This window comes from Ahaetulla prasina, chromosome 1, assembly GCF_028640845.1.
Source record: "Ahaetulla prasina isolate Xishuangbanna chromosome 1, ASM2864084v1, whole genome shotgun sequence".
In the NCBI taxonomy this organism is placed as follows: Eukaryota; Metazoa; Chordata; class Lepidosauria; order Squamata; family Colubridae; genus Ahaetulla; species Ahaetulla prasina.
Genome location: NC_080539.1, coordinates 348,894,447 through 348,966,535, shown reverse-complemented (window position 1 = coordinate 348,966,535; position 72,089 = coordinate 348,894,447). Strand labels below are relative to the sequence as shown.

General features: G+C 38.5%; 2 protein-coding genes across 5 annotated transcripts; one reads left to right on the top strand and one right to left on the bottom strand.

The window, feature by feature from the left end:
- Positions 1-25,246: 25,246 nt before the first annotated feature.
- On the bottom strand, positions 25,247-39,883 carry AP5M1 (adaptor related protein complex 5 subunit mu 1). 3 transcript variants are annotated; one of them, XM_058163004.1, is made up of 9 exons: positions 39,765-39,883; positions 37,696-38,008; positions 32,783-33,428; positions 31,226-31,453; positions 29,988-30,127; positions 27,233-27,318; positions 25,937-26,052; positions 25,690-25,786; positions 25,247-25,440 (listed from the first exon to the last, which is right to left on the bottom strand). In XM_058163004.1, exons 2-9 carry the CDS (start codon positions 37,761-37,763, stop codon positions 25,358-25,360), a joined length of 1,464 nt encoding a protein of 487 aa, XP_058018987.1. In that variant the 5' UTR covers positions 37,764-38,008; positions 39,765-39,883; the 3' UTR covers positions 25,247-25,357. The 3 variants fall into 3 exon arrangements, with proteins under 3 accessions (XP_058018987.1, XP_058018986.1, XP_058018985.1); XM_058163003.1 differs by lacking the exon at positions 39,765-39,883 and adding an exon at positions 38,672-38,819; XM_058163002.1 differs by lacking the exon at positions 39,765-39,883 and having other exon boundaries at positions 37,696-38,031.
- Positions 38,864-64,916, top strand: EXOC5 (exocyst complex component 5). Of its 2 annotated transcripts, none has more exons than XM_058163000.1 (18): positions 38,864-39,068; positions 44,787-44,881; positions 45,897-46,044; positions 47,258-47,452; positions 50,160-50,224; positions 53,307-53,335; positions 53,437-53,546; positions 55,073-55,117; positions 55,380-55,520; positions 56,493-56,575; positions 57,836-58,045; positions 59,376-59,523; positions 60,204-60,312; positions 61,052-61,172; positions 61,923-62,009; positions 62,303-62,411; positions 64,059-64,274; positions 64,538-64,916. In XM_058163000.1, exons 1-18 carry the CDS (start codon positions 38,961-38,963, stop codon positions 64,724-64,726), a joined length of 2,208 nt encoding a protein of 735 aa, XP_058018983.1. In that variant the 5' UTR covers positions 38,864-38,960; the 3' UTR covers positions 64,727-64,916. The 2 variants fall into 2 exon arrangements, with proteins under 2 accessions (XP_058018983.1, XP_058018984.1); XM_058163001.1 differs by lacking the exon at positions 38,864-39,068 and adding an exon at positions 40,155-40,745.
- The last annotated feature ends 7,173 nt before the right edge of the window (positions 64,917-72,089 follow it).

The following is a 72,089-nucleotide window of genomic DNA, read 5'->3' as shown; positions in this document are numbered from 1 at the left end:
TGGTCTAGAAAATGTACTTCATTATGTCATAGCCAAACCTCTCCTGTTTGTGCGACTACATGCTTGGCAGGAATGTCCTTCCCCCTGTGGATGTCAATCATTGCCCACAATGGCCATTCTTTTTTTAAAAAAAAACACATTCATCAATGAAACAGTAAAAAGCCTTCCTTCCTTCCTTCCTTCCTTCCTTCCTTCCTTCCTTCCTTCCTTCCTTCCTTCCCACCCTCTCTCCCTCCCTCCCTCTTCACTGATAGAAGTGTGAAACAGGCACATTTCATTTTTTTTAAGCCTTTGGTATTGGCAAGAACTCTACCACTTTCCTCTTTTACCTGTTGTGTTGGGGGAGGGGGGATGATGAAGTGTTTTGTTTTCTTCTTTTAGTGATCCAGGAAAGATAAAGGAGGAGGGGAGCACATCAATCAGGCCCTAAGTTAATAATGATAAAGATCTGAAAATTGAAATTCTCAGCGGGTGGAAATGGACCCCGCAAAAGTCAGAGCAGTCCTCAAGTGGGAACTCTCCCCAATACTCGCCAACAAATGCAGAGCTTCCTGGGGTTCACTAACTTTTATAGGCAGTTTATCCCCTCTTTTGCCCAAATAGCATTGCCGATTACAGATCTGTTAATAACCAGAGAGTTTGGTTTGAACTAGCCAAGATGGTCCCAGTGGTTATTGGCATGCTGGGTGCCATACCAAAAAATCTTTGACGGCACTTAGAAAAACTGCACATTGACAAAATGTTCATCAATAAATTACAAAAGGCTGTTCTGCTGAGACCTGCATATGTACTACGCTGATACATTATGACATCCGAGTTTTTTGGGAAGAACTTGATGTGAATGAAGGCTAACAGCATATAATGAATTGGCAACTGTGACTTCATGCTATTGCATATATATTACTACAACTATTATTCTATAATAATGTTGTTGGATTTGTTAAGGACGCCCAGCTCCAAGAAGACTCTGGGTGGTATACAATAAATCTGGTACGTATATTAAAATCTATGACTGTCCGGACCAAAAAGAACAAACAGACAAACAATCAAGCCTCAAGAAAGGTTCCAAATCTATTCTAACCTCAGGCCTGGGGACAGAGTCAGGTCTCAAGAGACCTCAGAAAACCAAGAAGAGTGGGAATTCTGGTTAGAGTTCAGCAATTCAGAAAAGGATTTTAAAAATCCTGCCTTATTTTCAGGTGTTTTATGCATGGGAGTGCAGCAACTTCAAGCTGCAATATGGAGAAGCTCATAAATTTAGAAAATTTCCTCCCAACATTTGGCCTGTATCAGTGGTGGGTTGCCCCCGGTTCGGACCGGTTCTATAGAACTGGTAGTAAAACCGGCGGGAGGCTCCGCCCACTGACCCAAACATAATCAAAACTCTTCTGCACATGTGCAGAAGCTTCTGTGTATGCGCACGGGCACAATGCGAACTGGTAGTAAAGGTAAGTAGAACCCACCCCTGGCCTGTATGCTATAGTCACTAGCACTAGTCACTTGTGCTTCAGGATCTACTTCTGGACCGATTACTTCAAATACTGATGTTTCCCAAATACTTCGATGCTTGTATGTTTTGGGTTCTGTTTTAACTATGGAGGAATCTGTACAGTGCTCTGAACTTGGAAATAGAAGAAACACATTGGCTTTGCCTAGCCTTTGACCACTAGAGGGCAGCCATGGTCTTTGAACAAGATTCGCATTCATTCTAAAAGGGTATTTTCCACTTTTCCTAACTGCTGTTTTCCAGATCATTAAATTAACCTGTTATGGTCTATAAAGCACACTATGCAAAAAGGATCAGATGTGTTGAGTATTTAGAGCAGTGTAGCTCAGATCATGTTTGCTGCACTGCAAAAAAGCCCTTCATGATCGGATAACTATGCCCTGGCATCTTCTGAGGGGTATTTGGTGTATGAAGGCTCCTAGAAATTATGAGAAGGCAATTCAAGCAAGTGCCTTTGCTGCAACTGGCATAGCGTGTCTCAAATAATACAGGATATCCTGGCACACAACATTATCTGAAATGGTATATGTTTCTTTGCTGTTCAAAGTGCTTTATTTAAGAGAATAAAAAAAACTAGGCAGATGGTATGTTCACAGTACTATTGCTTCTACCCCTTAATTCCTCACAGCAGTTTGAAAACAAGAATCCTTGTTGTCTTTTCGTTGACTGATTTGACAGTGCTGAGGACAAGAAATAAAGAATAACTGACCAACCTACAGCTTCTGCAGGTTCTAGAGAAATACATACCCCTCAAGTCCACTCCATGCAAAAGAGAAATGAAATTGGTGAATATATATATACAGTGGTGAAATCCAGATTTTTTTTTATTGGCTTGGTGGGCGTGGTGTAGCTTGGTAGGCGTGGCAGGGGAAGGATACTGCAAAATCTCCATTCCCACCCGACTCTGGAACCCGCCAGAGGTAGTATTTACCGGTTCTCCAAACTACTCAAAATTTCCACTACCAGTTCTCCAGAACCTATCAGAACCTGCTGGATTTCACCCCTGTATGTATCCCAGGATAATGTTGCAGGATCCAATCTGGGTCGGTCACCAGGACCAGAGGTTTAGTCTTCTCAGCTTTCAGACTTGTGCTGGAGCCCATCCTCAGGGAATGTCTCTCGTGGCAGACTTGGCTAGACAGGAACTCCCTCAGGATGGGCTCTAGCAGTGTCCAAAAGCTCAGAAGACAAAACCTCTCGTCCTGGTGGCCAACTCAGATGGGATCCTGCAGAAATATAACATAACAACAGAGTTGGAAGGGACCTTGGAGGCCTTCTAGTCCAACTCCCTGCCCAGGCAGGAAACCCTACACCATCTCAGTCAGATGGTTATCCAACATTTTCTTAAAAATTTCCAGTGTTGGAGCATTCACAACTTCTGAAGGCAAGTCGTTCCACTTATTAATTGTTTAACTGTCAGGAAATTTCTCCTTAGTTCTAAGTTGCTTCTTTCCTTGATCAGTTTCCACCCATTGCTTCTTGTTCTACCCTCAGGTGCTTTGGAGAACAGCCCGACTCCCTCTTCTTTGTGGCAACCCCTGAGATATTGGAACACTGCTATCATGTCTCCCCTAGTCCTTCTTTTTATTAAACTAGACATACCCAGTTCCTGCAACCGTTCTTCATATGTTTTAGCCTCCAGTCCCCTAATCATCTTTGTTGCTCTTCTCTGCACTCTTTCTAGAGTCTCAACATCTTTTTTACATCGTGGCGACCAAAACTGGATGCAATATTCCAAGTGTGGCCTTACCAAGGCATTATAAAGTGGCACTAACACTTCATGTGATCTTGATTCTATCCCTCTGTTTATGCAACCCAGAACTGTGTTGGCTTTTTTAGCAGCTGCTGCACACTGCTGGCTCATATCTAAATGGTTATCCACTAGGACTCCAAGATCCCTCTCATAGGTACTACTATTGAGCAAGGTACCACATATACGGTACCTGTGCATTTTGGGTTTTTTTGCCTAAATGTAGAACCTTACTTTTCTCACTGTTGAATTTCATTTTGTTAGATAGTGCCCAATGTTCAAGTCTGTCAAGATCTTTCTGTAATGAAATGAAATTGATTGATTGAGCCTTTTCTCCTAAAATTGTTATTTCACATTGTGTTTATTTCATTTTTGCAAAAATCAGTAAAACAAAACAAAATCTGAGCAGGTCCAATGAAGAAGAGTTGCAAAGCCATCAAGTCACCCTTCTCCTTGGACGACCTTCTGAACAGTGATGCTGAGGCGATGAGGAGAAGGGGGAGACAAGCATTCCTGAAAAGAAGGTGGGTGGGGGCTTCTAAGGTCCCAGAGATGTGCCATTTCAAATATCTGTTTTATTTTGTTTCAAGTAAACCAGAATAACTTGGCTCAGTTATGGTAAACCACTGCTGAGTGATCACAGAAATCTGAAGCTTGTTTTCAAGTGGCCCAGAATTCTCATGTACTCATACAGTATATTACCTCATACTGTATATATAATATGTGTTATATTACCTCATATATATGTTTATATACTATATAATCTTTTTATGTGATGCTTATATATATTGTTGTGACAAAATAAATAAATAAAATGGGGCTTCTAAGGTCCCAGAGATGTGCCATTTCAAATATCTGTTTTATTTTGTTTCAAGTAAACCAGAATAACTTGGCTCAGTTATGGTAAACCACTGCTGAGTGATCACAGAAATCTGAAGCTTGTTTTCAAGTGGCCCAGAATTCTCATGTACTCATACAGTATATTACCTCATACTGTATATATAATATGTGTTATATTACCTCATATATATGTTTATATACTATATAATCTTTTTATGTGATGCTTATATATATTGTTGTGACAAAATAAATAAATAAAATAAAATAAGTGTTCTCAATCAGTTTTCTCAGAATTGGGGAGAAGACAAGTCTTAGAGTCTTGTTGGCAGCATAAGGCAGCAGAGCACATATACTCAGCAAATATTCCTTTAGCCTTTAATAGGAACATGAAATAACAAGATATTAGTGTTATATATGATACACAAAAGTGGTAAGGCAGATGCATGTTATAACTCGGAGTTAATGTTAATCTGGAGGAAATGAAAACACTGCAATGACTTGTTTTTGAACAGATGTCTAAATGTGTTTCACATTACATTTTGATATGAAATACATAATTTATAGAGTAACTGTTCTACATATGCTAAGGAGTTGGTTGAAACTGATTATTAAGGTGACCAACTTTTTTACAATGAGGAGGACACAAATAAATTGAAGAAAAAAATATCGTAAATAAAAGAAACATTTTATTCATTGCAACAATAAAACAGAATACACTATCATATGATAAATGTATAATAAAACATTTGTAACAATAACATTTTATATTGTAATTATGCTTACATACCTATTAATTATTATTTAAATGAGTACTTTTCCATTGAATGAATATTTTTTGTCAATGTATCATCTTCTAACAATATATTGGGAATATCTGAACAAGAAATATCCTTCATATTGAATTTTACGGCAAGTGCTGCAGCTGGAATATCAACATTCAATCTCGATTTCTCACTTTTCCAAAAATCATTAGCAATTGAATAAATAAAATTATTATTATTATTATTATTATTATTATTATTATTATTATTATTATTATTATTATTATTATTATTAATAATAATAATAATAATAATAATAATAATAATAATAATAATAATAATAATATTTTAATTTGTATACCGCCCTTCTCCCGAAGGACTCAGGGCGGTAAAACTGAAATAATAACATAAGCGAATAAACGTAAATAAAATTAAATGTATTTGGAAATTATTAAATAGATAATGAATTAATAAAACGTGAATTATTGTGCTCACCTGTGTATGATTGAATATTCACTGAGAAAGAAGTGAGTCTAATACGTGCGTGTGTGCCATTTCGGAAAGTAGTAAACAAACCCACTTGCGCGCGGTGCACTCTCTCAAAACAATTCTCCTGTGCGGAGCGCATGCATCTCATAATCGTGTCTCGCTGCACTGTACTGAGCCTTGATTAATTGTCATGTCAAATACAATTACGTCACATCACATGCAACGGATTGGCTCGGCATCGATCAAATACGGAGATTTACAAATTAGTCTTCAGATATCGAAAAGGAAGACGTAGGAGGACACTTTTCGAGAGAGGCCAGAACTTACAAAAGAAGGACTATCCTGCCTAAAGAAGGATCATTGGTTACCTTATGATTATGGCTCCCGGTATAATTTTTTTCTTAATGGACAAGTACCTCCAACAGCCATTTTATAACAATACCATCAACCTTTGTCAAAAATCCAAGTGAATCCATCCATCAAAAAATATTGCTGACTTTTAGGGTGGAGCTAAGAGTCAAGGACGACCATTCTGCTAAGGAAAGACAGGGCTTGTTTTAAATTTTTCATGCCATAATACTACTTTTGATAATGCTGATTATAAACTTTCCTACAAAGCATTAAATAGCCTATACTCTTAAAATAGCAGTCATATGCATGCAATAGTCTGTTTGGGATGAGTTTGACCCTGTGGCTCCCGAGGACGTGGACAGGTTGTTGGGGAGGCTTCACGCCACTACATGTTTACTGGAACCGTGTCCTTCCTGGCTGGTACTGGCCACTCAGGAGGTGACACGAGGCTGGCTCCAGAGGATTATCAATGCTTCTTTGTTGGAAGGGGTTTTCCCTGCCGCCTTGAAAGAGGCGGTGGTGAGACCCCTCCTCAAGAAGCCCTCCCTGGACCCAGCTATTTTGGGTAATTACCGTCCAGTCTCCAACCTTCGCTTTGTTGCGAAGGTTGTAGAGAGTGCCGTGGCGCGACAGCTACCCCAATACCTGGATGAAGATGTCTATCTAGACCCGTTCCAGTCCGGCTTCCGACCCGGATACAGCACAGAGACAGCTTTGGTTGCATTGGTGGATGATCTCTGGAGGGCCAGGGACAGGGGTTATTCCTCTGCCCTGGTCCTATTAGATCTCTCAGCGGCCATGGTATCCTGCTGCGCCGGTTGGGGGGATTGGGAGTGGGAGGCACCGTGTATCGGTGGTTCTCCTCCTATCTCTCTGACCGGTCGCAGACGGTGTTGACAGGGGGGCAGAGGTCGACCGCGAGGGGCCTCACTTGTGGGGTCCCACAGGGGTCGATTCTCTCGCCCCTGCTGTTCAACATCTACATGAAGCCGTTGGGTGAGATCATCAGTGGTTTCGGGGTGAGATACCAGCAGTACGCTGACGACACCCAGCTGTACTTTTTCACCCCGGGCCACCCCAATGAAGTTGTTGAAGTGCTGTCCCGGTGTCTGGAAGCCGTACGGGTCTGGATGGGGAGAAACAGGCTCAAGCTTAATCCCTCCAAGACGGAGTGGCTGTGGATGCCGGCACCCCGATTCAGTCAGCTGCAGCCGCAGCTGGCTGTCGGAGGCGAGTTATTGGCCCCAAAGGATAGGGTGCGCAACTTAGGTGTCCTCCTGGATGATCGGCTGTCGTTTGAAGACCATTTGATGGCCGTCTCCAGGAGGGCCTTCCACCAGGTTCGCCTGGTTCGGCAGTTGCGCCCCTTCCTTGATCAGGATGCCTTATGCACAGTCACTCATGCGCTCGTTACCTCTCGCTTGGATTACTGTAATGCTCTCTACATGGGGCTTCCCTTGAAGTGCACTCGGAGGCTTCAGTTAGTCCAGAATGCAGCTGTGCGGGTGATAGAGGGAGCTACGCGTAGCTCCCATGTAACACCGCTCCTGCGCAGACTGCACTGGCTGCCTGTGGCCTTCCGAGTGCACTTTAAGGTGTTGGTTACAACCTTTAAAGCGCTCCATGGCTTAGGACCTGGGTACTTACGGGACCGCCTGCTGTTACGACACGCCTCCCACCGACCCGTACGCTCTCACAGAGAGGGACTTCTCAGGGTGCCGTCTGCCAAGCAATGTCGGCTGGCGGCCCCCAGGGGAAGGTCCTTCTCTGTGGGGGCTCCCACACTCTGGAACGAGCTTCCCCCGGGTTTACGCCAAATACCTGACCTTCGGACCTTCCGCCGTGAACTGAAGACACATCTTTTCATTCGCGCGGGGCTGGCTTAAAATTTTATCGGTTTTTTAAATTTCTTAAATTCTTATTATTAATTTTAAATGGGATTTTAGTTTTTATATATTTTAAAGTTTTCAGGCTAATTATAATAAGTTTTTTAAATTTGCATTTTAAATTGTACATTGTTATTGTCTTTTTTACTTCTGCCTGTACACCGCCCTGAGTCCTTCGGGAGAAGGGCGGTATAAAAATCAAATAAATAAATAAATAAAAATAAAACCTCTGGCTGGCTGGTGAAGTAGTTTCTTCATTTGTGAGTCCCCTGTTGCCTCTTTTTGTCAAGACAGAATCTGGCTTTCACCATGGAGCAGGAGGCAAGCTAGAGGAGCCATGGTGGCACAGTGGCTAGAATGCAGTATTGCAGACTAACTGTTGACTCTGCCTTCCGTCCTTTTGAGGTGAGTAAAATGAGGAGCCAGATTGCTGAGGGCAATATGCTGACATTTGTAAACTGCTCAGAGGGGGCTGTAAAGCACTATGGAGCGGTACATAAGTCTAAATGCTATTGCTATTGCTAGATTCTCTGTCTGAATAATGGGGAAACTAACCTGGCCCATCCATTAGCAGCTATAGAGTTTTTGCCTGTCATCCCAGCCAAACAGGTCATGTAGAAACATACCTGGCTCACATTTTCTCTGTGAAGGGCTACGGTGGAGTTATATTTCATCTGTTGGTGCCCATCCTATAAGCTTCCCAGTGCAGGTATTGGCTGATCTTAAAGAGGAGGAGGAGGAATAGACATTGTACTTGGAGACCTCTGAGAATCTCAAGACTGTAGGAAATAGCAACCATTACTAGAAGAAGGCAGTGGCAAATAATTTTGTTGTGTAGCCAGGAAAACAACACAAATGAATTTAGGAAGTTCTGAGCTTAGTTCAAGTTGGTTTTACTTTTCTGTTCATTCAAGTTTTGCTTGCTTTCTACCAGCTGCTTTCTGCTGGGGATTGCTGATCTTATGATTTCTACTTTATGTGTCGTTATTTGACCTTTATTGTATTTATTGTAATTATTACAAAACAATTTGGTGTGGTTAGTGCTACTAAAGTATAAGTAATAAAGTGTTTTTTTTTAAAAAAAAAGCAATATTACAGATGAGAGTTTTCCAACTTCATCAAATGACCATCGGGAGTGGAATGAAGAAAAAAATCCTCTTTGAAGGTCTCTGCTGCAAATTACAGCGGACTCAGAGATCCTCATTTGAGGAATGGATGCCTGAGCTTCCAGCAAGGAAATTGGTGTACCGTTTTAGTACAAGAATCCTCTGCTTCCTTTAAGGTTAACCAATATAATTTGGTATCTACTATAAATTTCTTCAGCCAGAGATAAAGTTTTTCAGGGGCTAATGCAGGAAGCACTCGTCTAAGCAGCCAATTATGCTTCTATTTGATGGCAGGAAAGTAGCAGCCTAAATGGTGGATACGTTGATGATGGGATCGCCTAGTTTTCTACTAGGGGCTGTCTCTTTACGAACTGTCACATAACTCTGGATTTGGCCATTTCTTAAAAGGGGATTTGTTTGTAAAACCCACTACACTGTAATAAGTGTTAAGCTGTTTCTGTCTCGGCTTTAAATCCTTCTTAGTTTATGTATTATTGACCCAACAGACAGCAACAGGCCCTGTGAATGTTTTTTCACCTGGCGTGTCAAGCCAGATCTCACCCAGCTGCTAGAGAGACTGAAATCTGCTTGGGTTTCTGATGCAACAAGAAATGACAAGCAATGGGGAGGGAACCACATGAAGTTGTGGTCGGTTAATCAAAATCGGGCTTATCATGTCATTGGAACTGTAACATCTTGGTAAGAATATTGCATCCAGTTTTGGTTGCCACAATATAAAAAAAAAGATGTTGAGATTCTAGAAAGAGTGCAGAGAAGAGCAACACAGATGATGATTAGGCGGCTAAAACATAAAGAACAGTTGCAGGAAATGGGTATGTTAAGTATAGTGAAAAAGAGGATTGGGGTTACATGATAGCAGTGTTTCAATATCTAAGGGCGAAGAGGGAGTCAAGCTATTCTCCAAAGCACCTGAAGGCAGGACAAGAAGCAGTGGGTGGAAACTAATCAAGGAGAGAAGCAACCCAGAACTAAGGAGACATTTCCTAAGAGTTAGAACAATTAATCAGTGGAACGACCTGCCTCCAGAAGTTGTATATGCTCCAACACTGGAAGTTTTTAAGAAGAGATTGGACAACCATTTGTCTGAAATGGCATAAGGTTCCTGCCTGAGTAGGGACTGGACTAGAATACCTTCAAGGTCCCTTCCAACTCTGTTATTCTGTTAAAAGAACCACCATCTTGGATCTAAATGCAAGTTGGAAGCCAAAGTTTCCATGAGTTACAAAGTCTACTTGCCAGTTCGCCTTCCTCAAAGAATAGAATAGAATAGAATAGAATAGAATAGAATAGAATAGAATAGAATAGAATAGAATTTTATTGGCCAAGTGTGATTGGACACACAAGGAATTTGTCTTGGTGCATATGCTCTCAGTGTACATAAAAGAAAAGATATGTTCATCAAGGTACAACATTTACAACACAATTGATGGTCAACATATCAATATAAATCATAAGGATTGCCAGCAACAAGTTATAGTCATACAGTCATAAGTGGAAAGAGATTGGTGATGGGAACTATGAGACGATTAATAGTAGTGCAGATTCAGTAAATAGTTTGACAGTGTTGATGGAATTATTTGTTCAGCAGAGTGATGGCCTTCGGGAAAAAACTGTTCTTGTGTCTAGTTGTTCTGGTGTGCAGTGCTCTATAGCGTCGTTTTGAGGGTAGGAGTTGAAACAGTTTATGTCCAGGATGCGAGGGGTCTGTAAAGAGCGGCACATGGGCCCGTGGTTAGCCAAAACTTTCCTCTTCCAGTTCAGAAAGAACTGGAAGAAGAAAGTATGTGCCTACTTGTTAAAAGGTATTCTGGTAAAGTTTGGTTTAGTCATCAGAACTGGCTGGCTGATGGGACAAGAGATAAGTGGAGATGTAGCATATTTGTGGAACACAGCTACAAAACCAGACTTACCGTACTTTTCAGAGTATAAGTTGCACTTCCCCGCCACAAAAGAGGGTGGAAATGTTGGTGCGTCTTATATACCGAATACAGCTATTTTTGGCTTCCTGAAGCCCCACCCCACATGTCCCATTTTTACGAAAAATGGGCCCATTTTTTGCAAAAACAGTATGTGCAGAGGCTTTGGGAGGCCTGCAGAGTGCTCCTGTGGGCTGGGGAGGGCAAAACCCTTTTTTTTCTTGCTTACCTCTTCAAAATCTTGGTGCGTCTTATACACAGGTGCATCTTCTAGTCCGAAAAAGATGGTAACTTGACGTTCTCTGTTCTTTAAAGCATCAGGCGCTTCAGCGTTGAGGCTAACATTTTTTCTCAAATTCGAGCAATTAAACTAGGATCCTTTGCTTATATAGCTTATGTTAAGATACCGACCTTCCCTAACGGGTTTAATTTAACCCCTAATCCTATCCCTTGTCAGACAGAAAGAGAAGTCTTTTCACTTCCCTGCTATCTGATCTTCCTAATTCCAGATGCAAGGAATTAAACATATGCGAGCAGTTCTCTGGCACTCCCAGGGTGTGCGCCGTATTCACAAAACCTATTACTGAGAATATGTTTACTAAGGTTTCCTAACCATGGTAATTATCTAATGGTTGGCAAGAGATTTGTGAGAGGAACCTTGTTTTGCAAAACCGGTTGTAAATAACCACCAAAAAGCAAGATTTTTATTTGCACCGTTTTTTGTGTGTGCGTTTTTCTTCTTGCAGCAAACTTGGGTAGCTTCTTTAGGAAAACTCATCAAAAGGAATTCCTCATGAAGCGGTTTCACCATAAAATTATTGGTTTGTTTAGGGCCTCTTTATTCTAGATTTAATTTTAGCCCTTTGAAATCCTATTGGATGAATTTGTAATAATGTTTACTTATATTTAAAATGGCAATAATTTAGCTTTATTGCATTCTATCCTTATGTGTTTTTTAATTTTAATTTTTATTGTAGATAGATTGTTATGTTATTAGTTCTATGCTGGTCTACGACTAAAATATAAACAAACAAATACATAATAAAATAATAATTCTTAACCTAACAAGGCAAGGAAGGAGGAGAAGGAGACATTAATAGCTAACTCACAGTGCAGAAAGGCATTGAAATGTCATCAGCAACAGTCAGTTTGATACATGAAAGCAAATAAAACGTTCAAAATCTGTGTTATAATCCGTTCTGCTCTGGCCATGCTTGAAGAACTTGGTATTTCAGGCTAATAGTTAGAATTTGGTTTTTTAGTTGTTCTGAAAAGATCAGGAGAGCATCCTGATTTCATATCCTGGCTGCTCCCTAAGCAAAGCAACCCTTGCAGAAGGTCCCAGCTTCAGTGGCCATTCTGTTGACTTTCTAGGTCAGAAGCCAAATACTGAGAACAGACAGCAACACCTTCTTTCTTTCTCTTTCTTTCTTTCTTTCTTTCTTTCTTTCTTTCTTTCTTTCTTTCTTTCTTCCTTCCTTCCTTCCTTCCTTCCTTCCTTCCTTCCTTCCTTCTTTCTCTCTTTCTCTCTCTCTCTCTCTCTCTCTCTCTTTCTCTCTCTCTCTCACTTTCTTTCTTCCTTCCTTCCTTCTCTCTCTCTTCCTTCCTTCCTTCCTTCTCTCTCTCTTTCTCTCTCTTTCTCTCTCTTTCTTTCTCTTCTTTCTTTCTTCTTCCTTCCTTCCTTCCTTCCTTCCTTCCTTTCTTTCTTTCTTTCTTTCTTTCTTTCTTTCTTTCTTGTGATGGTGGGGGAAGATTTGGGAAAACGAAACACACACCCTGGTCGCATCCTGGTTGTTCCCCTAATCTCAGTTGCACTTTGTCAGACCGAGGTAACTGCTAGTTAAGTGAAATAGCCTAGATCAAAGGGGGATTAATCACCAACTAAATCCTTGCTGAATAAACCTGTCATTCAAGAAAATTATTTCCAGTGAACTTAACAGAGGATTGGGGAGGCATTTGCATAACAGGGCCCAACATACTTCAGCCAGGTTAAAAGGTTCCGAATCCATCCAAGGTTTTTGAGTTCTTTGCCTTCCTTTTCCCATTCAGCGGCCGGGTACAATGGGGTTGCCCTAATCTGATAATACAGCTCACTATCTAAATGATGTCAGCAAGTATTTCAGAGTTTGGATGAGGGATGGATCAATTTCAGTTTCAGTAACTCCTAAATCTGATTTGTTGGAATTTAAGATGTAATCCGCAAAAAAGAAAAAAAGAAGAAAAAAGCGCTTTAAACTGAAACGCTGTTTATTAACACCCCCTCCCCCTTTTTTATTTGACCTTTGTCTTAGAAACACCCCTCAGACTCATTTGCCCTGCCATTACGACATGATGGCCACATTCAAAGTCATATTTCAGAGATAGCTTATAAAGTAAGCAAGATAGGCAAAGAAATCTTTGCAGGAAAGGAAAAGCTAAGACACAGTAGTTTTTCAGAGGTTACAATTCAACGGGTGCAAAATGTGAATTGTTATTATTATTGTACCATTATTGGGGGGAAACGTCGATTCTGATTAGATTGTCAAACTTCTGGGAGTCACCTCTTGGGTAAATGGTTGAGGACCAGAAAGGTGTGTTTATTTAAAATAATGTTTAAATATAACATATTATTTATTATTTAATATTTTAATTTTAATACCGAATGTTTTTAATGCTCTACTTGTTTTATATTGTGCTTCTAAGATGTTCTAAGCTACTTGGACAAAGAGATGGTAGCATATAAATTTAATAAATAATTAAATAGTAAGTAAATAAATAATTTATATGGCTACTGATGCTAAATAATTCTGAGTGGATTGTGAGACTGGCTAGACAAATCTACTATGAATTTACTGTTTATATTCTTTTTTTTTTTTTACATCCAACATTGTTCCAGCTGCCCTCTATAACATAACAATAACAGCCTGTTTATAACTAATGGAATCTCCACACTCCTCTTCAAAATCTTATCTAGATTATTTTAAAAAAATATGTTTGGATTTTATCTCTTTCCTGTTATCTATCAGACATGTGGAGAGGCCTAGTATAAAGGATTCCTGTTCATTTGCTTATTTTATAACCCCAACAACAACCTTGTCAAGCAGGTCAGTTAGAGAACTATTGAGCAGCCTTAGGGATCCTGATGAACTAAAAATCACTTAGTTGTTTCATATGAATTTGCCAGTCCTAACCTGACCATTTAAACCACAATTCTACCATACAAGAATATTTCCAATTTTGAACGTGTCCCAATTTTGCTTTACGCAGCTGCATGTCTCTCTCTCCCCCCCTCCCGTCCCCGTAGTTTAGAATCAGTCTAAGTGTGGTTTGGGTGTGTCAAGAGTGGCAATTCATAGGGTTGGCTGCACTTTATTTGCCCAAGCTTAGCCTTTTGAGAAGCATATTTGCTTATTTTTGCTTTTAAAAAATCCCCAAACAATGCAATGCAGAAACAGCTTGCTTGACCCAATTCACTTTAAATGGAATGCAGAGATTGTGTGCGTAGGATATCAGCTGTCCCATAACCCCCTCCCCCTTAAATCCACATCTTTGTCTAATTCATCCAAATGTTCTGCTTTGAGTGTGGGGGACATCGGGCTTGTTCGAAGCCTGGGGGGGGGGTCAGCACAGCCTGGCAGATGTTTGGCTCTGCAGCTTGAGAAATGTGGACATGTTCTCCCTCTTCTACTTTCATTGATAGGCGGTCTACTATAGCTTCGAAGGGTTCAACTACGCTATGCATTCTGCATGCAACACTTATATTATTAGGATACATCTCACATCTGGGGAAGCTCAGCAAATCTCAGAATAGTTTCCCTCTGTAGCAGTTGTGGCTGAAGAATTAACTATGCAGTGCTGGAAGACTAGTTCAAGTCCAGGAAGAGAACAGTGGCCCTGAGATGAGACAACTCTTTTGGATGCAAAAGAAAGAATGATTTATTTTGAGCACAACAAACTGGAAAAATGTAGAAATATAGTAGAGTTTAGGGATTTCTCATCTTATTAAAGATTAATAATATATTTAGATCACACAGGAAGTTTCTTGTGACCCATGCTATACTTTCATTCTGACTTGGGGTCTGCTTCGGCCTCCTGGTGTGGGGCTTTGGGCGAAGACTGGAGGGAAGCGCTGCTGGTGGTGAAGAGCTGGAGGGCCTTGTTCCAGTGGGACTGCCTCATGGCCTGGAACTGGCTGACCATCTCAGTCCGCTGAGCCTCCAGGCACCGATACCTGGCCTTGCACTCTCTCAGGTCTTCCCTCTACTTGGAAAGCCTATGCTTGTAGTCCTCAGTGAGGTGCTTCTGCTGAGTTTCCTTCTCGGTCAGATCCAATTTGAACTGAGCCAGCTATTTCGCCAACTCTTTATCGTGGTGGCTGCTTAGCGCCAACAACTGCTTCCTTTTGGGGCCCTAAGGAGCCTGGATGGGGAGGCGAGGAATAGCTGGCAGGGGAGGAGCAAGTAGAGGCCGGCAAGGTGCCCCTCAACGTGAGTGACATAGAGTTGGCCACGCCCACCCACTCACATGACCACATAGCCATGCCCACCAGCTGATTATGATTAGGCAGATCATATTAGTGGTCCCTGAGATTTAAAATTATGAATTTAGTGGTCCCTGAGGTCCGAAAGGTTGGTGACCCCTGAATTAGGGTGTCTTTCCTCTCTTTTTCTAACGTATTGCTTTTGAAGTCTTTTAGTTATTCCACTGATTTTTGTTATCCCACCTTACACTATGTGATTTTCTTGGCTAGAGAATGGAAGGGTACAAAGGAAATGAACCTTATCTGAAGAAAATAATGTCTATTCTGACTTGCCAGAAACATTTGATGGTGAATGTCTTTCTTGGTTCCAATAAACAAGAAATAAAAATGCTGCTGCTTAATTTTATTTATTTATTTATTAACTTAATGTAAGTGATTGGAGAACGTGCAATGTTCTAGAAGATATAGGTATGTTTATGTGTCGAGATTACATTTTGATTATTATATTGAATCTGTAAATTTGTATTTATATATATATTTTTCTTTAAGCCAATTTCCAAACCAAAATATGTGGGATGTCATCCATTCTGAGAGAAATCTGTGCAAGACTATAGGCTTTTGTATGTTCCAATAATCAATTTTGTCTTAGCAGAGAAAGTTTGCAATACTGCACATGCGTATTTTATTTATTTATTAAATTTATATGTCAAGCAGCTCTGGGCAGACTATCTGTTGTGAAATTGCAAACTTTTCTATCGCCTTAATTACTCAATTATTTATATACTTACCCATTTATCTTCATATTATTTCAATATAAATGTTATCATGAAGCTAGAAAAAAAATCATTTTTGCTACTTTTTGTTACTGATCTACTTGGCTTTAAAAAGAGTTTAAAGAGTTTAAAGAGTCTACTATAGAGTTCCTTGATTTGCATACTTTTTGTCAAACATTAAAAAATAGATATTTTCCATTGTTCATTAAAAACATTTTTATAACTGAGATCTAGAAATACGAAGTATGAAGAAATAATGTTCTCTGAAAATAAATATAAGTGCGTTCCCTTTCTTCTTTTGATGATTATTGGCCTGATACAAAGATAATCTGGGCTCCCTTGATGGAGTTCTAAAAGGTTCATGTTGGCCTCTGGATATTATTGATTTTAATTCTTGACTTCTCACATAGTCAAGAGGTAAGAAAGTTTTGCTTGTCCTCCATTGTATCCTGCAATTTGCCCAAATGTTCCTTGCATCAATAACTCTATGTAACGATCTCATCTTCAATCCATCAATCCATCAAATATTACTACATAGCATTTCAACATTCCAAATTCCAGTGGTATAAAAAAAGATTGGGGACCACTGGCTTATTAATCAGGTCTTGAGCAATTATGCTCAGGTTTGGAGTTACTCCTGTGATTTCATGTTTCTTCCTTTGTATTGTTTTCCATGGATTTCAATAATGTGTGGAAAAACACACAAATAAGTGATGTTTATTGAATCCAAAGTACTCACGCTGATAAGGGTGTTATTCGTTGAATTCAATTTCTTTTTCTTTTCATAAATGTCCCATGAGTCTTTACTGAACTAACTTGGAGCTGCAGGAGTCTCACATCAATGGAGCTAATTTAGATGTAGAAGGATTATTCTTGATTATGAATGTCACTCCAGATTTCTGCCTCATCTGTATTGTCAAGATGCACTGTGGGCTTTTGAGGGTCATTACATCTTGCTAGCACTCATCTTATTTTCTGAGTACAGTATTATCTAATTTAATCTTTCTCAGGCCTGCATCCTTCTGTGGAATCCTTCGTACTCTCTGAATTTGGTTGTTTCCAAGTCATTAGCAAGTAGGTAACATCATCAGTGCAAGTTAAGTGTGGGGTTTACTCCCTGTTTATATATAGTAGCTAGTCTTGGCAGTTTTGGTGGTGGTGGTGGTGGTGGTGGTTTTCTCCTTGGTTGTTCCTTGATTGTTTTCTGTTTGATTGTTTGCCTGGTGTTAATCCCTGCTTATCTGAGTGTTGACTGCTGGTGAGGATGTTTTTCTGATCTTTTTGGTTTCTTCTTAGCTTTTTTATTGTCCCTTTTGAATGGTATTTAGACATGGTTTGTTTCTCTGTGTCCTTCTGATATGTGATGGACAGTGATTTCAAGAATTCCCAGACTATGCTGCCAAAGAAGTTCTGGAACTGAAGTCCCAACCCAAAGTAGGCTGAAGAATTTGATTAAATTTAAAAATCCATCAGATCTTTCTTATTAATAGCATACTGTAGTAGGCATTACGAAGACCGTGTGGTGGTGGAATTATTGTAGAAGCAATTCTGGGAAATTACATGATGGAAGATTGAGTTGGAACTAGATGAATCAAAAAGCACAAGGCAATGTGGAAGGATTAAGGCAGGTAACTACATTTATCCCTTGAATGAATTCCAAATTAGTAGATTCATTGACCAAATAAATGTAAACATTAACCTGAACTGAGTGATTTTTGGAGGCTAGCCATCCATTTTGTAAGGTATTTGTTTTACTAGATTTATGTTATCTACATCAGTAGCCTAATTATTTCCACAGTATAGGAAATATTGTTACTCTCAAACCCATACTTCAATTACATTATATATTTTCAAATTAAAAAAATACTTTTCTCAGTTACTTAACCTTGCCTTTGAAACTACATAATCAAATTCATATAATTCATTGTTCCAAAGAAAACATTGATCAGTTTATAAAGTAAAAAAAATGTTATTTTGAATAACTACTGGTTTTTTTGTTAAAGAACTGCTAAATTGGAACCATATTTTATATTTCTTTAATTGGTTAAAAAAAAGTAAATTCTCATAACTGGGTTTTATCTGAAGCTTCATGACAAACTTACCCGATTGCCAGCCACTTTCAAGAACTTTGCCTTTTGGAAATTCGTATATATGCCATACTATATGACAGATATCCTAAGCATACTTTTGACATTAAACAGAATTTACCCACTTCTGTTTCTAGAAAATGCTTGACAACTGTTGAGATTCCCTTATTCTCGCAGTTCATATTCACTGCCAGTGCAAAGTATCTTTATGTATATGTGTATAAAAAAAAAAAGGCAAAGAATGGCTAAAGGAAAATGAACAAAATCCATATTGAGATAATTTTTTAGAAAATGATTGAAGTTTTAACCCAAGAGAGGACTCTTAGAGTTTCTTATAGCTTAGAATAAGAACATGTCAATCACGATTAAGCTTCTGGAATTGGAATCCCTTTGAAATGCAGCTGTTTCTTCTTTAATTGTGGCAGCGGAGTTGGAAGAAAAGAAAGGTCCAGCCTTCAAGATGAGTCAGGAATACAAAACAGCTCAGGATTAGTTGGGGAGTTCAAAGGTCGGTAATTACACTAAGGAGTTCCCAGACACAGAGAAAACATTAAACAGGTCACCTACCAAACGGGCAACAGACTTTTGTCTTCCCCCCTCCCTCTCTTTTTGTTTTGTGAAAGAAATTATCTCGAAAAGATAGGTTTCTAGACAGAATCAAAAACAGCCTAGGGATGACCAACTGATTTGCAAGGAATACATACAGGCATAACTAGCATTGTCCTGCAATATGATGGGACCTCCCTAAAGAGGGTCCTGGGTATTCCTCCCCCCCCCACAACACACTCCCCCAAACAAAAATGTCAGAATTTGCCTCTGGGTGATGTCATCCAACCAGGCGTCTTCTACTTTCTTCCGTCTTTTCCTGAAGATCAGCTGTTTTATTCATCCCCAACATTCGCTCAGTTGTGTATAGCAGAGGAGGAGGAGGTTCTAGGGATAACAGCAAAATAGTGAAATGCCTTCCATGCAGAAACCCTTTAAAAAGGTAAAGGTTCCCCTCGCACATATGTGCTAGTCGTTCCTGACTCTAGGGGGCAGTGCTCATCTCCGTTTCAAAGCTGAAGAGCCAGCGCTGTCCGAAGACGTCTCCGTGGTCATGTGGCCGGCACGACTAAATGCCAAAGGGGCACGAAACGCTGTTACCTTCCCACCAAAGGTGGTCCCTATTTTTCTACTTGCATTTTTACCTGCTTTCGAACTGCTAGGTTGGCAGAAGCTGGGACAAGTAACAGGAGCTCACCCTGTTACGTGGCACTAGGGATTCGAACTGTTGAACTGCCGACCTTTTGATCGACTTACAAGAAATTGTTTTCAAGGTCAATTTTCACATGCTACCAACTAAGAGAGAGTGGCATGGACAGTAGGGAGAATTATTGAGCGATATGACACTAACTCTGAGGGGAAGAACTGTCTTTATCACTGAAGCAGAAAATGTCAGCTACTGATTTTATTTTGATTAGAACTCTTCTTCTCTTAGACTTTCACAGATTATTTTACTGGGATATTCTCTTTCACAAACATCTGAATGCTGAACTGATTATTTTAAAACAGTATCTAGTTAATAGACAGGATGGCAAGTGAGACTGATACTATTTAAGGAATAGTCATTAGATATTAGAGAATAAACTCCTTCTCTCTGTATTTTAATTGAATATTGGACAGAGAAGGAAAAAGAAAAAAGTCAGAAAACACCAGAAGCTGGGGACATATAGTCCATTAGATAATGATGGAATGGTCACATTGATAAATGCTCATAATATTAATATAGCTTTCACACACTCAAATGTTCTACTAGTATTACTGACTGAAGCAAATATCTCATCTGCTTCCCAGCCAACTGCATGTATGGTTCCGCTTGCTAGATGGTGGATACTGTGTTGCGTGCAACTTTGATCCGTGACGTGTGAAATCATGATTTGTGAAATAATTCACAGGGGCTGGGTTCAATCTACACTAAGAAATAAACTATAGTTTTCAGCCTACTGTTACTGAATTTTCACACAAGGGAAGCCAAAATGAAAGCAACTATACTATAGCTTAGGACAACATGTGACCCCAGAGATTCATAATAGAAATAGAATAGAATAGAATAGAATAGAATTTTATTGGCCAAGTGTGATTGGACACACAAGGAATTTGTCTTGGTGCATATGCTCTCAGTGTACATAAAAGAAAAGATACGTTCATCAAGGTACAACATTTACAACACAATTGATGATCAATATATCAATATAAATCATAAGGATTGCCAGCAACAAGTTATAGTCATACAGTCATAAGTGGAAAGAGATTGGTGATGGGAACTATGAAACGATTAATAGTAGTGCAGATTCAGTAAATAGTCTGACAGTGTTGAGGGAATTATTTGTTTAGCAGAGTGATGGCCTTCGGGAAAAAACTGTTCTTGTGTCTAGTTGTTCTGGTGTGCAGTGCTCTATAGCGTCGTTTTGAGGGTAGGAGTTGAAACAGTTTATGTCCAGGATGCGAGGGATCTGCAAATATTTTCACGGCCCTCTTCTTGATTCGTGCAGTATACAGGTCCTCAATGGAAGGCAGGTTGGTAGCAATTATTTTTTCTGCAGTTCTAATTATCCTCTGAAGTCTGTGTTTTTCTTGTTGGGTTGCAGAACCGAACCAGACAGTTATAGAGGTGCAAATGACAGACTCAATAATTCCTCTGTAGAATTGGATCAGCAGCTCCTTGGGCAGTTTGAGCTTACTGAGTTGGCGCAGAAAGAACATTCTTTGTTGTCCTTTTTTAATGATGTTTTTGATGTTAGCTGTCCATTTGAGATCTTGCGATATGATAGAACCCAGAAATTTGAAGGTTTCTACTGTTGATACTGTGTTGTCAAGTATTGTGAGAGGTGGAAGTATGGAAGGGTTTTTCCTAAAGTCTACCACCATTTCTACGGTTTTGAGTGTGTTCAGTTCCAGATTGTTTTGGTTTGCTTTGCTAAGGTGTATTAGTAAAGGTAATTCTCTTGGGAAGCCTCTTTCATAGGTCCATGAGAGAAGAAAAGTACTAGGCGGTCAAAAAAAAGTTTAAAAATAGTGATATAGGAAGATGCTGAAATGAAATGTGAAAACACTTCACATTTGAGCCCAAACAGAAATGAATGTAACTCTGATGCAGAACTGTCAAACTCTGTCATCACGGTATTTTCACGTGACGTATTGTAACTTTTCCCCCCTTTGCTAAACTGGGCGTAGGCGTGGCCAGCATGTGATGCATCTGGACCGTGGGCCACAAGTTTGACACCCCTGCTCTAATGTAATAATTAAAAAGAACTGAAGCAGCTGTTGGCAAGACAGCCTAGATTATGGTAATGAAATTTATATGGAGTAATTTAACTTTTGAAATAGTTTCCAGCGGGAAATTATTAGCTCCACAGAGAGCCAAGTCATAATACAGGTAGTTCTTATTTAGCAACCAAAATTGGAACGTGGTTGCTAAGCAAAGCAGTCACTAAGTGAAACATCAAGATTTTATAATTTGACTTCAACTTTCAGTCCTGCAAGGATTATCATGCTACTTTTTCATCACTGTTATAATTGTGAATGGTTGCCAAACAAGTCAGACACCAAACAAGGACCTACCTCTAGAGTTATTAGGCCCATTCCTAGTTTTGTGAAAAATGAATAGGAGAAAACGTATCAACCCATCATTTGTCTTCATCCAATTCTATTTCTTCATAACTGCTTTTAATTTTTTTCCTGAGCAGTATCTTAGGAAAGAAATATCTCCTATATCATGTCTGTTTTGACCATTAGTTACCTCCTGTATAAGGACATTATTATTAATCTGCCATTGTTTTCAGAACTGAGAGCCACCCAATGGTTCAGCTCTCTCATTTCAGAAAGCAGAAAGGAAAATTTGTTTGAATGTACTCTCATAATTAGGAAACCTCTCCCTTTATCTGATGAGCCTTTCGTGCACCATTACCATTCTATCTATATAAAACTACGGTAGCTAAATACAGAAGCTAGGCTATAACTGAGGAGAGAATCCTTGTAACAAGGAAAAGCTTACATGAACTCCAGTGGTCCATTCCAGAATCAAAGGTATCTCTTTACATAAATTAACTGAATGTAACATGCAGTAGGTGAATCTATGCACAACAAAGGATTAGGCTGGAGTACACAGGTTTGTCTGCCTATGTGCCCCACTCCCTCATCCTTTCAAGAAGCAACTAACATCTGCACAGGTGGCATCTCCTAGATGTTATCTTTGAGAAAGAAAAGATTTTTTAATTTCGGTTCACCCTGGTTGTCTTTTTAGAAGTTTGGCCAAACAGTTTCAGCTAAGCAGCATGGTTTGTGCTAATCAAGCTATGTTTTATTATGTTTAACCAGCTATTAGATTACTATCTCCACCTGGGGTATTTTTTTAAAAATTACCATACTTTAGAAACTTTTTCCACTACATAAAAACACTAATATTATTTATCAACTAGCATACTGTTAAACAAAACTTGTGTCATTATATCTTGTGATTTGAGAAGCTGTTTGTCTTTCTTTTGTGCTATTCTCCAGGTTTCCAAGGCTTTTTCTAATAACTTTGTGGAGGTTTGTTCATTTTCTGATAATTCACTGCACCTCAATTTCCTGTCTTCAGAAAGATACTAGTTTTTTGTTTTTTTTTAAAACCAGAATTAATACATCTGTGGTCTTTGGCTTGTTTCAAAACAAGATCAACTTAATGAGTATATTAATGCCAATTAGGAAAGACATTCCTCTTTTTAGCACTCTTAGGTTTTAAGAATCGTTCTTGATGTGTAACAGAGTTTTTTTAAGGTTTCATTAACAAATTTGAAAAAAACAAGCAAAAATTACACTGAAGAATATAGTGAGTGAGGAAACCCAAAATAAATAGGAATCTTGTCAGTTTCTTGTTTTTCAGAACAATGAATAGCAACAATGTTGCTATTAATATAAATGTTAGATGAGAGAATGCCTGAGGCTGGATACCATCCTTTCCGACTGCCCATCACAGCTGTTTCATCCATGTTCTGCTATAATGTATTTTGGTGTCTTGGAATGTACTTTTAACGTAAGAGTGGCGTCTAGAAAAACTGCCAATGATAGCACAGATGCACTGGCAGTTATCGAGATTTGGGGGAAACCATTGTGTCTAAACCGGGGTGTCAAACTTGATGTCATTGAGGGCCGCATCAGGGTTGTTTTTGACCTCAGGGGGGCGTGGCGGGGGGGCATGGCTAGCTTGATGTCACTCTTGTTGGGGGGGGGGCTGTGGTGGCCTGAGCGCGAAGCCCTCCGGAGCTCTGTTTTTATTGGCAGAGGGTTGGAGGAGACCGTGGCAGCCGAAAATGGAGCTCAGGTGACCATTTTTGCTGGCAGAAGCACCACGGCCAGTCCTTCACTGTTTCCAGGGCGGTCCTGCGGGCCAGATCTAAGTACTCTGCAGGCCAGATCCAGCCCCCGGGCCTTGAGTTTGATACCCCTGGTCTAAACAATTCATAAAAGAAAAGGACACAAAGGCATGAATTTTCTTCACTTCCCCCTTAGGTTTTTAGTCAATACTGGTTTGTCCACTTTGATAAAATAGTTCAGAATGAGATTTGCAGGCATGCAGGTTTTCTTTCAGAAGACACAACTGGAGCCAATATTTATTGATGGCACATTTTCGTTTTGGAACATTTGGATATATTGCTTTTTATAATGCATCTTTTTTTCCATTTACTTGGAGTGATTTGCAGCAGCCACTATGTTGAAGTGCCTTACTTGTATGTGTGTGTGCGTGTGTTCTAGATGAATCTTTTAATTTCTCAAATGTGATAAAAGCAATAATTGATATTTTCTCCCTTCCACTGTAGCCTTGTTTCATATTATCTCACTGAACCAGGAGCTGCCATTATCAGTGTAACTACAAATTATAGCACTGAGCCTTCATGTGGCCAACTTCAAATTTTTGTGAGGACAATCATCTACCTGCTGGGTGGCAGACTGGAGATAACAAGGCAGTGATATAGGACTGAAATGTCATTGTTCACAAATGGCCTGGATCAGAACATAGGTTTCTTGATCTTAATTCATTTTACTAAGAACCCATAACATTAATATTGAAATTAATTTAATTAAAAGATGTTGATTTCAGCTCTGATTTCTTGCCCGAGCTTAAGCAGAACAGTAGTTTTTATGTATAACACAGCAGTAGTTTCTTTTGAAAAACAATTATTTTGTCCTAAATCAAGAGCTTATTCTGTTTTATTCTTTAACAGACAAATGACTAATAGTGTTAAAAAAATATCTGGATATCATTATGTTCAGGCAAACATTTTAAGTATATTCTTCCTCTGAAAGGCCTATTCTTCAGATACAGATGATCGTTTCCTTTGTCATCCTTATACGGTACTATGGAATGAACTTCCATAGCAACTGTATTTGCACTACTTAACTTTTAAGAAAATAAGTTAGGACACACCTTAAATCTAGGTTTTTAAAATTATTTTAACAATAGGCTTCTTCTTCAGATGCCATATCTGTCATCGGACATTGGCGATCATGTTGGTGATCCTATTTTTATCAACAGCCACATGAAAAAGTGCTGCTGAGTTTTGTCCAAACCAGTGCCTTAGATTTTGAAGCCATGATGTTCTTATGCCTGGACCTCATTTGCCCTCAATCTTATGGTTGTATATATATGTATATATGGTTTGTATATATGGTTTATATTGTAAGTTGCCTTGATAGCTTTATTTATATGGAATACAAATCACATGAATAAAGTCAGCTAATTCTGACTGGAAACTATAGTTTAAAAATTTGTCTGTGAAACTAGTATACCAATGATTTTTATGCCAGTATAAGGACAGGAGTGAAGTAGCTGTCAGCATAAATTTCTGCTCCTCTCAGAAATAAAAGCAGCAAAGAAAGCTGGCAACTTATGTATAACAAGATTAAATTTACAAATTTAAGAATATTTTCTACAGTTTAAATTCATATATCCAATGCATCTGGAGTACATCTAATTTGGCAGAAAAAGGCTGTGGTTGCTCAATGTAAAAAGCAAAATACTTTTCAGTATGTATATAGTCAGAGATACTTTTAAATTTGTTTCTTAGAAACATTTTTTGAAGGCCAGCAATGTGAAGAAATGATGTTCAGCAACTTAGTTAAGGTTTAGAAATGTGACAGTAAAATCAACAATATCTGCAAGAAAAATTTTACTTTCCAAGTAATCTATTTGGCACCAGGTAAGTTTGATTGTCTAAGCGTTATATATCATGCAACGTCTCTAATAGCACAGTCACAGAAAAACTTTAGACATTTTAAATAATAGATAAATGATCATTTAATATTTTGTTTTACCTCGAACAGAAGCTTTGAACTGATGTAAAATACTTTGGCAATATATTTTTTCCTAGTTAAAAAACTAATAGAAAATTTAGAAAAGTAAAGTTCTATATACAACAGGTGCTGGGGCTTTGGAATTCCAGATGTAGTAATCTGATGAAAGTACCTCACGAGCTAAAATTAAAAGAAATTGAGAAAGTAAGTTCTTTGATTATATCCTAATGTACAAAATACATTTCATTTTTTTAATTTAAAAAGTAATGCTTTCATAAGACATAATAAAGAGACAGAATATTCTAACATAGAGATACATGCTTCATTAAAAACTCAAATTTCAGACCAATACACAAGAAGCAGACATAAAAGTTTGGAAGTTAAATGTATTTGCTTACATTTAAATTGCCAAAGATGTAATATGCTTACCTGTGCTGATCTTTGCTTTGCCTGATGAAAAGACCTGGATGGAATGTTGGTCTGTGTAACATCCAGTAAGTGTGAAATCCAAGATTTTGAAATAAAGCTAAAGACAATCAAGCAAAGAACACTGAGAAAGAGATGCAGTGACTCATTTCTGATTCTGAAAATGAGATCTCTTAGAAACTTCCATCCCCTGAGCAGAGATACCATTTTCCATAGTTTCCCCCATTTTCTCTTAAATATCGCAACTTACTTTGACATATGCAGTATTTCCAGTACAAACAGCATCTACTGGCTGATCCTGATTTGTTGAACCAAAAGCAACAGTCCCGGTAAGAGAAATTTCCAGTGATTTGGGAAATTTTTGCCCTTTAAGAATAAAAAAAAGATAGGCTAGAAACATTTCACATGAATTATTTTACAGGGGCTATTTAATATTTAAAGTATATAACACTTCTTCTGCAGGATAAACTATGTAGGATAACAGATACGTTGGTCCTTCATAAAAAAGAGATGGGGGAAAATCAAGAGCAAAGGTAGTGTGGAGAAGGATTATTTTACCACTCAGAATACATCTTCTCACAATGTACTTCAGTGTAATTTTTGATCAGATTCACTTTTGGTATTGGAGCCTAACTCAGAAAAAGCAGGAAAGTTTGCAAGGATAAAAAAGCCAAAATAATTCTGGCTTGCAAGGATATTCATAGAAGAGGTAGATAGCTGACAAAATAACCAAGAAATAAAACTTTTCCAGGTGCCATTAAGATTTTTGAAGAATTCTAAATAGCCAATTTTCAGAAATAGATAACAGAATTAGTGCACTGTATGTGGCAAATAAAAACAGAAGGGATCCAAGAAGATAATAAAGCAGGGGTAGTTTACAGCTAACTGCCACACTTCCCAATTTTTGGTACCTTTCAAAGCCTTCTAAGTTTGCACAGTTGAAATTTTGGACAAAAATGATTAAAATAAGCATGCTAAATCTTATAGTTGTTGGTTTTTTTTTGCATTGATCCTATCTCCATGGGCCAAAATAGTTGGTCTGTCAGCTGACAATATCACAACACTGCCATGTATTCTGTGGTTATGAAGCCTCGCCAAAGTGCACCTTTAACTGCAAATAAAAGGTTGCTCATGCCTTTTGATTTCATCTGCTACTTTGGAAAAAACTGCTGGAAAAATAGTAAGGCTCTTTACAAAGCAATTTAATTTTCTTCCAGATGGAGAAGACAAATAAAGCCCTAAGTAAAAGAATCTACCTTTGGAATTGTCTGGTTTATCAGAGTTCTCTAAGATACTTTTGGAAACATGGGAAGCTGCTGGATATTAGCATTGCTCTGTTTAAGCCCAGTATTGTCAATACAGAGCGTCCAGCAGCCTTTGGGTAGGAATTTTTCTCATTTTATTTGGGATTGTCAGGAATCAAATGATAAAGCACAACACAAAATAAAGTCCTTCGTCCATTAGTAAACAAAGCAGCCTGCAAGATGTTTCCAAACAAAGTTGAGCCTTTCCTTGAATCAGATGGTGCCAAATATATTTAACTTACCTATGAACCAAATTAGCAAGCTTTTCTCTTTTGATACCTCAAGTTGGCCATAGCTGACTTTGTATTCCAAGTGAGAAATAGGACCTCTAAGGATGAAGAGCAAAGCATTATTACTTGTTGCAGAAAGGGACTCTCAATGACTTTATTATTTAATAAAGCAATTTTGAGTAATTTCTGAATACCTAAGAAAACAGCACATGCCTTTTCTATGAATTATGTCTGACACAAATGAACAACTTATACTAGTTATTCCCACTCTTGGTGCCCTGCAGATATATGGATTTCAACTCCCGAATTCTCAGCAATGGACATGCTCGTGGGGGTAACTGTGTGACGTAAAAACCTTACATCCGGAATGTGTCAATTTTTCTGGAAGACTGATAAAGTAAATAAATTCCACATTAAAGTCATGGCTTTGGGATTTCAAATGATTGCAATAGAGGAAACTTACAATAAAGGACATTGCAATTTTGTAATTCACTGAACTATTTCTAAAATTCAGTCACATTTCCTGAACACCCATTTTCACCTTCTCTTTTTCAAAGCTTCATGTGTTATTTCAGAATTCCAGTTACCTGTGTTGTGTTGTATACAGGTAGCCCTTGCTTAATGCTCCTAAATGGAACCGGCCACGCCGCTACTAAGCAAAACGATTGTTAAGTGGGGGATCACATGACCATGGCTGTGTTTTTTTGGCTGGAAACAAGACTATTCCGTTTTACCCGTTGGGCTTTTGTTTTACTTCTAACTAGTCTCCTGACCTTTGGAATGCTCAGATGCCTGCTTACTGTCTTGTATTGCACTGAAAGCCCAGGACTGGGAGCCATGGGTGCACTACAGAAATAGATTATGGAGCTCTCTAGAGAAAATAGAAAATGTAGAAACAGCAAAAAAATCACTCAACTGTGTGTTCTACAGAAATCAGAGCAGAGAGACTTGATTTTGCTAGGGTGGGGCTTGGGTATGTTCCTCTCCATCTAAACCCCTTAGTTTCCAGATTCTGAGTCAGAACCTCAATAGCATCACTTGGATGTCAAGCGCTGAGAGATATAATTGGCTATAATCAGCATATTGCTACCTCATCCCATATTGATATCTGGCAATCTCGGGTAGATGTTAAAACAAGAATGGGGAGGGAATTGAGTCCTGGGATATACCGCAAAGAAAGGATCAAGAGCTAGAGCTCTCCCCATATAAAAGCCAACCAGAACTGCACTGAAGGAAAATCATTGAAACACTATGTTTCCTGCTCATAAGCCTGAGTCTGTACAGAAGTATACCGTGATTGATAGTATTAAAGGCTGCTGAAAGATTAAGGAAGGCACAGAATATATGCACTACCCCATTTTGATTCCATCACTGGTCATCTACAAGCATGATCAGTGCCATCTCTATACTGTGCTCAGTCAACTGAAAGAGATCCCTATAATCTGTTTCCTCATGAGGCTAGTGAAGCTGCTGGTTGACTGCTTTTCAACAACATTTCCCAAAAAGGAAAGTCATGAGACAATTCAGAAATTATCCACCACTTGGTCAAGGAATAGCTTCTTGAGGAAGGGATGGACCATTATTCAGGCAAATTTATACCTTCATCCAAGATTGAATTCACCACTATTCAGACCCACTATTCAAACCCAACTAATTAGCATTTAGACTTATATACTATATTCATTACACTTATATTCATACAGCCCTCTCTAAGCTTAGCATATTTCCCCCAGCAATCTGGATCCTCATTTTACCGACCTCAGAAGGATGGAAGGCTGAAGCCAACATTGAGCTGGTCAGAATCAAACTCCTGGCAGTTGGCAGAATTAGCCTGCAAGACTGTATTCCACTGTGACACCAGTGTGGTTAAAGAATGCTTTAACCAACCAAAGAGGGATATACTTAGTTTACATCCTCAGGCCCAAGGAGCCTGTCCACTTTCTCAGGACAAAAATATTCCCACATAATCAGATGATTAATCAACTCAACAGTTGGAGTCCAGTTCAGAATGAATCTAAATGAATTTGCAGAAGTCTTGAAAAAAATTGTCACAACAGCTCTTCAGACCATTTTCTGAATCATTTCTATTTCCCCATGGTCCTGTTTAAGGTTGCGTGCAGGTTACCTTTAACAAGGCCACAGAGTGGTAAAATGCAGAGGAAAGATGAGAGGAAAAATACTGGTATTTTGCCACTCTTATTCTCATGATGTCATCCTTAGTAATGGCCCTTATCTGTGTTCAGTCATATGTGTCCTTCACCTTCCTCCAATGATGCTCTGCTGCTTCATCTCTCAGAGCTTCACTGAAAACACAGGGCTTCACAGGCAGGAAAATACCACAAGGTGTAATCTGATCCAAGACTCCAGCCACCCTCTGACTCCAAGAGGAAACTAAGACCTGAGTACGATAAATAGTCAGAAACCTCCCCCAGTATCTTCTAAAAACCCAATAAGGTTTTTACAAAATTTGGGATTTGTATTGTGTATCTATGTATTTTAAATAAGGCTGTACACCGCCCTTTGGGAGAAGGGCGGTCTAGAAATCTAATAAATAAATAAATAAATAATAAATAATAAATAAATAAGGGTGTACTAGGTGTCTGGCAGACCAATAAAATGGTTCCTACCTTCTTGAAGTAGTACACTCAGCTACTCTGACCAATTTCCCCCCCCTATAAATGGAGATTTTTCAAGTACTCCCCAAACAACAATCTCTATAAAGAAGTCTTTGTTTTATTAATTTGAGGGAGGGAAGGACTATTCTTACCTATTAAAAAAGGGAACATAAGCTTTGCAGTATTCAAAAGTATTTTTCATACTTTCATGAAGTTTCAATTGAATTGTGAACTTCCACTGTGATTCTTCTTCTTTCAATTGATAAAATCCCAAAATAGGTGGAACAGGTACCTGGTTGGGATGCACAGAGATAAATAGCTGAATTTGTTATATTTATAAATTAAAATCATTTAATGTATTCTATAAATTGCTGGTTTCCATTTTTAGTATGTTGTAAAGCTACCCTTAGGCTTCTTTTGGAAGTATGTGATAAGGGTGCACATTCTAAAATAAAATAAAATAAATTAAAATAGGATGACAGCTTCCAGATGTCAGATATAAACTCTGTGATTGCTAAACAGTAAGATAATTAGGCAGAGAGTGCTTAATTCTAATGGAAAATAGGAATTAACAACTCATTTGCAAGCTAGATTCTCTAAACCACTGATCAGCAGGGTGCTGGAAATATTTCTAGGATGAAGGCCAAAAGCTCTCCTAACACCACACAAAGCATGTAATGAGCTGGAGGGCCATTGCTAACTTGAAAATTCCTTTCAGAATCACATAGTTGAGAAGGGATCATCTGTCATGTTGAGAAGCCAAGCTATTGCCAAAGATGATACTGGGGCTGCCTTGTCTTTCCGAGATGAAAATTAGGTAAAAATCAACTCGCATGTAAAAACATTACTCATTAAAAGTTCAATTTAAGGCATCTTTTTTCATAATAAATTTAGATGGGCATTGTTATTTCAATATGCTTAATGAGTTTCCAAACTGTCCTATCAACTGTTTTTTCTAGTTTGATATTAGGAGCCTTTGGTAAACATTTGATGTTTTTCCCAGTGGTGAAATCCAAATTTTTTTACTACCAGTTCTGTGGGTGTGGCTTGGTGGGCGTGGTGCGGCTTGGTGGGCTTGGCTTGGTACGTGTGGCAGGGGAAGGATACTGCAAAATTTCCATTCCCACCCCTCTCCAGGGGAAGGATACTGCAAAATCCCCATTCCCTCCCCACTCCTGGGGGAAGGATATTGCAAAATCTCCATTCCCACTCTACTCTGGGGCCAGTCAGAGGTGATATTTGCCAGTTCTCTGAACTACTCAAAATTTCCGCTACCAGTTCTCTGAACTACTCAAAGTTTCCGCTAACAGTTCTCCAGAACCTGTCAAAACCTGCTGGATTTCACCCCTGGTTGTTCCTGACTGGTTTATTACAAATCTTGAAAACTTACCTGGGAAGTGTAAAAGCAGAGATTAAACAGATCTGAAGGTGGTATCAGAGGGAATTTGTAAGGTCCACTGAAAGCTGAGTCATCCATTGCATCAACACTACTGGAGGTCAGAATAGCAGAATCAAGGGATGTTACACAGGGGTGGACCAAAATATCTTGGAGAGGAGAACCATTGGCAGGGAGGTTCAAACCAACAGTCACATTGGGAGCAGTGCCTTCTATATCACACTTCAAACACAAAAATATAGAATAGGAAATTACTGGTGAACAGCCTAATTTTACACTTCCTACAATAAAACACAAGACAGCACTATCTTGTGGCAAGGGGAAATCTCAACTTTTTTCTTGCTTAGAGCAAGAAGTGGACAAACAGTTTCTGTAGCTAAAATGAATCTTGGTATTATATCATATTTTTAGTTTTTGGATCAGAACTTTTAAATTATTTCCTTACAAAATATAAGCACAGCAAATACAAGAACTGATGTTTGAAGTAAATTCATTACAACCCTCAATTTTATAAATGTTGCCTTATACAAAGTATAGTGATTCATTCAACCACAATAATATACTCTGATTAGCAACAGCCTTCAAAATATCAAGCAAGAGTTCTGTTTTTGCCAAGGTCTATAGATTCTTTTAATAGAAATTGATGGTAAATGATTTATAGAATCCAACATGCATATTATGGCATAGGATTATAGTTCTTTATTATAAAGTTTTAGCCTTTTTGTAAAAGTATTGATTTAGTAAACTTATTATCTACTGCATATGTAAACAGATAGCATCTGAATTTCTTTTCCAACCTGGACTTTTCACTTACACTGTAAACTACTCATTTTTTTATCTAGAAAATAAAGGTTCAAATCTCTTTTGACTTGTCAAACACACTCAAATTGTAGTCTAATTTTTTTAAGTATAAGACACAATGAAAAAAGTAGCACTTATTTTTGACTATGCACACATTAGATTATATTGTCAGTGCTTCTACTCCAATCAAACACTATATCAATACATAATTTAAATTAACCGTCATTGGACTTCCAAATGTACACAAGCAAATCAGATTTAGAGCAGTTTACTCTTTTTGCTTTTCCTCTCTTCAACTCTTCCATGTCGATTTATAGGAGTATATAATATGTCAGAAATGGGTTACTGATTCTCAATTTGACCAATTTCATAAGGCTATTATGAATGTGTGCGCGTGCACAAGTGTATGTGAACTGCATATGAATCATTGTATACTGAAATATATACATTTGGTAAATAAATAAAAATCAATGTAAAATTGATAAAAATTTTAGCAGCTTGTGCTATTACCAGCAAAACTAAGAGTAAGATATGCAAGAGCATAACTCTAAAGTGAGATTTTAATTCTGTTTTAATTTATCAGAATGAACCAAGCCTAAAAACCCCCCAGTATCTTTCCTTTGGCATGGTAAAGCATTAAAAATATTAAGTTCAGCTTCTCTACACACCAAGATGAGCTGAACTGTTGCTTTTCCAGATGCATCCATGTGTCAAATAGGTTATAGAGATTTGCAGTAGGAATCATCTCACCTTGCATGTTATAGTTCCATAAACTTGCCACATGTCTGCCACATCCCTTTGGTCATACTGGACAGATTTGACTTTTTCAATGATACAGATATTAACTTGAGGCTTTCCCTTGTACGTGTTGCTTCTCCAAGCTGGTGGTTTCTGAGTGTGACTACTTACAGCAACGTGACTGTTTTCCAATGAACCATTTAAATTTGCATCTAGTGGAGTTCCCAGAGGACAGGCCTGCATAACTAAACTTGGAAGTTGGGCAACTTTGACACTCCTCTCTGCTTCACTCTTCTGATTAGAGTTCATAAAAGCCAGGAGACCTGACAAGAAGTCAAAAGCCTGAGAGATTCCACTGATACTGAAGAGAGGTGGTCGTGGCATAAGGGACTGTTCAACTAAAGGGAGGCCAACATAAATCAATCCACTCTTCCGGAAAGCTACCACAGGCCAGAGATCCTTCCTTTCAACCTGCAGTGTATAGACTGAGGTCTTGTTGATCCTGGAACAGCCATCTCTACACTCCACAAAGTGTTGACCTTCATCTATCAGCCTCAATTCAAATAGTAATGCTTTGAGGAAAGGACCGTCTTCTGGTATTGGCACGTAACTTGGCCCATTGAAAAATTGTGCTCGCTTTTCAACTGTGGGGTAACGTCTGCAATATGGAAATAGAAGTACAGTAGAAATATTAACATTCTGTAATGTCTTCCTCCTTGCACAAATCTGGAATCAGGTACAAAAGAACACATCAACCTGTTACTATTCCACACGTATAAAACTTGAAATACATCAGGTTGACGCTGGAGCTAATTTGCTAAAACCCTGTTCCAATTCATAAATGGGCTCCAGCATATTTTCATTTAAAAAGTAAGCGTTTTATGCAGTGACAGTGAACTTTTTAATGTTTTTATGTTCTTATATTCATGTATTCAGCTCTCATTTCACCTGAACAAGCACTCATACCCCAAATGTATCTCCATTAGTGATTGAAGAGATACCTTATCTTAACTGAGGAATCCAGAGACTTGACTCTTCATAGTTCTGTTATCAACAAGATATTTTGACTGCACTGATTGGAATATTTTTAAAGATACCTCTGCAGACCTGGATGAACTCACAGATACTGTAACATCATATGTCAGCTTCTGTGAAGACCTATGTGTACCTACAAGGAACTTGCGAATACACAGTAACAATAAACCTTGGTTTACACCTAAACTTAAGCAGCTACGACATTCCAAAGAGGAAGCCTACAGAAAAGGTGATAAAATGCTGTACAATCAGGCCAGAAATGCACTAACAAGGGAGATAAGAGCAGCAAAAAGAAGCTACTCTGAAAAGCTAAAGAATCAATTTTCAGCAAATGAACCAGCAAACATGTGGAAAACTCTTAAAAATATCACCGGCTATGGCAAACCTCCTTCCCAGGCTGAAGGTAATCAACAACTGGCAGATGACCTGAATGAGTTTTACTGCAGGTTTGAAAGGAAACTACAGCCACCTATCTCCACAACCCCCATCTCAGACACACCAACAACAGCCAAGCCTCCTACAACTGACCCCATTTCATTGGGTTCACAACCCCTAGTGATCACAGAAAAGGAAGTGCAGGACCTATTTCACAGACAAAAGCCAGGAAAAGCTCCAGGCCCAGACAAGATAACTCCTTCTTGCTTAAAAGTCTGTGCTGACCAATTGGCCCCATCTTCACCCATATTTTCAATAAATCACTAGAGATGTGTTATGTTCCTTCTTGCTTCAAACGCTCTACCATCATCCCAGTGCCGAAGAAGCCCACCATCAAGGAACTGAATGACTACAGACCAGTTGCTCTAACATCTGTAGTCATGAAAACCTTTGAAAGGCTAGTGCTTTCCTACCTGAAAACCATCACGGATCCGCTGTTAGACCCCTTGCAATTTGCATACCGAGCAAATAGATCAACAGATGATGCTGTTAATATGGCTCTGCACTACATCCTACAACATCTTGAGTCTCCAAAGACCTATGCAAGGGTCCTTTTTGTAGACTTTAGTTCAGCATCCAATACCAGCATTCCAGACATTCTTCTACCTAAGCTAAACCAGCTACAGGTACCGGACCAGACTTGTAAGTGGATCACAAGCTTCCTAACCAACAGGAAGCAGCAGGTGAAGCTAAGCAAGATCACAACAAATACCTGTACAATTAGCACAGGGGCCCCCAAGGCTGTGCTCTCCCACTTCTCTTCTCTCTGTATACCAATGACTGCATCTCCAATGATCCATCTGTTAAGCTACTGAAGTTCGCAGATGACACAACAGTGATTGGTCTCATTCGAGACAATGACGAATCCGCATATAGACAAGAGGTCGAACGACTAGCCTTGTGGTGCAACCAAAACAATCTGGAACTGAACACACTCAAAACCGTAGAAATGGTGGTAGACTTTAGGAGAAACCCTTCCATACTTCCACCTCTCACAATACTTGACAACACAGTATCAACAGTAGAAACCTTCAAATTTCTGGGTTCTATCATATCGCAAGATCTCAAATGGACAGCTAACATCAAAACATAATTAAAAAGGACAACAAAGAATGTTCTTTCTGCGCCAACTCAGTAAGCTCAAACTGCCCAAGGAGCTGCTGATCCAATTCTACAGAGGAATTATTGAGTCTGTCATTTGCACCTCTATAACTGTCTGGTTCGGTTCTGCAACCCAACAAGAAAAACACAGACTTCAGAGGATAATTAGAACTGCAGAAAAAATAATTGCTACCAACCTGCCTTCCATTGAGGACCTGTATACTGCACGAATCAAGAAGAGGGCCGTGAAAATATTTGCAGATCCCTCGCATCCTGGACATAAACTGTTTCAACTCCTACCCTCAAAACGACGCTATAGAGCACTGCACACCAGAACAACTAGACACAAGAACAGTTTTTTCCCAAAGGCCATCACTCTGCTAAACAAATAATTCCCTCAACACTGTCAGACTATTTACTGAATCTGCACTACTATTAATCGTTTCATAGTTCCCATCACCAATCTCTTTCCACTTATGACTGTATGACTATAACTTGTTGCTGGCAATCCTTATGATTTATATTGATATATTGACCATCAATTGTGTTGTAAATGTTGTACCTTGATGAATGTATCTTTTCTTTTATGTACACTGAGAGCATATGCACCAAGACAAATTCCTTGTGTGTCCAATCACACTTGGCCAATAAATTCTATTCTATATGCTAATCATAAAAGCACAATGCTTGCATTATTTGCCAGCCTAACTATCTGAGATACAATTTTTTGTATTTCTCTGTTCAGAATGGTTGACTATTATTGGCTGCACTGGTATGTCTCCTTAATGATTAGCCCTATAGTTAATTATTTCATTATTCAGTGTGAAGGAAATATCAATCACTTGTAATATCACCAGGAGACCAGAAAAACATATTTTTTAATAAATGAGTTTACTATCTTGTACAATAATTATTTCTAAAAGACTCCTTTGTCAGAAGTAAGACTCCCCGCCCCAATTAATCTAATTCAAAAATGTCAAGTTGACAGTGTAACTTTAAAGTATATAGTACAAATAAACAAAAGGGAATAATTGGTAATATGTTGAGTTGGTATTTGAACTTGGCATGGTGGAAGATTTCTATTTGTTATTTCTAATTCCCAGTTTGACTGAAGGATGCCTGAAGTGTTCCTGAGTCTACACTGCAAAGTACAATTACTGCTATACCTAAACAATCACCATCACAGTTTGTGTATAGATTTTTCAGAAACAGTATATGGTCTTTATGTTTTTCATTTCAACTCTTGCAAAATTCACATGAAAGAAGTAAGGGCTTGTGGGTGGCAGAGTATTTTCTTGTTTAGATATAAACAAGTTTTTCCATTCTGCAATGGTGTGAATAGCTTCCCTTTTATTCAAACTTTATCCCCCCAAGGCTTATATGTCTGATTCTCTTTACTGCCATCTAGTGGTTACCAGTTATTTGCAACTCGGATATGGAACTTATTCTGGCCTTCTCTCCAGTCTTTGTTAAAGAATAGGAGAGCAATTATACTCCACTGGGTTAAGTCTAAACAAGTCATTTCTTATGGAAATCCATAGTCTCCACCCATCTCTAGTACAAGCTGCAAGTAGGCCTGCAATATCATATTTCTACAGAGATAATGACTCATACAGAAAGGACTTAAGATTTCTAGTGTTTATGCTTATATAACTGGAATTAATCATAAATTTAATTCTAGTTACAGTTCACAATCCTCCACTCGACTTTCCCAATAAAGTTTTGCTCTTCATAAATAACAATCGGCTAGACAGACCAAAGATCTAAGGTTTCCTATGTTCCCAATGTTAACTTCTACCCTTTCAAAAAATCATAGGCACTATAGATTACAGACACTTCTCTGAAAGATGCCAGTCTTTTGGAATTACAACTATCAGTGAACCTTGGGGAGAATGAAAAAAGCTCTAAAACAACCTTACAGTTATATATTAGAAATGGTCTTCCCTCCAATGTTCTCCTAGCTTATATGATAAAGATGTTTTTATTGGTAATTCAATGTAAATTTGGATTATACAAGGCTGTGAAGGAAAGACATTGTAAAACTGCTGCTTGTCCACTTTAACCTATACTTGTATATTCTGAGAGCATCTCTATGTAGTAGCAGACACTTCATTCTCATTACTTGATATGGATATCAAAAACTGAATCTGTCAGCATGCAAACATATGCTCTCCTAAATTATAGATTATCTACTAAAGAGTGCAGGATGCTTACTATCCATTAGCTCAATTCACACGAGTTTTGCTTTAGACTATAGACAGAAAATAATAGAAAAATCAGCATAAGGTGCCAATATCTGCAGTAAAAGAAATGTATGTTATACAGGCTTGGACCAGACAAATATACCGTATTACCTGGAAAACAACACAGTGCTTTGTGTCTCTTGCTCATGACTGATGAGCCATAGTCCTCTCAGAGCCATCACTGATAATTAGCAGACTGGAAGGTCACTTTGTCCATGATAGCTTTACTGCCAAGAAACTTCCAGTTCTGGGCATTGTTTGATGTGGCTCATAAATTCTTCCTTCTTATTTCCAGTGCTGCAACTTGCTTCTGCATGGGAGGATTGGATTCTCTTATTCTCCACCAAACTCCCTTTTCACAAACACACCATCAGGGCACTTATTAGGACACACTTCTCTCGTTAATTATATTCCACACAAAAATCTAGGGGAGACAGATTAGGGAATCTTAAATGTATCGGACAACAGGCTTTCAAAAGGAACCAAGGCCCCCTCAGCCCAAATTAGACCCAGCCCATTCTATGCCTGGAGTTACACCCCAACAAACACCCCAGTTTTCTAGGTCAGCAGTTTCTTGTACAAGGGCTTCCCAATTTGAAAAGCCCAGTTCTAGAAAGAGGATCCACACCCAACCTGGCCCTTATAGCAGGGGAGAGCCTCCAAATTAGGAAGAAGCCCAGCTTCCTTCCATGTACAGCAATGTATTATTCGACTGAGAGACTTCTCTCCAAGCGGGAAGGGCAGATTCTCTTGCAGCACAAAAAGTCTCTTCCCTAGTCAGTGTCTCCCCCTCCTTCTTATAGGAGACAGTCTCCTAAGCCAAGGAGCTGCACTCTGCCCCCTAATTCTTAAGGCATCCCTGCTAAATTGGAGTACTTGCTCCAAAAACGCCTTCCCTCATAATAGGAAATCGCTTCCTTTAAACCCCCTGAGACAATAGGCCTCAACTGCGCCGAGCAGAGCCCCCTTTTACAGAGTACGCGGCCTCCTCCCTATACAACTCGGTCCCCGCTCAACCAGAAGCGCTTCCGCCACCCGTCCCTCCTCTGGGTGACGGTTTGAGGAGGCCTTCGGTCCCAGCGCCGACCTCTTCGCCGGGTCTCTCCTTTTCCCCCACGAAATGAACGGAGAGTGGTTGCACCAAAGGGCCGAGGAGACAACAGCGGTGGCGGCGACAGCAGCTGACTGAGGCGCCTGGGCGGAGCCACCTTCCAGGCCTCACCGCGGCTGTGAGCCGAGCAGCACCGGTGGCCGCTTGGGGGGCCTATGGTTGGTTTCCGAAGGAGGAGGAGTTGGAAGTTGCCGCTGCCGCCGCCGCCGCCGCCGCGGGGGCGGCGAACGCGGCAGCTGGAGCAACCTCGCTGCGGGAAGAGACAATGGAGGAGGCCTGGGCTGGGCGCCGGGTGGCCGGCCTGAGGGGACGGGTTCGCGACAGAGACAGCGACGGGAGCGCCCTGGCCGCGGTCACGCCCGAGCTCTTTGAGGTAAACATTGGCGGGGGATGAGGCGCCCACCCTCCTTTTCTCTTCCTGCTGCAGGAACAGGACCCTCGCTGGGGGAGATATGGCCGAGGCCGCCCCAGAGATAAGCCGGCGGCCCTCGCCCGGGGGCAAGTGGTGGGAGTGATTGCCTCAGGAGCAGGAGGGCGGCGGCCAGTAAGTCGCGTGTGGGAGAAAAGTTGTCACGGGAGAGCTAAACCCTGTACCGGCGTGGGTGTGTTTTCTTCTTCTTCAATAGGGAGGGTGCCTCTGGCTCTGCCCCCCCCCCCCCCCGCCTATGTAATTGCTCTTTCCGTGGGCTGTTGGCGCTGACCGGGCATGGAAGCCCCGGGGGTGGGGTGGGGAGTTGGTGGGCCGAGGGTCTCTCAAGGGGTTCGGGAGGGGAAAGCGGGAGATGTGCCTTTGCTGGGAAAGGAGGGGAAAGTGCCTTTCGCAGGTGTAAGAATGAACTATCTCGGGGGTTGGAAGGCTGAAGGGGCGAAAAAGAGAATGATGTTGTGTGAGTTGAAGGTGAAGAAAGAGAAACGGTGGAAAGAGAAGAGGCAGGACGAGACCTAAGAGAACCGCCCGGTCCAGGCTGGAGGGACGGAGCCACGGAGGTTGCCGAATCAGGCTGGAAAACCCCGAGCGGCTGCGGCGGAGAAAGGAAGGCGGGTTGCTTTCCACCGACCCACGATTTACCCCGCACTCCGGTGAATCCGCGAAGGCCGCAGAGCCAATTCCAGCAGCCACCGGGAGATCAATGGATGCTTGACTGGAGACCGGAAGAGAAGGCGGAAGCCCCGGCAGGCCGCCATCAGACTCCCAAGGATGGTTTTAAAGCGAAGAAGCAGAGCTGAGATGACCGGCACGATGGGCAGAAAGAGAGAGCGACCTCGATGGGAGCCACTCGGAGCCGAAGAGGCCCGGAGGAAAGAAAGAAGCGTGGCGGAGGGAGAAAATGAGGGATGAAGAACGGGGGAAGTTGGAACCGGAGGAGTGTTGGGAGAAGCGGAGCTTAGTTCCCTTGAAGAAGGGAGAATCCGCGGGTGCATTGCCTGAGATCGAGCCAACGGTTGAGGGTCGTTGGGAGACGAGAGGACCTTTTCCTCCCACTAGGAAGTGTTGGCTGTGCAAGATCGGTGGGGGAAAAGAGGGAGGAAACCCCCCCTAGAAAACAGTTTGTGGAGAGGGGGACGACAAGAAAAGTGAAGAGTAGATTGGGGAGGGGGTGTGGGAGAAAAAGGAGTGTATTGAGTAAGAAGAGGTGAAGGTAGACCTCCCCTCCCCCAGACCATGAGAGGTGGAGGAGAGAAGTAGTCACCTGCAGAAAGAGGAATGGAAGAGAAGTAGGAGGAAGGAAGAAAAGTTGGAGAGGATAGTGATTGAAGGGGGTGGAGGTAGTAGAAGACCTGGGGGAGAGAGAGGACAGGATGATAGGCAGTCACTAACCATTGCCCAGGTGAGAGTGGAGCAAATGAGAAAAATGTGGGCAGTCACTTAAACTGCTGCCCAGAAAAGGAACAAATGGGAGGATAGGAAAGAAATGAGAAGGGTGGAATTGTGGAAGAGTGAGATGTAATAGGAGCTACTGGAGGCTCTTAATGCTTAAAAGTTCCCCTGTGTGATTGGAGTGAAGAGATGTCTGAAGAAGACCATCAGGATAGTGATAATCAGAGAGAGGTAATTGCAGGCGATGGGGCAAGCTGTTCCAAGGGTGAGGGATTGGGAAATTTGAGACCAATCCCCTCTTCCAGCCTCTTGATTACACTTAAGAATTAAACTGCTGGATTGCTGGGGACCTAGTCCCAGGTTGATGCTCTTAAATGCTAGGTGTGCCTTTAACAAGACCATCAATTGTGGCATGATTGAGAATAAAAGGGTAGGATACGGCATGTATTACTGAACCCTGGGTGAGCGAGGATAAAGTGTCTGCCTGACACTTACTCCTTTAGAGGTGTAACAAAAGGGACCAGGAGGTGTAAACATTCTATGCAGAAGCTCTCCTCTCCTAAATAGTTTGAAACTTTGGGTATTTTTGTTGTTCACTATATTGTTATATGTTATTGATTGTAAACCACTTAGAATCTGACTATTGTAGCATAAAAACATTTGGAATAAATAAATTGTATCTCAACTTGTCATGCAGCTGTTCAAGGCAAGATTATTTTGTAAACAATGATTTGCAATAAAATTCAAAATGGGAATGAGTTTGGAGAAAGATTCTAAAGATATAGAATGGGGATGGATGGAATATAGGTTTCCAGTTGTGTTAATTACAGTCATGCTATTTGAAAAGATAATTTAACAGTAATATTCTTGTTTTTTAATAAACTTCCTAAAATGTTTCTCCCTGCAAAACTTCATTTTGTTTTCAATTGGTGTTCTTAAGAGAGGAAAAGCTTGTACAGTAATATTGATAATTAAATATTCCACCTCCATTAGCTATTCTGATTCTATGACAGCATTCTTGCAATTCATAGCTGTGGCATTTTGAACTGAGAATCATTAAAATCCTAGCTACTAAGGAAGTAACATCAATATTTAAATTAAAGGTCATATAGGCTCCTATTTTCATAACTGCATTTGCAGCCAATGTTCACATGGTATGAAGGGAATTCATTTTCCAGGATTGTCTTAAATTGCAATTATTCAGACACAACACTCTGCTCTGGAAAAAAACTGACAATGCAAACTTCTCTGAGCACATAATAGGAGCAAAGTGGGCTTTGAATTTATTTGAGGAACAGATTTACCGGGGCTTTATTTTTCTGGCCTTTTTTACTTCCACAAAAAAAAAATAGAGCGAGCATGTCTAATTTATTAGGGCCAGAATGATGTTAGTAGTATGGTATATGAAGGGTATATATGGGGAAGGAGGCATGCCCTGGAAAATGAAGCCTCAGTTGAAAATGAATCTACAATCTTTGCTCATGCCAAAACCTGGACAAGTCAAAATTCGTCTCCAGAATATTTTTTTAATAAAATGTATAATTGTTCCTTCATTGAAAAGTCACAATCCACCCACCTTCTGCATCTAATTTACTGAAAAGTAAGTTGCATTGAATTCATTGGCTGAATTCATATAATACCTGTTTTTTTTAGCATGACACAGGAGTTCTTTGTTTTCACCTGGTATTATGTGTGAACCATTCACATACAAAAAGGCATAATTAAAATAACCCCCACTTAATAAACTTACAGGACTGCTGGAAATATTTCAGGATAATACAGTAAAATCAAAACAATCAATATCCCCATGAAGCAGCCAAGAATTGATAACAGAATCCATAAAAGCCATGTTTTAAAACCTGTTGAAATGGCTGCCTTTTTTTTTTCTTGACCCCCCCCCCCCCATTAAAAGTGAATTAAGATTGGTTGCCCTGACATTGTTTTGTGGAGCACATGTTCTATTTTTTGAAGATTGCAACCCTAGGAAAAGCCCTTTTCCTAGTCTGCCTCACAAAGATTTCCAATGTTTATTTGTAAATTCAGAATACAGATGGCAGACTTTTTGATTTGTCAGATCTGTTTTATACTGGCGAGAGATCTTTGTGGAAATCCAGAAATACCAGTTAGTATAGTACTATTTCATTTTGTGTAAGTAAACCTGCAAAAATAAAGTTTATATATTACAAAATTTCAATTAAGGCCAACAAAACAATAACTACAGCCATACTTTCTGTCCAGAAATGAGACACTTGGAGAAAGATAATCCATAGTGTCTAGTGTCAAGTTAATTACCTTGTTCTCTAGCTTCAAATATTGCAATGTAATAGGTTCCCATATCACTTCCGGTAGAATACGTTGGAAGTTCAAGTTCAACAACTTCCCAGATTAGAGGAAAAGAATGTAAACTTACTGGTTTTCTCTGTGCAAGTTAATTTACATGAGTTAAGTTAAAGACAAGCCTTTGCTCTCTGAACAAGAGATCAAATGTTTGGTGGTATTTTAGAATACCTAAATGTGATCTCAAAATACTTTTGAGTCAGAAAAGCTTGTTTTTCTTAGTGTTTTTTTAAAAGCCCTGTACCTCCCAGTAAATTAGAGTTTAATATTAGATTTAAAAAATAATCAAAAACTCTTCGTCTTTTTTCTCAAATGAAATTAGTACCAGCATTGTAATAATTTCATATTTAAACATGTTAATAGTTATCATTAATGTGTTCTATCAGTAGGTGTGTATAACCATTGCATTCTGTACACTTAAAATTTGAATTAAATTTAAAAAAATAAAAAATGCAGATAGCTTTCCCCAAAGACCTACAGTTCAGAAATGTCATGTAGAACATGAGAGTGACCAGGGTTTGTAAATATGCAAAATGGGAGTGGTGAGATGAAAACCACAGCGGTGGAAAAACTGGTACAGTGTATTTTACAAAAACGTTGAAAAAAATGAGTCATGAATACAGCCTTGATGAAATGGCTTCTTGAAGCTTACCCCTGGTAATTTTTGGAAAATGTGGGTGCTGGAACATGTGTTTTACTATACTCTTATCAAATGTATTCTTGTGAAATTATAAGGCAAATGTTTTAAATCTGAAGAGGACATTACGGAACATGAAATTGCCTTATATTAAGGCAGACCATCCTTGTATGAGCAGGTCCCTTAAATACGAGTTGGAGTTTTTTCTCATGGCTGCTGAGATCCTTGTAATAGGATAAATTCAGGATTTTAAAAAAGACACCTTCCATTGCACAGTCGAAACTCCTTTTGATCTATTCTGTGGAAAAAGCCCTCTGTATGACATGTTAGCCATATGGAATGACACTGCAGAATGAATTAGTGGTAGAGTAGACTGAACTTTTGTTATTTTTTTTTTGTTTACATTTATACCCCGCCCTTCTCCGAAGACTCAGGGCGGCTTACAGTGTGTAAGGCAATAGTCTCATTCTATTTGTATATTTACAAAGTCAACTTATTGCCCCCCCAACAATCTGGGTCCTCATTTTACCTACCTTATAAAGGATGGAAGGCTGAGTCAACCTTGGGCCGGGCTTGAACCTGCAGTAATTGCAGGCTTTGTGTTCTTAATAACAGGCTTTACCAGCCTGCGCTATTCACCGGCCCCTGACAGTTCTTGAATTGTAGAAGGCTGGCAATTGCTACTTATGGTTGCTAATTATGCAAACTTTAAATGAAATATTTTATCATTTTCAAAATGTTCAGTTTTTAGATTAAATGGACAAATATCAGAAGTGTCATTGGTCTTATTATATAATTGCAGAAAAAATGTTTTGAATAGTTTTTTTTTTCCAGTGAGATGTGAACATGATGTAGAATATATTTCAGCACGCTTTTTGTGCTGAAAACGCCCTCGGCTTATACTGGTCTATACGGCTTATACTGAGTTTGTTTTTTTAAGCCCTCGCTTATACTCGAGTATATACGGCTTATACCGAGTTTTTTTCTTCTTTTTCACATTTTACCGGACGGGAAGCCCTGCCGGTGCAGTGAGAGGCGGGCGGGAGCCGCCAGCCTTCTCAGCTAAGGGAGGAGGGTTTCAACCGTAGGTGCCTCATTTCCCACCCTCGGCTTATACTCGAGTCCCCAGTTTACCCCAGTTTTTGGGGTAAAATTGGGGACCTCGGCTTATACTCGGATCGGCTTATATTCGAGTATATACGGTAGTTTTTTTTCCCCAGTGAGATGTGAACATGATGTAGAATATATTTCCAGCTGTGGCTCCTTGTAAAAGACTCTTTTTTTCTTGTTATGGCTAGGAGCCCTTTGTAGCAGATGAGTACATTGAACGCTTGGCATGGAGGACTCCCGGTGGAGGTTCTCGAGGTGGCATGGAAGCTTTTGATCCCAAAAGGTACTGTAACACTGAACTGCATAATCCAGCCATACAGTTTGAACTTTAACCATCTTCAGCACAGGGCAGTCTTTCCATGATTCAAAGAAGTATCCAGTAAGTACACTAGTTATAACTCAACCCATTCCCCTCCCCTTCTTAAGACATTTTCAGTATAGCTTAGAAAGTATCAAAACTGTGGTTAGAAGGGAACAGTTTTTCTTTTCAAAGCATAGATTCAAGAGCAAATGGATCTTATACAGACAAATCAACAGATCATTTTAATTTCTGTAAATGATATCAAAAGTTTAGTGAATTAATTCATTTGGTATATAACTTTATATATGGACAAAGATACGGAATAAATTAAGGGCGTATAACATTGATAGATTCTTGGATTAAGGAGAAGAAAACATAACAGAATAAGAGTTGGAAGGGACTTTGGAGGTCTTCTAGTCCAACTCCCTGGTCAGGGAGGAAACCCTATATCATTTCAGACAAATGGTTATTCAATCTTAAAAACTTCCAGTTGGAGCACCCACAACTTCTGGAGGCAAGTTGTTCCACTGATTAATTTTTCTGTCAGGAAATTTCTTCTTAGTCTAGGTTGCTTCTCTCCTTGATTATTTTCCATCATTGCTTCTTGTGCTGCCTTCAGGTGCTTTGGAGAATAGGTTGACTCCCTCTTCTTTATGGCAACCCTTTAGATTTTGGAAAACTGCTATCAGGTCACCCCTAGTCCTAGTCCTTCTTTTCATTAGACTAGACATACCCAATTCCAGCAGCTGTTCTTTATATCCCTTAAGTTCCTTAATCATCTCTGTTGCTCTTCTCTGTACTCTTTTTTACATCATGGTGACCAAACCTGGATGCAGTATTTCAGTTGTGGTCTTACCAAGGCATTATTTGTCAGTGCTATTTTGTAAACACTTTGTGATATTTATGTTGCTTTATATTCTGTAAAGTCTCATTTTAGTACCAAAGATAAACATTTGCATATTAAAACCTGTCTTATTAAACTGTTTATTCTCATTAGATTGCAAGAAGAATTTGTGAATCATATCAATGAACTGAAGTTGTTGGATGAACGAATCCAAAGGAGGGTGGAAAAATTGGAGCAACAAGTCCAAAGGGAAGCTAAGGAGTTTGCCAAGAAAGTTCAAGAACTGCAGAAAAGCAACCAGGTAAACACAACCACAGACTCTTCCATTGTTCTGACTCACTTCAATAAATTATACCTAGAATGGCTGAGGTTGCACATTGTGCTTCTCCATATGTGGTTGATTTGGTTTTGGTTTAAGTGTGTTTTGAACCCAGCTGCTTGTAAAATCATGGTTTAGAGCTAGGTATTAACTTTGTGATGGATTCCGTTCTAAATGTTGCATTAAAAGAAGTTATTTTTTTTTTGGGGAAAGGGGGGGAAAATGATATATGGATTGATTATTAATGTACAGTAATGTTTGAAGATATGAAATAAAAATGTAGAATGATATTGAGGCTGCCCGACTGCCATTTCAGAAAGAAAAGGAGAGAGGAGTAGAAGGAGGGAAGAAAATAGGTAGGAAAGAGTTGAGAAGGAGGAGGGGAAATAGGGTGGAAGAAGAGGAGTGGAGAAGGAGGAGAGGAAGTAGTAAAGTGAAGGAGATGAAGGATGGGAAAGTAGTAGAGGGTAGAAAGGGAGGTTGTGAAGAAAGGAAGTGGCAGTCGGGCAGGCCTGAATCAGTAATAAATAAAAATTAATGATTAATGATGGATAATAGTTTGTACATAAATATGATGTTGGAAAATGAAAATAAAAAATATTTTTAAAAAAAGATGTTATTTTTATTCCATGAACATTTAATGCAATAACAGTTTAGGCATACTATAGTAATCAGTAATTCCTATTTCCAGCATATTTCACTGTAAACAAAATTTGATAAAGATTTGACCTTTATTGATCATGACAACTCAACTTACCTTGATATCTATACTTTTCCTTATAGGGAGAGATTTGTTTTCAATTGCTTTAATTACATCAGATGAAATATCTGCAACTATTAACTAGCCCTGCTGGAATATAGACAAATATATGCAATTCAAATTCAAACTTCTTTGGGGGAAAGCTTGATATAATTCTAAATTTCATACTACTAAACTACATACTAATCTTTGTGATGGCCCATTCCAAGTATTTTATTTTAGTGGAATTAATCTGGTTCAAATTAGTTAAAATGGTATTTTTCATCAATTGATTTTTAATTTTGGTAGGTGTTTGCACATTTTAGAGAGGCTTGGCTGGGTCCTGAATCATCCCTTATACTGGCTTCTGAGCTTTTACTTGAACTGAATGTTACTAAAGAACTTGATTTCCATTCATTATAGAAAACACAAACATTTTTTGTCTATTTCTCCCAGGTTGCCTTCCAGCATTTCCAAGAACTAGATGAGCATGTCAGCTATGTGGCAACTAAAGTCTGTCACCTAGGTGACCTCCTGGAGGGGGTAAATACACCAAGGCAACGGCTAGTAGAGGCTCACAAACTGATGAAATACTTTAATGAGTTTCTAGATGGAGAGCTGAAGTCTGATGTTTTCACCAATCCTGAAAAGGTAAGACCCGTCAGCCAGATTGAATGAGGTTACTCATGATAAACTGAGTTGCCCTAATTATAATTCTTGCTACAACTTTTCCACAGTTTAGTTCCCCAGTGAGCAACTTGTCCAGGCTCCATTGTTCTTGAGTGCAGATTAACTTCATTTGTCTGCTGATTCAGCTATTTTCAATGTGGTAGTGCTGTCACTTTTTCATTTTGCAAAATCATAAGCAACTTGAAAGAATGCTAAGAGAGTAATCCTTTAGAATGCCTTAGAAATCCCTTATATTCTTCTTCTGAACATCATGCCCTAATTCTTCCTACTTGTGAATGAACATTTTTTCCACACATGATCCTTGAGAAATCTCTCAAACAAAATCTCTTTGTATAGATAAGTATTTTCAGGGTGTGTATTTAGATTTCTTCTTAAGGCATACAATGAATACTGAGGTGCATTGATAAAACCTAGCAGATGTCAGAATTTCTTTCTTGTGAATCTAACTGCACCATTTCAAATCGGGATATTATTTTAAATATGGGCACAACTATTAGCCACCTGCTGCATCTCAACTTGGAACGGCATTTGGAGCAGGGCCCTTGAAGATGATTCTAGGCTATATGGAAGGAGGCATCATTTCAGATAGTGTGGTTTATAAAAAGCCATTATTCCCAGCCTTTTAAATAATAGCACAGGAACAGGCAGCACAACGATATTTAATGAGAATGTGTTTTGTATGTGAGTTGCTTATACCTTATCCCTGTCTTTCTGACTCAGGACATTATGCTTAGGACAAGTTTCTTGGACCTACCAAGTGCAGCTGAGCTGGGACAATATCTCCCAATGATCTCTCTGTACCAGTTATTTTGCAAGTCTTGCTTTCCTTGCCAGATCTTACAGGGCTTTTTATCATCCATATTGAAAACTCCTGAACTAGTAAAAGCACACTCCCAAATCAAGTTCTTAGTGTATGTTATTATCACAGTCATCAAAATAGTCTTAGTTCTTCATTCCTAATGAAAGCCTGACTGAAATAACTCCAAATAATCAGCATTCTACAGATGTCTTGGAGTTATAAGGCTACCACTTTCTCAGTCAGCTTAGCCATCAGTAGTATTTGTGAGACTGGCAGATAGTTTCCAGCTGTTACAAGACAAGAGAGGGTTTCTTTAAGAATGGGTGCTGAAGAGTGCATTTCTTCTACAAGGAAGCAATTTGCCTTAATCATGGGGTGGTCCTCCCTGCTTGATTAAGTCAGCCAGAAAGAAAAAGGGTTGAAGAAAAAGATAGTGATTTTTACCTCTTCAGCACCTTGTCTTAATCAGTTAATTCATTCTGTACCATCAAGTCATTTTTTTCATTCCTAGGGACTACATAGAGAGATTTATCCCTAACCTGGTTTGCCAGATCTTCAATGGCAATACTCATTCTGGTTACTCTCTTCATTTCTTTCTTTGTACTTTTCCCCAGCATTAGAGCCTTTTCAGAGAGTTAAGTCTTTGCATAACATATCCAAAGCGGGACAAGTCTGATTATTTATACCTCAGTTTAAAATTCTGGGTTGATTTGTTCAATAATCCATTTGTTTGTTTTCTTTTTTTGTTGTTGTTGTTGTTTACATTTATACCCCGCCCTTCTCCGAAGACTCAGGGCGGCTTACAGTGTATAAGGCAATAGTCTCATTCTATTTGTATATATTTATATATATATATTTTACAAAGTCAACTTATTGCCCCCCCAACAATCTGGGTCCTCATTTTACCTACCTTATAAAGGATGGAAGGCTGAGTCAACCTTGGGCCGGGCTCGAACCTGCAGTAATTGCAGGCTACTGTGTTCTTAATAACAGGCTTTTACCAGCGTGAGCTAAACCGGCCGTCTTCTTGGCTGTCTATGGTATTTTCAGGAGTCTTCTCCAATAATATTCTCTCAAAACCCTCCCTGTCTTGCTCCTTCAAAATGCAACTTTCACTTCTCCATAGAGTGTTGTAGGAATACTGTTGCTTGTATAATTCTGATTTTTGTAGGTATATACATAGCACTTAAATGTCTTTTCCAAGGCCTCCATTGCTCTCTATCAAGGGATAGTCTGTGGCATATTTCTTGAATCTGCATCAATATCAGATTAATTAAAGCAGATTGGCATGACTTTATTCATTAACTTCTTGTTCCCCAAATGGCAATTTTAGCCCTATTAGTGCAATTATGTGCTACCAAAATAATTGGGTAAGGAAATTTGACTGAATCAACAGTTGAATGAATTAAGTGTGTTGGAATAGGGTCCTATAATAGTGTTGGCTCTGGTATTAGATCTAGAAATACCGTATTGAAAAAAAGTTAGTCCTGAACTGTGTGTGGAATCAAAGATACATTATATTTTGCTCAAACTACCTTGTCCGGTGAAATAAATGATGCAACAGCTATGCCAGAAGGATAGCCTATGTAGGAACTGAAGCAGGTGGAAATGTCCCACAAAGATTTTAATTCTTGTATGTACAAGAAAAAAGATATTTATATATAAAAATATTTATATAGAAATAAATAAGGAGGACAATTTTTACAAAATAAATTTATTGTGGGACTGATTTTTAGGAACTATGTACTGGTCACTCAGTAAAGGAATGCATTGTGGGACACTTCTCCAAATATTTCTGATTTTTACAAGTAAGTCATTGAAGACAAATTAAAGAAGACATTGAATAAATTTTATGTCTTTTCCTTATAGATTGAAGAGGCAGCTGATATTATCCAGAAGCTGCATCTGATAGCACAGGAATTACCTTTCGAAAGGTGAAGTGTGACTGATAGCTAAAAGTTATCTTTGATTTGTGTTTGTACCAAGCTAGATTTTAATTGATTCTTTCTACTAACATTTTTGGGAAAGTGAGTCAAATTGTAACTCAATCATGTGATGAATCAAAATGAGAAACTTAATTTTAAAAGAACAGATTAATAGCCCACTAATGTTTAATGTTAATTCTGTCACAGGTGGAAACGTATCAAGTGGTTTATAGTGCAATTCTCTGCCCATTCCTTGAAAAGTAAGCTCCAGTATATGCAGCGGGGTTTATTCCTAGGTAGATGTCTGTAGGTTTGCAGCCTGATTTAAAACATGGGAAACACACTTTACAAAGATCCCTGACATTTAAAAATCTTTTAAATTTATATGTTTATATATTTATTTAATGTATTTTATATGACTTAGCAGTTGAAGTTCTCTGAATAGTTTATAAAAGGAAAGAAAATATAAGTAAAATTACTAAAAAATAAAATGAAGGTAAACCAACAGCCATGCAAGGATCTAAAAACACATTCTGCGTGTCATTAGAATAAAAAGCTTAGGACAGCAGTTCTCAAATATTTTGGTTTTTCTATTCTTAAAAATGACTGAGGAATCCAAAGAGCTTTGGTTAATGAAGGTTATATCCATGGATATTAAAAATTAAAAACTATTAAAAACGAAAACCGAGACATTTAAAAATATTTATTGATTTGACGGTGGACCCTCTGAAGGGGCCTTGGAATCTCCAGACTTTATTTTGAGAACTGGTGGATTAATAAGGAATGTGGGGGGGGGAACCCTTCACTTGAAAGTGCTGTAGTCTTGTCTTTGGCAAAAAAAAAAAATCTGGGTAGGGCTTCCATATCCAACATCACCACTGTAAAACCTTCTGTCTAATAGCCATTCTCTTCGTTTTATTCACAAGGCTTCAGAAGCTGGTTTTAGTAACTGTTAGATTTGTTTGGTAGAGGCCACTGCTTCAGGTGACCTGCAGTCAAGCCACTTAAAAGTTTTAGTGCCAGCACTTTTAAAGGCCCAAACACATAAGCAGAGGCAGGAAAGCCCTGGCTTAGTATATTCTCATCTATTTTGGAATACCTATAGTTGTGTTATCTTTTTTTTCAAAGATAGCTTAATGTATAGTGCTTTACAGTAATGCATTTTGCAGGTTAATAAACCGTACTGTAAGCCACCCAGAATCTCTTTGGATAGTGAGATGGGCATCAGGTGAAATTCACTTACCTTCCCTACTGGTTTGCCAATGTGCGCACCATCATCTACACATGTGCAAAACCTGTGCATGCGCAGAGGCTTAAAATGTTGCAAAAAAGCAACGTCATGATGTCTGTGCGGGTGGGCGGAGCCTCCCGCAGCCACCACTACCTGTTCGCCTGAGCGGAATAGAACTGGTTGGATTTCACCCCTGGATGGGCTGCATATAAATTTCATACATAAATTGTCAGAGGATAACTGAAGCAAAACTATTGCATGTCCTTTGTTATGTTAGAACATTTGATGAAAAGCATTCTTTCTGAAGTTAGTGTTTGTTTTCCACATATTTCATTTATTTCTTACTTGGAAATTTCTTTTATTTATTAAGAGAGCTTTTCCATCATTCTGTTTGGATCTTAGCCTTAAAATAGCAATAGCATTTTAAGACTTACATACCGCTTCATAGTGCTTCATAGCCTTCCCTAAGCAGTTTACAGAGTCAGCATATTGTCCCCAACAGTCTGGGTCCTCATTTTACCAACTTCAGAAGAATGGAAGGCTGAGTCAACCTTGAACCACTCAGAATCGAACTCCTGGAGTAAGCAGTGTGTTAGCCCTGCAGTACCGCATTCTAACCACTGCACCACCATGACCCTCCTCAAACCATAGTGTGTACTGAGACTGGCAGTAGGAAAAAAACCCTCAATGTTTTAAAGGATAAAGACATAAAAGAGTTGCATTGGATAGGAACACAGGAAAGTTGATATCAGTGATCCTGCTAGAAATTGCATTTAAATACATAACCATCATACTGTGTTCTTTTGGGATAGGGATAGGTAATATGCAAACCTCAAAAACGAAGTAAGAAATAATAAGGAAAATACATTACTATTATAGAAAAAGAAAAGGCAGTATAGCTAAATTTAGTTTACATCAGTGAGATCTTTTAAAAATATGTACAATTCTTATGCATCTACCAGCAGTATCGCCACTACTGTATTTTATATTTATTTGCAAAAGTAATACAAGTTTTGCTGCTCTTAGGATTCAAATATTTGGAGACCTGAATCTTAGGATTATCAGCTGACATTTGGCTTGTGTTGTGAGTCTCTGGTTTGGTAATAATTGAAAGGTGGTTTCTTGGGAGCAGTGCTGGTTTATTTTATTATTTATTTATTTATTTATTTATTTATTTATTAAACAAATTTATATGACCACCCAACTCACACACAGCAGGTTTACCTATTCCTCTCTGTATTTCATATGCTAGCTCAGGGGTAGTCAACCTTTTTATACCTACCGCCCACTTTTGTATCTCTGTTAGTAGTAAAATTTTCTAACCACCCTTAGAGATACAAATAGTATATTTTCAGAAACTTAAATTTTATGGGAATTTTATGAAAACCTAATGAAAATGGTTTTAAATAATGCTATGATTTTTTTAAAAAAAGTCAATTAAATTAAAAAAAGGAAAGTGCTTCAGTATCGGACAAAACCCCTACCACCCACCATGAAAGCTGGAACACCCAGTAGTGGGCGGTAGGGACCAGGTTGGCTACCACTATGCTAGCTCAAAGTACCTATGGTTGCTGTTAAGTACGACTTGACAGGCAGTGCCCCTTAATCTTATTTTCTATAATTATGTGTATTTTTATTTTCTATAACTATGTGTATAACTATTTTCTATAACTATATGGTGTAAATGTTCATGGCAGTCATGCATTAATTTTTCAAAAAGCATTTTGCTTTATTCTTGGGTGAGATAGCTAAAATAGAAGCATTGCATCTAAAAGGTACACTGAATATGTAAATGTCTCATGGTTGGAAGATTGAAATACTAAGGCATGAGTTTTATTCATCCTTTTCTTTCTTTCACAGGTTTTCTGATGTAAAATCTAAAATAGCAAGTAAGATTGCATCTTTTAATTTTTTTGAAAGTAACTGCTGTCACCGTTTAATCAACTCTGACGTGTTATTTTATTTCTTTTATCCTCTTCCTTGAACTCAGGTAAGTACCATGACTTAGAGTGCCAATTAATCCAAGAGTTTACCAATGCACAAAGAAGGGGGCAAATCTACAGGATGAGAGAAGTAACTGCAGTTTTGCTACATTTTAAGGTAAGAAGTCTTATCTCTAAGGCTATAGCTTTGTACACATTTACAGAATCTCTTCTGTACTGTTTCCTTCTAATAAACTTTGTTTATATCGAAGCATATGAGTAGTTTGGACTCGAAATAAATCTTTCTTGATGCCATTTTTCCCCCAGTAGAACTGTGCAGCCATTAATGCACCAAAATATTTAGTCCCTATTGATTGTATTCTAGTAAACCTTTTTTTTCCAGGAATAGTACTTTCTTTTGTTATCACAAGTGTGACAGTTGAATTATTTCTTTATTAATTCTTTTCCAACATTGGTATGAATATGACTGTCTTTCTAAAAAATATTTCTCGAATAATCAATCTCTTCTCTATGATCAATGCAGTTGATCGAAACTGTTTTGAGTCATACATTTGCGTGCAGGTTCAGACTAGTTTTTTTTTTTTTTTACATTTATATCCCGCCCTTCTCCGAAGACACAGGGCGGCTTACATTGTGTAAGGCAATAGTCTCATTCTATTTGTATATTTATATACAAAGTCAACTTATTGCCCCCCAACAATCTGGGTCCTCATTTTACCTACCTTATAAAGGATGGAAGGCTGAGTCAACCTTGGGCCTGGTGGGACTACAACCTGCAGTAATTGCAGGCAGCTGTGTTTAATAACAGGCTTCTTACAGCCTGAGCCACACCGCGGCCCTAGTAGCTGTTATAGACAGAGGTAGAACTTTCCTTCTATGCTACACAAACTGAGCCTGTTTTGCATGTGCTTATAAGTGCTTGTGTAACAGGTCAGGGACTATGGCTAAGTGGGATTAGGAGCAATAAGGATATTTAGTAGTATGTTTTGATTCTGGGCGCCGTGGCGGCTCAGTGATTAAGACGTTGGACTTGTCAGCTGGAAAGCCGACAGCCCAGGTTTGAGATTTGAGCGCCATGCAATGGGGTGGTCCTCACCCCAGCTCCCGCCAACCTAGCAGTTCGAAAGCATACAAGTGCAAGTAGATAAAAAGATAAAAATTACGTTGGGAAGGTATAACAGCACTCCGTGATATGCTGGCCACATGGCCATGGAAATGTCTTTGGACAGTGCTGGCTCAGTGGCCTTGAAATGGAGATGAGCACTGCCTCCTATAGTCCACAACGACTAGCGGAGTAAAATCTGCAGGGACTCCTTTACCTTTTTTTTCATTCTGATTTTATATATCACAAGATAAAAAAGTTTGGTATTCCTGAACATTGTATTAAAATTCTCATCCTGAATAAACAGGTTTATTGCTATTGATTCAACTCAGGAGGCAATGGCTCTGAGAGGCTGTTGAATTGGGGAAATTAAATACAATAACATGGATAAGCGATAAATGGCTTTATTTGAGGACTGACAATTGTAATTTTAGTTGACTTTGTTGTCATTCGAGAGACTAAAAATAGAAAGAAGAAGCCAGAAAAGTAAATATTCTCTACCTATTGTTTTTTTTATTAATGTCAAACAATAACTACCTTGAATATTTAACTACATTGCAGAATCTTTTTTCTCCCCATAGGGCTATTCCCACTGTGTCGATGTATATATAAAACAGTGCCAAGAGGTAAGGGTTTGGGTTAAATATTTATATGAAATACCTATACCAGTGGTTCTCAACCTGTGGTCCGCGGGGGTCTATGAATGCTTGAAGAAATGTTATGATTTAAATCTTGAGTTAAGTCTTGGGTGTCCGTGTCCATGGTCTGTGGCCAGAAAAAGTATTTAAAGGGGGTGTGTGGTGAAGAAAAGTTTGAGAACCACTGACCTATACAATAGATAAAAATATCTTAATGTAGAAACTCTCTTCTAATTTTTCTGTGATTCAGGGTGCCTATTTAAGAAACGATATTTTTGAAGATACAGCCATTCTGTGCCAGACTGTGAATAAACAAGTTGGAGATATATTTAGTAGTCCAGAGACTGTAATGGCCAAACTTATTCAGAATATCTTTGAAATTAGACTTCAGGTAACTTATGTGTGTTCCTATTTTTTTAAACTACTTGCCAATATAACGTTCACCTTTTTTTGTTGTTGTAACCATAACTTTACCTGTACCAAATGGCAAGAATGCATGATGTATGATTGGTAGCCTGTGCCAGTCTTTCCCAAACCTTTCTCTCCATTTGACATGGACATTGTCTGATAATGGACATGATGACTTGGAATTATGGGAGTTGAAGCCACAGATATGCATGCTTTCTCTTGATTCAAGCTTTTGCTAAATTTTCCAGTCTAGGATGGTTCACCCAATCTGTCGTTCCCAGTTGTACATGGACAGTCGCTTACGTCAGAGGATCTTTAAGGGCATGATTAGGAGAAGACTCTGGAATGTTTTGTACTTAAAACTGAATGCTACTTCAGACAACTATCTAGGGATCTCAAGATGCTTCTTTTGATTCTTGCTTATACTTAATTTTATTTCCTGTTATTCCTCTGCTTAGGAGATACTTTGCTTTATGCTTGGATTCTTGGATTTTCTCTCCAGCTATATCTATAAGCATAGGGAAAGAGAAAGAATGCATAGGAAGACTGAAGCCTAATGCTTCTGATAAGGCTCTGCATTCTTGTACTTAAAATTAGAGAACAGCATGTCAAAACGCTGGTATTTTCTTTTGTAATGAATGAAAACGATTTGTTTAATATGAAGTCCATATGGGGAAAATAAAGGGTATCTTCATGTCTATTATTTTTTTCCTTTTTTATCCTCCCCCTCTCCTACCCAGGCTTTGAAACAAATTGGATAACAATGGTTAGGTTACAGTGAAAAGACAAAATTCAAATAATGCAGAAATGCTCTGTGAATGGGTGCAATGTAATGTTGCCGCTGATTGTGATGGAAATTTCATAACTGAATTAAACTGCATTGAATATATATTAGGCACTTGTATTCTTAATGGAAAGGAAAGAAATAATAGAACACTGGCCTTTACTTTCACAGGGTTATATAAAAGACCAGTTAGAAGAACGTAAGAAATCGGATGCAGAGCAATACCTTCAGAGTCTTTATGACCTGTATACAAGGTTGGTTTTATTTTAAATAACTTAAACAATAAAGCTGTAAGAGGCCCAGGGTGGGTCTTCTCGTTTGATTTGTCCTTCTGTGGTTCTGTGTAGATGTTGTCTTTTTTTTTTTTGAACTTTTGATTTTTTCTTTATGCTAAATATTTTCTTTTGCATTAATTTATATAATAACATTGGGAAGCTGGAGCGAAAATGATTGCACTGGCTCTGTTTGTATGTAATACTAAAGCAGAATTAGCTTTAACCATAAGTTGTTTTTTAAAAAAAGCAGGATCATGATGGAATTATTTTTACACATAACCAAATTAATCATATTCTGGCCAATTTCTGGTTTCATTTCTTAATAATTTTTTTCGGACCCAAAATAGTTCAGATGAGCATAATAAAAACAAACAGGAATAGGTTCTGGATTCAGATATCAGAAAAAGACATTAAAGGAAGCCCAGATTCATAAATCAACAGTAAACTATGTGTTCAAATTATGATTTGTTTCCAAAAAGTAAACAGTGATTTGTATGGGCTTGAAGTTATATGAAGCTAGAAACAAAGTACATTATGACAACATTATGTGTAAAACCTGTTTTTACTCCCATTTCCGACATAAAGTTTAGTGCCCACCTGCTGATAAAAGTGCTAACCTTTGTGTTAAATCAACCCAGAGTGCGGGGAAACTGCTTGAATAGCACGGGCTATTCTTATGTGAGACAAATACAAGTCAGTTGGGAAGGATTGGTTTTGGCATTTCGTAAGGGAATGTAAAAAAGATTGATTAAGGATCTCTTGTTCTTACTAGGAGATTTTCTAGTAATCTCTAATTCAGTTAACTGTTAAGGTCCATGTTTGCTTACTGGTAGATCTCTGGGTGATTTCCAGTAGGTCAGCAAGGATTTCTGACTTCCAGTTGTTTTAACAATAGCTGTAACAAAATGACACCCCCGCTCCCACCCTCAATTACTTCATAGTAAGCTTTTTTTGTGTGAAAGGACTATTAACTGTGTTCATTTCTCATAATCAAAACAAATTCCTGGGCTGAGAATTCTTTAATTTTAAGTGTTTGTCTTTTGCTCTAAGCTCCAGCTGTTGGATCTTGGGGTTCTAGATGAAATAGGCTTGAGGTCTGCCTACTTCCATAATAGGGCTAGATGCATTCTGACTCCTTACTGTGCCCCCTAAGAGGTGAACGTTTATAGATGTTACACCTGTATTTTACCTCCTGCAACTACATTGTTTTCTTCTCTTGCTCCTGGCCTTAACATAAAGGACTACTAATCTTTCAAGCAAATTGATGGAGTTTAACTTGGGCACTGATAAGCAGACTTTCCTGTCTAAGCTTATCAAATCCATCTTTGTTTCTTACTTGGAGAATTACATAGAGGTGGAAATTGGTTATTTGAGAAGTAGGAGCTCCATGATTCTGCAGCGCTATTATGATTCCAAAAACCACCAGAAGAGAACTATTGGAGGTGGAGGGTAAGTACTACTTTTTAATCTTATTATTGCTGTCTTACATACTTGTAAAATTTGCAGCATGTATAAACTTCTTTACGTATGTATACCTTGTTTAAAATATGTGTGTAATGCTTATGTTAACAATAGTTTGATTGTAACATGACAGTTACTGATTGATTGTGTATCATCAGGCATTTCCTTTTCCATGTAGGATTCTAATCTGTGTTGGATGATCTTAAGCATTATTTCACTAGGATGTAAATTAAGGATATTAGTTAGATCTTCACTCTTATAGTTATAAAGACTGACCTCTTCCAGGCTGTTGGCCCCTGCGTCATTTTCCAGATTTCTTGGCATAGTTTGGTTAGAGGTTTTATTGATTCTGCTTCTGTTGCTTGCCATGTTTTGATAGATACTCTATCCAAAGCCTTCCAATTTTGTAAAGGTTGGATTGCTGATATGATTTTGTCTTATAATACAAAAGATTCTTTAACAAGGGTATATCTTCTAAGATACCTTAGACATTGACATCTGTGGTTCAAAAATTCAGTGAACTTTTTCCATCTTTTTTAAAAAAATATTTGAAGAAGTAAGCTACAAAATCATGAAAATCTGCAATGAGCTGTGCTATGACCATAAATGTCTCAACAGGGGAGTGTAATCTCTTTGGAGATTTCTGTTTTGCCTGTTCTAAAAATCCTTAGAAGGGGCAACAGGAAATAAATCAAATCCTTAATACATTGGCAAATTAGCTACTATAATTCATCCATGCTATACAGCCTTTTAAAATACAAACTATTTAATGCAGGTACAGATTTTGTCCAGCAATTGATATGTTAGAGGAAATGAATTTCCACATTCCCACAATGCTTTGTTGTCATAGAAAAGGTGGTGATTTAACAGAATGCATACAAAGAATCTCTATTATAATTGTTTCTTTTACCGAACCTGCACAATCAGGATCAGCTTCTGAAATAGCTATGTGAGCCTGGAAAAAGTTAACAGCTGCTTTAGCGATTGAAATGCATCGTATGTGCTCCCATAATTTTTTTTTTAAGAAGTTGCCTGGTTTTAGCATTTATCTATTCATGAATATCTTTGATTCTGCCGTAACATCCTGAATTTTCTTCTGAACGACTGTATGTCTCCAGCCATAGAGGGTGCTCTTGTTCAGTGTTGTGGATTTTGATGCATCACAGAAAAAAATGGCTGTTTTTTTAAAAGGAGGTATATGTCGAATAATGTCATTTTATAAAAATGAAGCCTCCCCACCCCCAGTAGAAGGGTATTTGTTTGTTACATTTGTTACATTTAATACGTTAATAATCTATCTGGGGCATTTCTTTTGTAGCATTCAAGACCTCAAAGAGAGAATACGACAGCGAACCAACCTGCCTTTAGGCCCAAGCATTGATACCCATGGTGAAACTTTCTTGTCCCAGGATGTTGTGGTGAATTTATTACAAGAAACCAAGCAAGCTTTCGAAAGGTGTCATAGGGTGTGTATATGCATAATATAGAGCTTTCTAGCTATTGCATATTAGAATACTTATGTAAACAATATAAACTTATTGGTTAATTGTAATTCAGCTTCTAAAATAATTTTATTATCTTGTTTTTATGCTGTCTTTATGTTATTTAAAATAGAAAAAGTAATAGATAATTTCATGAATTAATAATATAGCACAGCTTTTAGGAAAATTGAGGGGCCTGAATAACATTGCAGGAAATTGCTTATTGTTAAAGTCCCCACAATATCCGTGTGCTCTCCATTTTGTGTAGATTGAATCTGGATCCCAAAGGCCATCCTGGAATTTAGGCACTCCAACGTTTTAAATTCTTTTAACATATTTCAAATTTTGAAATTCGTATTTCACATTTGTTGTGAAAAACAAATGAGTAAGAGAGGAACAAGAAATATTGCTTTATAAAAGTGCAACAGATTGTCCAGAACAAGAAAAGAGGCATAAGAAGAGCAGTATTTAAGGCTCATTAGATATATCTACAACTTGTCTACAAGTTGGAATATAGCTAACACAAGAGCTGGAAATGATTTGTGATATGTGAATGTTGTCCTATTTTTCCACAATTACGCTTGTTTGAAAGTAGTCCTATAAATATGCTTGCAAATGATTTCGTGCTAGAAAGAGGATGAAGTTGATGTTTTTCATTTTTAAAGCTTTCGGATCCTTCTGATTTGTCAAAGAATGCTTTCAGGATTTTCTCTTTGCTAGTGGATTTCTTGTGTATTGAGCATATTGATTATGCTGTGGAAACTGGGCTGGCTGGTAAGTCTATTTCTGTTTTACATTGCAGGATAAATTAGCTGATAAATAGGATGATTGATTGAAGTAAATTTATAAATCAATAGCAACAGTGAAATATAAAACTATATATTTTAAAATGTTTTAAAAGAACATTTAATTCAATAATACATTTTATTTCCACCTTTTATTGATTCTAAATAGACAATTTGTTTAAATATTAGGTCTGTGCATGCTTTAAAAGAGGGGTCTCCAACGTTGGCAAATTTAAGCCTGGAGGACCTCAATTCCCAGAATTCTGGGAGTTGAAGTCCTCCAGGCTTAAAGTTGCCAAAAGTTAGAGAGCCCTGCTTTAAAATATTCATCTAAAGCATAGTTAGAAAGCTTTAAAATGATTCCGAAGACATACCTCAGAACCTCTGTACCTCATTGAACCTACCTTTCTTTAGGTTTCCATATGATTCTGAAAAAAAGACGTGGCTGCTTTAAGAGTTGCATTAACTTGAGAGAATCAATTGTTGAAAACAATCACAATGTTCTTTGGGCTTACATGAAAGCACCTTTTTCTGAATCATTTTCAAAACATGCACAGCCCTTACAGATAACCTTTACAAAACAAATCATCATTCTTAATATGCTTGATAAATTTGTCCTAAGACTAGTTGTATAATTATTACTCATGATTCCTGATAGATTGTTAATTGGATTTTTTTTCTTAGTCCCAGTGAAATGTTAATGTGTTGACATTTCATTTCATTTTTAGGTATTCCGTCTCCAGATGCCAAGAATGCAAATCTTTATTTCCTGGATATTGTAAATCAGGCTAATACAATTTTTCATCTTTTTGATAAGCAGTTCAATGACCATCTGATGCCGTTGGTGAGGTAGGTCATTTATTTTATCCTCATGCCAAAAACCACGTGGAATTTTGGTTCTGACTCATAAATATTCCTTCTCTCAAAATCTTCCTGAATAAAGCCATATTAAAAGTGCACAGACTTTGTTTAAATAGCCTCAGTCTAGTCATTCTGTATTAATGGCTTCCCTTGCAATAGATTAGCCTTCCTTTTGGAAGCCTGCCTCTCTTCACTTCATACCAGTGTTTAGATTTTTTAAATAAATAATAAAGCTAGTGCTGGTTTAACCATGGGCATGCTTGTGCACTTTGCTAAAGTTGGCTAGTTTGAGAAACAGAAAGTTGAACCTAAACAGGCCTCTGATATGATCTAGCACAGGGTTGTCAAACTCGTGGCTCGCAGGCTGGATGTGTCATGTGCTGGCCACCCCCGCCCCCATTTTAGCGAAGGGAGAAAAAGTTGTGATGCGTCACATGATGACAATGTGATGCCGTGACTTTGACACCCCTGATCTAATAGATTCTGAAAATGTATAATACTTTTCTGTATTTGTCCACATCTTGTATTTGTTTGTATTCCCAAGTATTCCTTTCACATCAGTTGGATTATTCTGTATATAATTTTGACATGAAAGCTTATTTTCTGAGAAGGAAAAATAAAAGTGAGATGAACTAGAAAATCCTTGCACAAGTTAAGTGCTTGGAGTGTCCAAGTTGTTTGCAGTTGATGCGTGCATTATAATAGATGGTTAACTGTCTATTCTTTAATTTATCCCAGCTCTTCTCCTAAGCTTTCTGAATGTCTTCAGAAGAAAAAAGATATCACAGAACAAATGGAGGTGAAATTGGATATGGGCATAGATAGGCAAGTGAAGATTTCATATTTTAGTTTATCTTTCATTTTGTCCATTATTGTATTAATGTACTAAACAAAGGATTAAATATTATAGTTTTAAGAATTCACCACAAGGACTATATTAAATATTAAATAATGAAAATAATAATTTGGCAGTCTAGAACTGCTTCATTTCTGCAATTTCATGAAAAGAGAAAACGCTTGTGCACATTGCAACTTATGAAGATCTTTGGATCATTGGAACTTTGTAAAATTTAAAATGCTCTTTCTAAATCTTACAACCTAGTATTTTGATTTTGAAGGACACTAAATTGCATGATTGGACAGATGAAGCACATCTTAGCAGCCGAACAAAAGAAGACTGATTTCAAACCAGAAGATGAGAACAATGTTCTGATTCAGTACACTAATGTGAGTAACTATATATAGTTGAGTAAGTGACAAGTGGCACAGCAAGTAATTGGGTTGCTGCTGGTATTCTTTTCTAGAGTTAAATGTGCCTGGGTTACATTGTATTGCCTTGCTTAATAGTAAAATTTTCTTCGACTTATCTAGGAATGCAGTTTTTTCTTGTGATTTAAGCTGGGGAATATTAGTATTTCCTTATACAGTATGTTCAGTGTTAATATAGAAATATTCTTAGACCAATTGTATTTCTTTAAATAATTTAGATTTTCTGCAAGAAGTTTATATCCTCTATATATCGAGCCTCAGTATTTGCCATCATGATTTAGCACTTATTTACCACCAGCAGTCAATCTACCCATTCTGTAGAATAATGCATTCTACATTTCAGCTCTAATAGGGCATATACAGAAAGCAAGAGTGAAAATGTTCACATCCCTTAAAGCATAAATGAGAGTTAGAACTCTGTGTTGCTGTCATCAGATCCAAAATCTATTAAATTCATGTACAATCTTGTATTGTATTTTAGTTATAGAATTGTTTTTCTTAGCATTTCCCTGCATAGTTGCAAGACCTGCTTGTTTTTCCACTATACTTACCTAATTCTTACAGCAAATCAGCCAACAAATGATTTTGTTTATCAGCTGGCTTATTGCAGAGCCTGGGGCTGATAGGGGATTATTGGCCTAAGGTCACCTGGTAATTTGCCTGCCTCAGTGAAGACTAAAGCCTAGGTCTCCTTGCTCCTTGTCCAGCACCTGCCATACTATTGGTTCTCATATTTGATACAAGATACTTTAAATGAATTATGCCTAAATTAAGAGAGCCAGTTTGATGTAGTGTTTAAGGCATCGGGCTAGAAATTGGGAGACCATGAATTCTAGTCCAGCCTTTGTCATGAAGCCCAACAGGTGACCTTGGACCAGTCATTCTTTCTCAACCCTAAGAAGAAGGAGGCAAACCACTTCCAAAAAACCTTGCCAAGAAAAACGTAGGAACTAGTCTTCATAGTTTCCAGGAGTCAGCAACTGAATTGAAGGAACAATAAAGGAGGCTATTTTAATAACAATTTATTTTTTATTGGAATTCAAATCTCCTTTGTCTATTCCACGGAGTAAATGTAGAATGATTCCGACATTAGCCAATTATACTTTAATTGTTTGAAGGTTATAGGTTGGTGGATGTGTGTGATTATTTTCTCACATTAATTTTATTAATAGATTCACTTTTAGTAAAACTCCGTGTAGGTTAGAGAGGAGCAGAGTGATTTGTAAATAATAAACTATATAATGGGTAAGATATTCAAGGCAACATAGATCTTTTCAACAATGTGACTGGAAAATTAATACAATTTCAGTTATGGATGTCCAAAATAGACTGCAATGTAGTTATTTCAGGTAGTAACTGGATTACCAAGGTTTTTCTACATAAACAAGCTGCTATCCATTGCAAAGGCTTAAAATCTTTTAACACATAAGAGGTGGAGAGAATTTCATGCTCTGGAAAAAAATCATCTGAAAGTGACATACTAGTTACTTTCCTTGAACGAAAGTTGATATCTTAGGAGTAGCCCAGGGTGTCTCCTCTCACTCATTTTGTAGCTTTCCTATCAAGATGAATCTTTTCTCCTTGACATCCTTGTTTATGTGACAGGCCTGTGCCAAAGTCTGTGCCTATGTTAGAAAGCAACTGGAAAAGATCAGGAATTCTATGGATGGCAAGAATGTGGACAGTGTTCTGATGGAGTTTGGTGTTCGTTTCCATCGCCTTATTTATGAGCATCTACAACAATATTCCTACAGCTGCATGGGTGGCATGTTGGCAATCTGTGATGTGGCTGAATACAGAAAATGTGCTAAAGAGTTCAAGGTAAGTATTGGCTATTATTGCAGATGTAATCTGAGATGTGGCTGATGTATATTGAACTGGCTGATGCTGTGGTCTTATGTTTATAAAATGAGCACAGTTTAATGACCGATCTCTCAGATTTGTTGTATCCCTGAACAAGATGACAAAAAGCATTGCATTAAGAAATACGTTAATAATTGTTAATCATGTCTAAGCTGACTTTCTGAAAAGTACCCCTTGATGTTTATACTAAAATTTTGCTTTGCTTTTCCTGATTGTCACAGGTTGTGTTGGTATTGCAGCTTTTTGACACGCTACATTCCCTTTGCAACCTCCTGGTTGTAGCCCCAGATAACTTGAAGCAGGTCTGCTCAGGAGAGCAGCTGGCTATTCTAGAGAAGAATATTCTCCATTCCTTTGTACAGCTCCGCTTTGACTACAGATCCGCTCGTCTTGGTCGCCACTTCAGCTGAGCATGCAGAAGAAGAAAACCAAGTATTTACAAGGACTTGGTTTTATCAGCAACATAAGAGAGTGGCTTTTGAGTGAAAATTGAGCGTGGAGGTTGCTTGGACAAACAAACTGTCATAACTAAATTGGTCTTTACCACTGTCCTGTTTTCATCTTGCTTCTGGAATAAATAATCTTACCAGGTTCCTGTTAGATCATTTTCTGTTTTCCATTCATGAAAAAAAAACACATGATTGTCAGAAAGTGCACTAAAGCCTTCTAATTTGTGTTCTAGATGGAAAGAAATACTTTGATTTTTCAACATTTGTCAATTGGCCTGTCTTATCCCATTGTCCAGTTCTGGCTGTTCCTTTTCCTCAGAGCTTAGTGCTTGCGCATATCTGTATGCTTCTTTAAAAAAAAACTCCCCACAGAGTAGTGAACATGTCTTCAAGAAGCATCTGGAATGTAGTCTGGGTGACAGTAGCCAAGGTTGTTTTTTTGCTGATAGGATTTCTGTGCCTGATGGGCAGAACCGCAACAGTCATGTCGTATCACAATGCTTAGATGTTGTGGGAAGTTGTCACAGACTCAAGATATGCTATGAAGATGTTAAAAAGAAAATGACATCATGGCATAGTACAAAACCAAAAGAGGCAAATGCTGCAGAAATTATTTTTTTGTATCTTGCCTCTCTTAAAATGGATGATGAATGGGAAAGAATATAATTAGAATGGATACAATACAATACAATACAATAATATAATGCAATACAATAGAATAGAATACAACATCAGACAACAGCTGTATGGTTAATTCCATTGCTTCAGTTATAAGAAATTTGGAGATTGGCATAGCTGGTTTTGTTAGAAACGAGAACTAGGATCTTTCACCCAGAATTCATTTTACATCAATGCAGCATCTAATTTAATTTTCAGAATATTATGTAATGTGTATAATTGACTACATATACCTGGAACAACACTATTTTTTCCATGAAATTAATTACTGCATATACTCACAAATGACCTGAGAATGTTAGGTGCCAAAATGCACCCCAAATATGGGTTGTGGCTTACCATGGATAGGCTTATCGACCAGTATATACAGTACTTTAGATTTTCCCTCTAGTCTTTTAAAGAACCCCTGTATCCCATATATGCTTGCATATAACTCCATCTGCAGCTAAGCAGAGCCTCAAATTTATAACCAAAATACCATGAAAAATGTGGGTTGGCTTATCTGCGGGTGGTGCATTTTTCATGGTATTTTTGATTAAAAATTTTGAGAGTTGGCTTATCCACGGGTGGGCTTATATGCAAGTATACGCGGTATGCATATTTTTTCTATCTGTGAGTAAACTTTCACTACTATGTAAAAAGTTTTGAGATAAAACAATTGCTTTAAAATGTATCCAACACCCTCTCCCCTGAGTTTGAAAGTTTAGCTATGTAAATGTTCCTTTGTTCTGTAACAAAATGGCAAAACAATCAACAGAAATGGTATCGGTGCGTCATTACTGTTCTACATGAAAAAAATCCCCAAGGAAAACCATTTTAGAAGTTTGTGCTAATTCTAAATTACATTCCTTTGCCATTGTGTGGTGGGTTCATGCCCAGGCAGTTGTGGAATAGAAAAATCTGGATTTCCTTCTTACTGAGGTACAAAAAACCAAACAGTTGTAGAGACAGAGGCAAGAGTGAATCAAATAAAATCATAGGTTTTATGCATAAGGACAAGAATGGGATTTTCAAGGCGAAGATGAAAATTGTATCCCAGTTGGGGTGCACGGTTTAATCCCACTTGGATTGGCTCCAAGGAGATCTTTTGACTTGTCTTCCAAAAGACTACCCTGTTCACCTTAAACAGAGAAGACTAAATGTTTTACATTATGGATGTCGTCCTGCAGCTTTTAAATTATAGCAAGCCCATTTGAGTACTGTCTAATTTATAGCACTGTAGATTTTTATTTAATTGAGCATGGTATTTATACCGATAAATCAGGGAAGGGGAATTATGCCAAGCTTTCTTAAGCATTCTGGGAAAATGCCTGCTTTCTTCAGTTGCTCTCTTCATTGGCCATTGGCACAAATAGTTTCTTGGATACTGAAAGAAATGGAGAAGTGCTTGCCATTTTCTGAAGCTGTGATGTAGATTCCAAGCATAGTGCTTTGATATCGCCAAGTTTAGAGTTAGCTTTTAAAAGCAATGATTTTGCACATCACTATAAACATTTGTCCAGCAATGGGAAATGGGAAGTTAACCAAATTGTAAAGATTTCAGAATGTCAAGCAAACACTTGGCATAGGCACAAGTTGGCAAATTGCACTGGAAGACTATTTCCATTTTTTTTTAAAAAGTTTGGATTTATCTTTTTATATGTACGTGTATATTTTTTCCTTAATTTTTGTTTTTGCTAGATCTATTCTCCAACCACATTGGACTACTTCTCTTTTAAAGCTCATTAAAATAGGATGTGGACAGTTCTATAAGGCAGGTAGTCATTGACACTGCAATGTGCTTTATTTGGAGATAAATTTGGAGATTTATTCTGTGGCTTCGTTGATACAGTTTAAACATTATTTTACTTTTAATAAATCCTGCCCACAGAAAAGAATTAGAGTAGTCCACATTTGGCAAGGAATTACTCATTATAGTTTTTATAACGCCAGTTATTGCTTAAGTCCATTTTGCAGTCTCTGGAGATGCGTCACATGCCCTATAAAAACAATGGGTGATTTACTACCTTAACTTTTAATCAATGAAGTTTGATTAAAGATACTGTAGGTCAGTGGGAAAGAACATGTTTATTGGGCAGGAGATGATTGCTTCAGTTCACTCAAACAGTTTAGATAAAGACTACTTTCTGTTAACAATCACCAGCCAGCAGGCTATGTTGGCTGGGGGTTATGGGAGTGGAAATCAAATACTGTATATCTGGAAAGCACCAACTTCAGTGAAGACTATTTTAATTCAGCTACTTACGTTGAAGTTGCAGTAGCACATTCAAAATGGCTGATGCCATTGTCCACAAGCCAATAAACATAAGAGCTTTTTAAAAGCATTTTTAGTTACACTTCAATTTTATTTATTAGTTGCTATGGCCAGTGTGCTACTCTATTTCAAATGATTCTGAACAATTTACATCAAACAACAATGACGCTAAAGTAACAATAGGATTTCTAGATGTGCCATCTAATAGATCCATTAATCTACAGTGTCTCCAAATTCTTTCCTGAGCAAATTTCTTCGTGGCTGGAGATATTCAGATACTAGGGAGCAGCCTGTTCTAAAATATAGGAGGTGGTGATTTAGAAAGCTCAGTTATGGAGTCCTTGATGATGATGATCTCTCAAAGAAGGGACCCTTAACAAGCCATCTCCTCCAACTTTTACTTGGAGGTGACCGGATGCAAGCAATGTAAAATGGAAATTCTCACAAAACTGAAAATCTAAGCAGTGATCAATTTCCTTTTCATACTGCCTTCCCTTGTAGTTAATAGATGGGGAAACAGTGACCTGCCCAAAGGAGTTGCTTATATGGACAGCGATTTAAGCTAGCTAGCTATGCTGTCTGACAATAGCTAGCTAGTGTTAGCATAGCTATTCAGCTACGCTGAATATTGTGTTATGTATTGCACAAACTCAACAAGTAGCCTATGAGTTAAATGGTAGGGCACATATGGTAGGGCACACATATAGGATAGTTCTTCCTGTTGCTGTTAAATATTCTGGTTATGTTCACAGATTGTTTTGAGCTCATATACTCAGAGGTGGGTTTCAGCAGGTTCTGACCAGTTCTGGACAACCAGTAAAGGAAATTTTGAGTAGTTCGGAGAACTGGTAGTAAAAATTATGACTGGCCCTGCCCCCATCTATTCTCTGCCTTCTGAGTCCCTCCTGAGTCGGGAGGGAATGGAGATTTTAGTGCAGTGGTTCCCAACCAGTGTGCCGCGGCACTAAGGGGTGCCGTGAGATCTTTTGAGGGTGCCGGGAACTTTTGAGCTACGGAGATTTTAAATATCTATTTCCTTATAAGGGTGCCGGGAACTTTTGAAAGGCTTTCCAAGGGTGCCTCAAACAAGAAAAGGTTGTGCCTCAAACAAGAAAAGGTTGGGAACCACTGTTTTAGTGTATCCTTTTCCTGCCACGCCCACCAAGCCACACCCACAGAACCAGTAGTAAAAAATGTTGAAACCCACCACTGCATATAGTGGCTTGTTTAGTCGCATGTTATGTGAAGCCAGCCTTTGCAGTTTCTAAGTCTTGGTTCATAGTCTCACCTTGTATTCAGCAAACATAGCTAAAACTATGGCTTAGCACAGTTCATGAACCAAACCTCTAACAGGGCCTCTTAGTATTGGCTGCATGGGAACATACAGGAGAGGACTATCATCCTTTATGGCCGGAGATCAAGGATTAGTTCCACCTTTTGTCCTCACCATCAGCCAAGACAGTGAAAATATCTTAAAACTATTTTCAACAAGGCAACCCTTTTCTAGGGCTTGGCAGATCAATATATCACAGTGTGGATTATTTTTGTTCAAGGTGCCAGCAGGCATGTCCTTATACGAAATACTCCATACTGTTCCTCCCTTTTTTCATCTCGTTTGCTTTTTCTCTTGCGGTCTTTATTCTCCTATCGTTGGGATCAACAAGCCCATTGATAGACTGTGCGGCCCCTTCCCCACTTCAAACCAATACAACTTACTTGAAAAATAAAATTTGAGTCTGGGGAGGGGAAGGGAGGATATAAACTGCTGTGCATTTCAAGGTATTATAGCTATTATGGCATGCAATTTAGGAAAATATTTCTAGTAGCACTTTGATATAATTTAAGTACTATCGACAAGTAAATTTTAAAGAATGACCTTTTATTTGAGGATAATGAATTAAAAGTGCTGCCTTTCTAAGGCTCCTTCTTCTAACACTGGCATTTAATGAGCAGCAATCAAGCAAATGCCTGAGAGGGGGGCGGGTGTAATTATACGCCTTCCAATTGGTTAAAATGGGAAATTGCCCAAAGGGTAGAAAATAACATATGTGATTTTTCCCTCCCCTCTCCAAGTCCTGTAATTTTTTTTTTAAAAAAAACAGAACTTGGTATTTATATTCTATTTGTCTTACAGCAAAAGGAATAACAATAATGAAAGGAGGCAGAGTACTTTATTACTCTACTATACAACTTGAAAAAGAAAATATTGTGAAGGGGATTGGAGGAGAACCGACAAAAATAAGATATATTTAAATGCTTAGAAGCAGGCTGATGGGGAGTCATAAAGGATGAAGGCAGCCGTAACAGTTTAAGGGCACAGCTGAAATACTTTGATAGCTCTCTTGTTTTCTGTCGCAACACGCAAACAGTTTCTTTGGCTCAATGGTGACATTAAAAGGGGAGTGGATGGGGAGAGAATTCTGCAACTTTTGGCATCCTTTCGCTTTGGACCTGGATCTTGTCTGATAACCATTTAGAGATACTGTAACCACCATGATGCCCCCTTACTGCCTAGCAATTATGACATCATTGCCCCACTTTTCTGAAAACCCTGGAACTATTAAAAGGTTAAAAAAAATTATATTGAATTATCAGACCACAAGTTGACTCATGCAATGAAAGAAGTAAGAGTGACAGTGACTCTTTTTTAAAAAATGCTTTTACTTCCTATTGCAAGTAAGAAAAAGGGGTTTGTAGCAATACTGGTCAGAGGGAGAGTTAAATGATTGCGGGAAGGAGCCTCTTGCTTCTCATTGCATCCAAGAGAAAGACAAGCCTCTGCAGTCCTCCAACAAGGGGAAATGTTGGATGGAAATCACACAGAGATCCATGAGTCCTACTGACTTGAATGAAATTAAATATTAGATATCGCCTTCTTCTCATACCCAAAGGTGTTTTTCAAAGGCAACCGGACTTCCTTTGTTTTTTTCCTTGAAAACGTTTCCTTCTCATCCATGAAGCTTCTTCAGTTCTGGCTGAATGGTGGAGAATGGAAGGATTTCAGCCTTCTGAAGGTTGATTGTTAGAGAGCTAATGACCAACCGTCAAGAGTGCTAATGACCAGATGATTGCAAAGAATATAGATTGTTTCATTGGGACAACCATCACCTGGATCAGGGGTGTCAAACTCTATTTCATTGAGGGTGTCATCAGGGTTGTGTTTGACTTTGGGGGGCCGGGGTGGGCATGGCCAGCTCGACATCACTTGTGTTGGGGGACACCTGTGGTGCCAAGTGCTAAGGCAGGACTTCTCTCAGACCCTCCCTCATTATAATCTTCCTTCCTTCCTTCCTTCCTTCCTTCCTTCCTCCCTCCCTCCCTCCCTCCCTCCCTCCCTCCCTCCCTCCCTCCCTCCCTCCCTCCCTCGTTCTTTATACTCCTTTTGACTACCTACCCCTCTTTCCTTCTTTTTCCTTCCTTACTCTCTTCCAACCTTTCCTTCTTTTTGTTTGTCCTTTCCCTTTCTCCTTTCCTGTCCCTTCTTGGATGCTCAAATGCAAAAGGGGAAACATTTCTCCTTTTGTTTTGCTTTTAGTTTGTTTTGCTAGCCCTCTGCCAGCAAAAATGGAGCTCAGGAGGGCTGTGCACGTACCCCCACCCAGCCCTGTTTTTGGTCACAACAGCTTCCTGTAGCCTTCTGCCAGCGAAAACGAAGCCTGGGGAGGGTCATGTGCAGCCTTCCTGAGCTCCATTTTTGCTGGCAGAGACACTGTGGGCCGGTCCTTTGCTGTTTCCAGGGCAGCTCCCTGGGCCAGATCTAAGCACCCAGCCCGCAGGCCTTGAGTTTGACACCCCTGACCTGGATGATTGAGAATCTCCGTCCCACTGAGTTCTTCCCATACCACTGGCCAGTGATTGAATGTGATGACAAATGATTGAAGCCTCTGTTCTCTATATTTGCCTCTGGTGCCTATCTTTATATCAGATGGAGGGTGAGGTTGATAACAACAACAAAAGTAGACCTAAGGGAAAGGCTGCAGGGTGTAGAAAATATGATATTATGCCTCTTTGGATTTTTCAATTTGCTATTTAATAAATCAGACTGGCGACATGCTGAGTATTAAAATATCAAATCAGCAATGTTTGGCCACAGTGCTTGCTTCTGAAGGAGTCTTAATCAGGACCACCATGTGCCATCGATGGTCACCATGACCATTCTTTCTCTTCTTTTGATTTCTTTTATATTTTCTCTTTTTTTTTTTAAAGAAAAGAGAAGCAGGAAGATGGTAACAGACAACACAATTACAAGCAGTCCTCAACTTACAGCCATTTATTTAAGAAACCTGTCAAAGTTACAAGGAAATGACTTGCAACAGGTTCTTGCATTTGTGCTTGGCAACTGGCTTGTATTTATTGCAGTGTCCCAGGTCATGTGACAGCCAATTGTGACAT

Excerpts from the sequence above, each read along its gene's own strand:
- EXOC5 (XM_058163000.1), top strand. The coding sequence starts at position 38,961 with ATGGAGGAGGCCTGGGCTGGGCGCCGGGTGGCCGGCCTGAGGGGACGG. Across the intron at positions 56,576-57,835 it reads CTTTATGACCTGTATACAAG|GACTACTAATCTTTCAAGCA; the intron begins GTTGGTTTTATT and ends CTTAACATAAAG. Across the intron at positions 62,010-62,302 it reads TTGGATATGGGCATAGATAG|GACACTAAATTGCATGATTG; the intron begins GCAAGTGAAGAT and ends TTGATTTTGAAG.
- AP5M1 (XM_058163004.1), bottom strand. The coding sequence starts at position 37,763 with ATGGCTCTGAGAGGACTATGGCTCATCAGTCATGAGCAAGAGACACAA. Across the intron at positions 33,429-37,695 it reads AGCACTGTGTTGTTTTCCAG|ACGTTACCCCACAGTTGAAA; the intron begins GTAATACGGTAT and ends TCCATATTGCAG. Across the intron at positions 25,441-25,689 it reads CAAAGCAAAGATCAGCACAG|CTCGTGAGGTACTTTCATCA; the intron begins GTAAGCATATTA and ends TTTTAATTTTAG.